This window comes from Balaenoptera musculus, chromosome 19 (genome assembly GCF_009873245.2).
Source record: "Balaenoptera musculus isolate JJ_BM4_2016_0621 chromosome 19, mBalMus1.pri.v3, whole genome shotgun sequence".
NCBI lineage: Eukaryota > Metazoa > Chordata > Mammalia > Artiodactyla > Balaenopteridae > Balaenoptera > Balaenoptera musculus.
This window is the reverse complement of record NC_045803.1, coordinates 26,535,983-26,596,930: the sequence shown is the minus strand read 5'-3', so window position 1 is coordinate 26,596,930 and position 60,948 is coordinate 26,535,983. Positions and strand designations below refer to the sequence as shown.

Sequence of the window (60,948 nt, the reverse complement as noted above, 5' to 3'; positions counted from 1 at the left end):
TCCAGGGGCCCCACTCCGACAATGATGTGCACTGAAACTCCCTCCCTTTGCTCCACCTCCCACCGTACTACTTCAAGGACATTGATAGTAATACTGGAGATTCTTGCTATAAAGTCTTGTTTTTAATAGCACACATATATTCAAAGCAAGATCCATTAGCAAGCAAACACGCAGTAATAGGATTATCTGATATTTTAAAAAAGATTTTCCAAGACACAAAGCTTTCAATTAAAAAGTTATTTATTAAAAAACATATTCTTCCAATCCTGATTCCACATCAAATTAAATAAGGAGTGATGTTCCAAGGCAGTATCCGATCAGATCCTTTTGTACAGAGGACGACGATGACCTCATGAGCTCATTAGCTAGTAGTACAGTCTGCTCAATAGTGGTGTATGACTCCAACTCACTCCCCTCTTCACAAAAGGTAAGCATAATTGATATACTTCATACCAAAAAAAATTTATAAAGCTTGTCTTCATATTTCAGTTAAAGATTCAGCTAATATAAAATGATAATGGCTTAAAAGAGCATCCAAGCAATGCTTTGGATTTTCCTCTTTTGCAAAATTCAAGGAAAACATGATTGTTTGGAAGTGTCTTCACTGCTCATGAAGAAGCACCTGAGATTTCCTTGTGTTTCCACTCTTCGTGTTTCCAGTGATTAAAACATGCTGGAAACATTTCTGAGAGCACCAGAAATGCCACACAGATCCCAGAGCTTTAAAGAGTTTCTGACAGGTTCTGGAGTTTTTATGAACTTCAAATTAGTGTACACGCATTAAAAAATGACTTTCAGGAACACACACACTGAAAGGAAACCCTCTAGTATTCCTCAGCTTTGAACGCTTTGAGGCAAGGACTGGTCTCTTTCAAGTAGTCAGTCTTTTCTCAACAGTTTCTTGATAAGCGACAAACCTTCTCAAGTTCATCTTCACGTTGTCGAGAACACACAGCTGATCTGGACTGTATTTAGCTCTCCCTTCTTTCCGTATCTGCCAAAAAAATATCATATGTGATTTGGTATATATCACTAATTCCTTTAAATAAGAAAGCATTTAATTTGCGGTGTATTTATTTTTAGAACAAACAGCAGTCAGATTTTGGTGAAACATTTTCACTTCCACGGTGATGGAACACAGTACGTTAGCCATAATAAACATAAATTAAGATTGTGCACCTTTTAAATGATAGTTTCAAGAACAACTGAATTGTAGACTTTAAAAGAATGAGTTGTATGGTATGTGAACTATACCTCACCTCTAATCCAGAGCCATGGTTCTCAAATTTTAGCATCTGGAAGGCTTGTTAAAAACAGACTCGTGGGCCTATCCACACGGTTTCTGATTTTCAGTAGGTCTGGAGCTGGGCCTGAGAATTTGCATTTGTAACAAGTTACCAGGTGATGCTGGCGCTGCGGATACAGGGTACTTTTGAGGATAGCTGCTCTAAAGAAGTTTTTTTGGTAAAATGCATTGTATTGTGTTTAGATGCAATTTGGTGCTAAATATATACCAAACAGCCTTTAATGCAACTGTGGCTTCATTCACAAAGGAGCTTCATATAAAAAACTACATGCTGCCATTCTGGCTAACAGAGAAATTTCATCAGGGCTTTATAGCTTTGAGAAAAGAAAAACAATTAAATATCACCATCACTGCAATGCATATTAAGTAGGAAAATCAATCAGAACAATGGGCATTCCAGAGGTTAGGGGTTACTTTCCTAGTTCACAGTTTACATCACTGCTCTCTAAGCATTTGCTTCTACAGAGTTTGATGACTCAACTGCATCTGCTTTCCTTGCAGCTGCAGGGAAAGGGGATATTTTCTCCTTACCACGCAGACTGCTTTTTCAGAAGTTTAAAGGGCCTGTGATCTTTAAGAACAATGTGGACACCCTCCATGTACTGGTATGGAAATGTCTCTAGGAGACAGTGTTAAGTAAAAGCACATAAAGTGCAGGAATGTGAATATATTATACTATCTTTTGGATAATAAAGGGGGAAAATACTAAGGTGCATTTGTCTTTGCTTAGAGAAACACCATTCAATTTGGTTACCCATGAGACAGGGAACAGGTGGGAATAAAACTTCTCACTGCTTAAAAAATAAACACTACGGGCTTCCCTGGTGGCGCAGTGGTTAAGAATCTGCATGCCAATGCAGGGGCACGCGTTCGAGCCCTGCTCTGGGAAGATTCCACATGCCGCGGAGCAACTAAGCCCGTGCGCCACAACTACTAAGCCTGCGCTCTAGAGCCCGTGAGCCACAACTACTGAGCCCGCGTGCCACAACTACTGAAGCCCGCACGCCTAGAGCCCGTGCTCCGTAACAAGAGAAGCCACCACAATGAGAAGCCTGCGCACTGCAACGAAGAGTAGCCCCCGCTCGCCACAACTAGAGAAAGCCCGCGCGCAGCAACAAAGACCCAATACAGCCAAAAATAAATAAATTTTAAAAATATATAAATAAATAAACAGTAGGCCGTGGGGATCGGGGTGGGTAAAATGGGTGAAGGTGGTCAAAAGGTACACACTTCAGTTCCAGCTGACCCCTGAACAATGCAGTGGTTAGGGCGTCAACTCCCCACCCCTCAGTCAGAAATCTGGGTATAAGTTTACTGTTGGCCACGGATTCAACCAACTGCGGATCATGTAGTACTGTAGTATTTACCACTGAAGAAAATCTGTGTATTTAAGTGGATCTGCCCCGTGTTATTCAAGGATCAACTGTATAAGAGAAATAAGTCCTGGGGATGTAATGTATAGCAAGGTGATGACAGTTAACAACTCTGTACTATGTATCTGAAAGTTACTAAGAAAGTAGGTCTTAGAAGTTTTCATTACAAGAAAAAAAATTTGTAACTGTGTGGTGATGAGTGTTAACTAAACTTATTGTGGTAATCATTTTGCAATATATACATATATCAAATCATTATGTTGTATACCTAAAACTAACACTATATGTCAATTATATCTCAAAACAAAACAAAACCCAGACAAACAAACAAAACTACAGGCTTAAACAAAGCATAATTAAGAGTAAACTGATCAACTTTTCCCCCTCAAGACTAAAGTCACCTACTGGTGAAGCTTAACTCAAAAAGTGTTAGCCACTATCACTACATTTTTAAATGTGGGATGCCAAAACATGAAAATGTTAAAAACAAACCAATTATTAATGTTCCTAAACTAATACTGATGTAACTATGACACAGAATGTGCATGGCATGTGCTGCTATTTTTTTCTTCTGCAAAAGAAAACTATTTTTTATGCCTTAAAAAAAATTCAAAAAGTTTAAATTTCTAAACATACAATCACATCCACCTAAAAACTTATCACAGAGTTCTGGGCACAGGAACTGAATTCTGCCTTAGAAGCTTGTTAGAGAAAAGAAACACATATTGGAAAGCAACAAAAGTAAGCTACTTTTCCATTAAAGCCTCTATTCTCTTGACAAAGCTTTAAAAGCAAAAGTTTAATTTAAAATGTAAAACCAGAAAATACAAATATTTTTATTTCTCCAAATGAAATAGAGATTTAGATAAGAGGAGAATTGATAAACTTAAATTTGTGGACATGGGATCAAACGCTGTTTTTAAAATTTCTGGTTGCCTTCCCCCAACCACTAAAACAGTATTTGAACATTATTTTTTTGACTCAAAGTTAGCTTTGATGCTTCTGATGAATCAATCAATCAATCAACCAATAAAAGGGCAAATGAAGGTAGCTACGTTCTCCATTACAGGCCAGCTTGGAGTTTGTTTGCCTTTTTTTCAGAGCACCAAAGGGAAATATTCGTAACAATGAAATCAGCCTATAATGCATTACATGATATAAAATAAATTTAACATGTCTATGAAAGTGCTTTGCAGGCCAGACTGTAGTGCTTACACATAAGCATTGTTAACATTTCTAAACCGCTGCAGAAAGAGGAACGTGTTGACACCATTTTGGCTCACGTCACAGTGATTCAACAGAAAGGGAGACTGAGCCCTGACTCAGCCAACAAGCGTTTACACAGAACTGGGGACGAAGTGCTATCTGAATCACTGAGATTGCACGGAGGGAACCACACACACCCTCCTCCCACAGAATGCTGAGACTTCAGCATTTCTAAATAAAATGCTACATACCTTCATTTTGAAGACTGGCTGGAATTCTTTCAGAGCAGATAACAATTTAATTTGAACTGAGGCCCTTTCAGCTTCTTTACCATCTGCAAAAACATCAAAGAGGGCATCCAAAGCCTCTCCTGCTACTACAAGGGAGGGATCTTTGGTGGCAACCTCAAGCAGAAAGCACCCGATGGTCTGGAGACAACAAAACACAGTTATCCAATATCCTAAGTCAGCTTTCGAAATAAGTACTAACTCTAAATATGACAACAATTCATGCATAAAATTTTACATAAAAATGCTAGGGAGGGACTTTCCTGGCGGTCCAGTGGTTAAGACTCTGTACTTCCACTGCAGGGGGCGTGGGTTCGATCCCTGGTTGAGGAACTAAGATCCCACAAGCCGTGAGGTGTGGCCAAAAAATAAATAAATAAATGCTAGGGAAAAATTAAAACTTTAAAAAGATCAAAGGCAACATATATTTATAAAAATACCAAGTATAACATAAGCAAGATAAATTTAAAATCTTAGAGTTTATATTCCTAAATAAAATGAATTAAGATCCATAAATGATATATGAAAGACAGATATTGGAAGTTATTAAAATTTCCCTTCTATCACCATCAAAAAGGCTATTCCCATGGTGTCAAAATGCATATAAATATTATCTGTAACAAAAACTCCGCTTTTTAAAATACATGAAAAACACTCTAAGACAATTAAAAAAATAAAGAGCACATAATCTCATTTTGCTTCACTGTGATGATTTTTAACATCTACCCATTTTTTTCACAATTAGCTAGCTAATGAACAGTTCCCTGGTGGCACAGTGGTTAAGAATCTGCCTGCCAATGCAGAGGACACGGGTTCGAGCCCTGGTCCGGGAAGATCCCACATGCCGCAGAGCAACTAAGCCCGTGCGCCACAGCTACTGAGCTACTGAGCCTGCGCTCTAGAGCCCACAAGCCACAACTACTGAAGCCCGCGCGCCTAGAGCCCCGTGCTCCGCAACGAGAAGCCACCGCAATGAGAAGCCTGCGCACTGCAACAAAGAGTAGCCCCCGCTCACTGCAACCAGAGAAAAGCCCGCGCACAGCAACGAAGACCCAACACAGCCAAAAATAAAATAAATAAAATAAAATAAAATAAGTTTAAGAAATGCTGAGTCCAAACTCCAGCTCTACCATAAATAACGGGGTGACTCTGGGACAGTCCGTTACCCACTCTGGGCCTCAATTTTCTCATCTGAATATAAGTGGTCTAGATAACCTCTAGGATAGCATTTACATTTAATACCTTATCATATAACATGAAATATACAGCATCACCTATGAAGTAGTTTTACTGAAAAGATTAATCTGAATCTAACCCAGCTTTCAGACCTAACTTCCATCTTGCAGGAGATTCAGAGGATAAAGGAACAAACTTACCACCACAAGGAAGCAATCAGACAAATCCAGAAGGCTGAACATTATGAGCCAACCAACCCAGGAGCTGAGGGAAAGACAGGTGTTGGGACGTGGTGCTAGAAGGCGCACAGCTCTAGATGAAGAGAGGCTTAGAAGACCCCAAAACAAGCACAACATGTAGACTTTACCTTAGATCCTGGTTTAAACAAACTATCCACAAATAGATATTTTTGGAACAACTGGAAAGTTCTGAATATGGACCAGGTATTAGACATATTAAGAAATAACTGTTACTCGTGTACAGCATAATGGTGGTTATATAAGAGAGTGCCCCTCTTTTTAAGACATGCGTACTGAACCCACAGGGGTAAAATACCAGGATATCTTTACTTTAACACACTCAGCAGAGGAACTACTTGAAGTATATATGATAGAAAACTAGTAATTCTTAAATACGCTTGATGGCTATACAAAAATTTACTGTACTTTCTACTTTTCTTCATGCTTGAAAATGTGACTAAATAAAAATATTTAGAAATTTTATGTAATGCCTGAGAAAAACTCGCTGTTCCCCTAAAGTGGACCTTGGACCTTACGGTCTGAAGGGGTGGGAAGTGACTATACCTACACATGCTCATCGGTACATGTGTACACGTACAGAGCCACAGCCATGCTCTCTCACTCGGTGTCTATATATCAAAATCCCTGGAATGACACAGAAGAGATGGGTAACAGCGGCTGCCTCTCTACAGTGGAACTGGGGGACCGGGTGTTTAGGAGCGGAGATGTGTCTTTGCACTATAGATTCTTTTCTACTTTCCTAAATGTTTTGCTATGTGCATGTATCACCGTTTCAAAATAAGCTTCTAAAAAAATACCAGTCACACTGTTAAGCTCTTAGCAAGTTAAGAAATACTTTATAATAATCAGTTTATAATCCATTGTCAGCAATCTACACTTCAGCAATTATGATTAGCACAACAAAGGATAATTTTACTATTACTGTTCTTTTAGTTACTAGGCTGTATCTCTGGCAGTGCAGTTCCTAAGCAACTTGTTGAGATAAAGTGCTGGAAGCAAACAAGCTGAGTGAGTTCCTAGCGTGCTGGCACTACCAGAGTTGCTGCTTAAAATTTATGAGAGGTCTTAGGACGAACTGGGTGGCTTTGTGCAGAATGCACCACAGCCTGGTGTGCTGAGGAAACTGTCTGGACTGTTCCTTTGTCAGCAGGAGAATACAACGTGTACACATTTAATGCAACAGCAAAGGCAGAGGCATCTCTAACAACTTTGAACCTTGGCCTTCCACTGAAGGCAAATTTATTTTTGATAAAGTATCTCTGGAGTAAAGTTAAATGGCAAAATGAGACAACTCTTCAAGTACCTATCTGATTCATGGAGTTAGATTAAGCCAAAGGGTATATTTTAATAATATACCTTAGTAAGCAACTTTTCTTTTTCTTGCAATATTTTTTTTTTTTTTTTTAGTTTTATTTTTTGGCTGTGCCGCACGGTAGGCGGGATTTTAGTTCCCTGACCAGGGAGCAAACCCATACCCCCTGCATTGGAAGCTTGGAGTCTTAACCACTGGACCGCCAGAGAAGTCCCCAGTAAGCAACTTCTTGATATGATTTCTTCTCATGAAGTCCACAGAAGTTTTAAAAATCCCACACCAATAGTCACTCTTCTCCCATTTCTGATGATTTAATGATTTGGGTTGGAAGCATATTGTTTTTACCTTAAGAGTGTCAAGTGTGCCATCTTCTTTGGCTAGGACGCTGCCAGTGATCCCTAAAATACTAACCACATTTACCCTCACCCCAACATTACTACTATGGACGCCTGCTCTGCATAGTGTCAACAGCTGGTCGGGAGTCATGCACTGTTGAAAGAGAAGGAGAGAATATTTAGCATGTTAAACTCAGCCAATTCCAACAGCATGTGCAATGGGATTGGCAGGAGTCTCTTCTACAAGAGGCACGATGCTACAAGTGACACAAACTCTCGGTGGAGAAGTTATTACATATTCTACCCACTCATTAATAACGTTGGTGACTCTGAACTAGGACGAGGCCTGCTCATGTCACTGTCACCACTTACTCTATCACACGGCTGTAAGCCTGTACAAGAGCCTTCAGTTGAAGACCTTCATTCAGAGGTACACAGACCAAAGAGATTCTAATTTCTTTTCAACGTTGATCATAAAAAATGTTTTAAAAAGGTAAATAGGATCATGCAGCTTTAATAAAAATGGGCAGAAATCTATACAAGGTAAGAACTGACTCTGAGATTTGTGTTATGATAAATTATTAAAGATTGTAAAACCCATTAAATTATATAGTGCTTCCACCAAGTAGTGATAATTTTCATTTTAAGCTGATTTGAACACATACGTGGACACAGGTATCACAAGAGAGTGCGAATGTCACTTTCCCTTTCATAGAAACTGAGGGTCAGAAGTTATGTTCTTTTTTTTTTTTTTAGAAGTTATGTTCTTGAAAAAAATTCTCAAATGTACAAAGAGAAAAAATGTAAAGAGTATATATTAGAGGCCAACATCATGTACTATATTTAACAGTAAAACACCAGAGACTTCCCATTAAACTCTGGAACAGGGCCAAGTCTGGGTTAGCACTACTCTAGAGGTGTGGCCATGCAATGACTAAGGACGGAAGGAAGACAGGCCACCAGAGGAAAGGAGGCCCAAGAACTGCGAAGCCAGGTTCCTGGGAAGAGCATCCATGTGGATTCTGAAATCACCTAGAATCATGACGGCACCAGTGAAAAGTAACAGAGCCCAACAGCAGGCATCTTCAAGGAACGAGGGGCACCCTTGGGGATGGTGGGCGACTGTAACCAAGAGAGGTGGGTGGTGTGGTCTAGTGACATGGTACTCAAAACTGGAGGATTTTAGAAAGGAAGGAGTGAGGACGGTTTAGAACCGTGGTTCTCAAACTTCAGAGTGCATGACAATCACCTAGAGAACTTGTTAAAACACAGACATCTCTGGGCCCCTGCCCAGTTTCTGCTTCAGTAGACTGGGGGCAAAGCCCTAGGATTTGCCCTTATATACGAAGAGGAAAAAGACCACGGACCCGATAGCAAAACTGGCAAAAGATGGGAAAAGTTACAGAAAAAGAAATGCAAAGGCCCTTAAAACACATGAAAAGATGTCCAACTTCCTCACAGTAAGAGAAATGCAAATTAAAATTGAGATATAATTTCTCACCCATCAGACCACTTAAAATCCAATATTTTGACAACATATTCTTCTGGTGAGGCTCTGGCAAAACAGGCACTCTCAAATGCTGCTGGTGGAGATTCGAAACAACTCAGACTCTAAAGAGGGGACTACAGCAATACCTAGAGCAAAGCTACAAATCCATCTGTTCTCTGAGCCGGCAAGCCCAATTCTAGGAATCGATTCCAAAGACACAATGGCAAAAACATAACAGAACTTCTGTAAAAAGGCTATTCATTGCAGTTCTATTTGTAATAGCAAAAGATTGGAAACAACTAAAATATCCATCGATGCAGACATGTTGAATATGGAATATGTACACAATGGAGTGATATGAAGCTGTAAAAAACAAATGAGAAACATGTCTATGATGATTAATAAGGGAAAAGAGCAAACTACAGAAGCACTACTTTTAAGAAAAGGAGTGAAATACAAATACATACATATTTTGCTTATGTTTTCCAAAAAAGAACAACAGAATGATAAATTAAAAAATCAAAAAGGATGATTACCAATGGCACAAAGGAAAGAACAGGGGCAAAGGGATAGAAGCTAGACCTCTCTAAATATATACATATATATATTCTTTTTGGGGATAAAATATACATAAAACTTACCATTTCAACCATTTTTAAAAGTACAGTTCAGTGGCAGTAAGTACAGTACATTCACACTGTTGTGCAACCAACCATCACCACCATCCATCCCCAGAACTTCTTCATCGTTCCATACTGCAACCCTGTACCCATTAAACAATGTCTCCCCACACACCCCACCCTTACCTCAACCCCTGGTAACCACTGTTCTACTTTCTGTCCCACAAATTTAACTACTCTAGGTCCCTCATAAGAGGATTCATACAATACTTGTCCTTTTGTGTCTTTCATTTAGCATAATGCCTTCAAGGTTCATCCATGCAGTAGCATGTATCAGAATTTCATTCCTCTTTAAAGCTGAATACTATTCCATAGTAGGTATATACCATCTTTTTCTCTGAATATATCTTGTTTCAGTTTTAACTCTGAAACTGTGTAAATATTTTATATAATTAAGAAATAAAAATTAAAGCAAACAAAAAATGCTTTAAAAAAAGCTGAAACAACTGAAGCTAACTTCATAACAAGCCACAAAGAGACCTTTTCAAGCAACTTTAAAACACAGTAATTTGTAGAGTCCTAGAGGGATTTTTTTCCCTAAGGACATGAAGAATCACAAAGAAATCTTAAACTGCATTCAGTAATGTTATTGTTAGTAATAATACCATTATTTTGAAATTATTAACTATATTCTGTAGGGTAAAGTAAATAATAATGAGTTTTTAATGATGGTTTAAAAAACTGGTCATTTTTAGAGACTGCTAGGACACCAACTCATTATTCTAGAAAAAAGGGTGTGGTGGGGGGAGGGAGAATCATACCCTATCTTTTTTGGTATGAAATTTATTTCAAAGTTACCAACTAATTGATGAAATAGGAAGTTTTTATTTATAGAAGAATCACAGCTAATAAAATGCTTTAAAAGGAATGACAAAATTAGGATATCTCCATTTTGCAAACCCTAATGGAATAGTGGATCTATACAACAAAAATCACTGGTTGCTACAAGTTAATCCATTGATTAATCTTAACATCACTATTTTACAACAATATGTGATTTGTGATATAAAAGTAGAATATACATACAGCACTATGAATTATTTTTGCCTAAAAAATCAGATCCTGAATCTAATTAAGGCTCTAGACCTAGCTCCCAATTTATAGGAAATATGGGAGACAGAGGGACCTGTTAAACAATAACATTGTTTAAGCAGCCAAATCTGAGAATGGGGAAAATTCTTTAGGACAGATGACAGCATCTTCTTCTTCTTTTTTTTAATATTATGGCGTTTTCAGTGTTTTCTGGTTTTTTTTTAAATTTATTTACTTTATTTATTTTTTATTTTTGGCTGCATTGGGTCTTTATTTTTGGCTGTGCGCGGGCTTTTCTCTGGTTGTGGCGAGCAGGGGCTACTCTTTGTTGCCGTGCGCGGGTTTCTCATTGCGGTGGCTTCTCTTGTTGCAGAGCACAGGCTCTGGGCATGCGGGCTCAGTAGTTGTGGCTCATGGGCTCAGTAGTTGTGGCTCGCGGGCTCTAGAGTGCAGGCTCAGCAGTTGTGGTGCGCGGGCTTAGTTGCTCCGCGGCATGTGGGATCTTCCTGGACCAGGGCTCGAACCCGTGTCCCCTGCATTGGCAGGCAGATTCTCAACCACTGCGCCACAAGGGAAGCCTGATAGCTTCTTCAATGAATAAATAGTATGGGGAAAGGGGGGCAGGCAGGGGAAATGTTATAAATTCAGAGATTTAAGAATCTGTCAGTATACTAATAACTACTAAATTGTATACTTTAAATGGGTGAACTGTATGGTATGTGAATTAAATCTCACTAAACCCATTAAAAAATATATTTAAGAGACCAAAATATCAACTAAGAACAATACATGGATCCTACTTAGATGCTGATTTGAACAAACCAATTGAAAAAAAAGAGAGACATTTTAAAAGCAATCAGGGAAAACTGAACTCAGACTGCATATCAAATGATAATTTTAAAACATCTGTTGATTTGGGGGTTTGGGATAATGGTATTGCCGTTAAGTTTTTTAAAAGTTCATTTTCTGTCACAGACACATAATGAAGCACACAATAAAACATTCATGGGTGAAATAATATGATTTGCTTTAACTATTCCAAGAAGCTAAAACAAAAATGTAGGGAAAGTGAAAGAAACAAGAATGACAAGATGTTGGCCACTTGTTGACACTTGGTGATAATGCTTTCAGGTAACAATACTATTATCTCTGCTTTTAGAAATGTTTGAAAATTTCCTTCATGAAAAGTAAAAAATAAAAGTGATAAGGCACCTATCACAGAGGTGCAGATAGATCACTGTGGAGGATCTGGAGTACATGCTTGAAAATTTCTGTAATAAAATGTTTAAAAAAAGACAAATGATTTCCAGAGAAAATACTTACAACACAAATGCCAAACACATTATATCAACTAAAAAACTATGTATGTTTTGATGGGGGTGGTGGGGAGAAGGAAAATATTTTACTTTTATACTTTCAGTACTTTTGTTTTCACTTTACAAGGATCATGCATTACTCTTTCAATAGAAATAAACACTTAAAAATAGTTAAGCAATAAATTTTGCCTCCGTAATATAGAATCTTTGCTAGTTTCACATAAAAATTTTAAAACCTTACCTGAGGAATGTTCTTGGAGGCCACTGTTTGCAAAAGGGCCCTCAAGGCACTACTTATGGCTTCTAAAAAGTCAACATGCTTAGCAAAATCTAAAACACAAAAGTGAAATATAAATTTGTTTTTGTCTTTCTCTAAGAAGAGTTATTTTATAGAAAAAGAGACAAAACAAAGCATGTTAAATGTTAATATATGCTACAATAATAAAAACATTTGATATTGAAGCCCAAACTTCCAGTTCACAACTCCCTGTGAACTGTATATTTGAGTTTGAAAGATGACCACAACTGAAATAATCAGGACAGTCCTGACAGTCCTTGACTTGTAGATGCTGGATTTTCATTTAACTCACACTTTAGCACATGATAAGCCTGAGCTAACCTTTGTAGACTGAAATCAGCTTTTCATAGATTGCTATCACGGTGCTGGGCAGACATAGGGTAGAGTCATCTCCCAAGTCAGAGTGCCTCCTCGCCAACCCAAGCCCACTGCCCAGCCAAGAAGTGTTGCTTGTGCAGGGCCAGGCCACTATGCCTCTGGTTTTCAGTGGCTCCTCTGATTTTTACTGACCCAACTTCCCCTTCCCACTCTTGCTCATTTTTACTCTTTTCTTATTGTCCCTTCCTCCCACAAAGGATAAACAGAACAACAGCAATAAACAATTATGCTAACACAGCCATGTAGAAGGGTGAGGACCGCCTAGGTGAGCTGGCTCCCTAACCCCTTTGGTGGGAAGGGAAAGCGACTGATGTGGTGTGATAGGTTATATTTTCCAAAAATAGCCACAACAGGGCTTCCTTGGTGGCGCAGTAGTTAAGAATCCGCCTGCCAATGCAGGGGACACGCGTTCGAGCCCTGGTCCAGGAAGATCCCACATGCCACGGAGCAACTACGCTCATGCGCCACAACTACTGAGCCTGCGCTCTAGAGCCTGCGAGCCACAACTACTGAAGCCCGCGTGCCCTGAGCCCATGCTCCGCAACAAGAGAAGCCACTGCAATGAGAAGCCTGCGCACCGCAACGAAGAGTAGCCCCCACTCGCCGCAACTACAGAAAGCCCGCGTGCAGCAGCGAAGACCCAACACAGCCAAAAATAAAAAAACAAATAAATAAATAAATTTATTTTTTTTTTAAACCCAATAAATTGATTTAAAATTTAAAAAAATAGCCATAACAGTATTTCCAGTTCTGCATGATCTTGCAGAACCTTGCCACTTCCCATAAAGACTGTGGAGTCGATTTCCCCTCCCCTTGAACCTGGGTGGGACTCTGTGGCTTCTTCAACCAGGACAACATGTGAAAGTGACAGGCTAAGTGGTAAAAGGCATGACTTCCGCCTGACTCACATGCCTTTGCTCTCTCCTCTCTCTCAACTCTCGCCCTTGGAACCCAGCCACCATATTATGGAAGCCCAGGTCACACGAAGAGGTCAGAGGTGGGTGTTCTGGCTGACAGCCCCAAACCAACTACCAGACATGTGAGTGAATAGGCCTCAGATGGTTCTGGCTCCCAGTCTTCCAGCAGAGGGCCTAGGCTAGGGTTTCTCAACTTCAGCACTATGGACATTTTGGACCAGATCATTCTTTGTGGTGCATGTGGAGTCCCCTGTGCACTAGGATATTTAACAACATCTCTGGCCTCTACCCTCTAGATACCAGCAGCAACCCCCAAATGATAACAACCAAAAATGTCTCCAGACACTGACAAAAGTCCTCGGGGGCAAAAACTGCTGCCAGTTGAGAAACACTGGCCTGGACATCATGGGGTAGAGAAAACCATCTCCACTGGACCCTTTCTAAATCCCTGACCCATAGAAACCATGAGAAATAGCACATGATTACTGCTATTCTAAGCCACCAAGTTTGGGGGTGATTTGTTATATAGCAGTAGACACTTTGTCTTTCTCCTCTATGGTGTCCTTGGCCAAATAAAGATTCTGATGCCCCTTTTTGGGCTGCATGAGAGCAAGGCAGCTTCTGCAAAGACTGGAATCAAGGCTTGTTTTATCTTTCAGCTCTCTCATTTTCAGATATATGTTATGCACAGAGGTAGGGAATTCCTGTAAGTATCACAGAACAGATACTAGGATACGTTAGGAGCAGACAGACCAGGGACAGAATCCAGCCTTTGACATTATGTGACCTCTCATTTTGGTCTCAGCCCAAGTGTTAGCTCCTCAAAGGGGCCTTTCCATACTAACTAGTGTGACACCTCATACCATTCTGCTTTTATGTTTTTCCTTCCTAGCCAAAATGACCTTAAACCTTTATTTATATGAAAATGCAAGCTCCATAAGCATGGCGGCCTTGCCTATCTTGTTTATGCCTGTATACCTTGGACCTAGAACAGTGCAAGGCAAGGCATAAAGTAAGTCAATAAATAAATAGTTGTTAAAAGAAGGAACCCCCCTGAAAAAAGTTCCTAAACCTCTAAATCTCAGCGTCCTCATCAGGCAGGTGGAGTAATAAATGCCTAGCTCATAAAACCTAGTACCTAACAGGCCCTCAAAAATTGGTATAAAATTGTTACTATTAAACTTCCAAAAGTCACCATACTGGCTCTGAAAAGTAACTTATATTTGATTAAAGCTGTAAGTGTAGTCCTGGAAATCTGTCAGCTGCACATAAAACTATTAAACCATGTTATGAAGAACTAACTTCATACAAACTAGAACACATCTCAGAACCAATTTTTTTTCTATCCTCTATTCTTAGGAAAATAACAATTACCTTAGATTCAAAATCCTAATCTAAACTACACTACTGTTTTACATTATGTGAAATTCATATTTTCCCTAAATTTGGATGATTTTATTTAATTCACATTTCTGGTCATTTATCCAAATTAGGGAAGGAAGTTCAAACAACTCTGCCTTTCTGAGAAATTCTCAGTAAAAGGTCAAGACATGTGGTATTGTCAAAAGAAATTAAGTAAATGTCAAAAGAAGTTAAACAAAAGGTGATTCAAAATGTCTTTCCCCGTAACAACTTTGTACAGTATCTAAGAATTTGTAGCACACCTAAATGTAGGTAAACAGTCAACCCACAAGTAATCAAGCAGCAAAATTATATTTAGGTGAATTCTGCAGACTGATTTTCAATGTTCTGGTATGGAATAAAAAACATATCCCAGAATGGGTGATACTACCATTCTAACTGTAATGAAAAAGAGCTTTCTGCTTCCCAAAATCTAGGGTAGCAGGGAATCCTAAATGATTTTAGAACCCATGTAATGGAACAAATGACAAACTGACCCAATCTGCAAATAATACATTGCTAAAAATTTCTTATGTTTTGAAGATCAATATTTTAAATGAAGGAGACAAAGATGTTGGTGTTTTGAACACAAGGACCAGATTCTACTAAAAACTTGCTCATTTTATCTCTGATGTCAGCCACAAATCTATGTAGGTAGGTATCACAAATTTTATAAGTATTCAGAACTGTATTTCAGCATCAAAACTAAAACAAGTTAAATACAGTACAGCTGTACGATCCTCATACATTTAACTTTCAAACATGGTAACACAAAAAAGAGAAATTTAGCCCCATTCTCCCCACCAAATTCTTCAATAACAGTTCACATTATCCATGTAGAGCTCATAGGGTTACACTATTTTATAAATCCCAAATATTTGGAAAGACTATACTAGAATAGTATAAATATAAGCAATTATCCTTTATCAAAAATTTCATTCTGATAAAAAGGTTATGTCTACAATAGCTAGGAAATTGGAATTTATTAAAAATCTAAGTGTTTAATTATACTTTCTCACAATTCAGAAACTTTCCATTATTTCTCTAAGGCTCAGCTTGTTATGGTTTTCCTGTGATCTTTCCAGGTAATCAATGTGCATGTATGTACCAGTGACCAAGAATAGCCAGCTGAACTAAGAGAAACACACCTAAGTGTTTTCTGCATAGCAGAGGCACAGAATATGTGCACTTATTTCCAGTGAAATAAACTCTTCATGCTGGCAGGGGATGGGGCTTGTGGGACCTTGACTGGACTCTCACTGAGAAATGGCCCAGAGGAAAGAGATGACAATTGTGAAACTAGGGCAGACAGGGTTCTCTCAGGTTAAGCAGGTCTTGGAAGCACTAAGAGGTCTGGGTAGGTCCTGCTCACCTGGGGGCCTAGCTGTGGACTCCCCTATCTGGCCCTGCCCACTGCAGGGAGCCCATGGGAACGGGGGGCTGGGAGTGGTCATCAGCAACAGGAGTCTCCCCCACCCACCCCTCCACAGGACATCCTGCTGGGCTGACGGAAACCACCCCTCTTGCCCCGCATGCCATCCCGATCTCTTTAGGTTTACAAGGCTGGGAGAGAAATATAAAGCTATCGTCACCATTTGGCCAGCTCACAATGACCAGTCACCTCTGTACTCCAGAGCTGGCCCAGTACGGGCTTGGAATGGGAGTGGGGCTGACACTGCTCACATCCTGTTGGACATCCTGTCTTAGGTATGGCTGGGCATGTGGTTTTCACATGATGGCACCAGCTAAAGAATACACAGCCTGAGATCACTTGAAAACTCTGCCTATTAACTGACAAATATTGATTACTATATAATGAGTTTCTAAATATTTACTTAATCTTTAAAAATTAATCTAGAACTTCTAAAACATGCACAGCACCTCTTCATAGAGTGCAAGATAGATGTCTTAAAGAATCAGAGACCGACTCTTGAAGGAATGCTTATACAGAAACTTGTATTTAGTCAAAAGTGACCATATTTTGATCTTCTAAGAGTTTCAGCTCTTGGACTTAGTACTGTGTCTGAGAAGGGGAAATGTTAAACAGTTTGGCACAGAAATAGAGCACATTCATATCTCCCATATTAACCCTCACTCCAGACATACATGCCGGATAGAGTAATGCGAAGAATTTTCCTTTACTATGTAAAATACCTCTATTTCCTTTCTCTGTTTTGTTTGAGCTCCTATAGTTTAATGTGGCGAAGTTAAATGAGATTCTACTACAGTGAACTATGACAATCTGTTAGAAGAGCATGCATTATACACTGTACAGCTAGGTCATTTAAAAAGAACAGTTAACAAATATTCTATGATATTGCTTATATGTGGAATCTAAAAAATGATACAAATGAACTGATTTACAAAACAGAAATAGAGTCATAGATGTAGAAAACAAACTTATGGTTACCAGGGGGAAGGGGGGGGATAAACTGGGAGATTGGGATGGACATATACACACTACTATATATAAAATAGATAACCAATAAGGACCTACTGTATAGCACAGGGAACTCTTCTCAATACTCTGTAATGACCTACATGGGAAAACAATCTAAAAAAGAGTGGATATATGTATAACTGATTCACTTTGCTGTACAGCAGAAACTAACACAACACTGTAAATCAACTATACTCCAGTAAAAATTAAAAAAAAAAAGAAAAAAAGAACACCTAACTAACTAATGTACAGTATCTCTCTAGGTTTCTGCGTACAAATGAAATTAATCCATATCAGATACCTGTAACTTAGAGATTCAGCTTATACCATGCAAAGGTATTTGAAGAAAGATATGTGTTAGAAAAAAAGCAAGGTGTAGAATTGTGTGTATGGTAGTCTATCATTTGCCTTAAAATACACATACATACTTTTGTATCGAGACTCTCTCTGGAAGAATACACAAGAAACTGGTCACAGTGACCAATTCTGGGAGAGGAACTGGGTAGTGTGAGAAAAAGGAGGGAGGCTTTCCACTTTATGTGCTCTCAAACCTTGTGAATTCTGTCATACACATCTGTAGCACCCAATCAAATGTAAATCAAACGGTTTTATATTTAAGAAGAAAACTAAAGAACAGAGAATTACCCAAATATCTTAATGAACCCTAATATTTATGATATTTGTGATGCAGCCTTAATTGTCCTGACATAACTGGATGCAAGCAATTTTAATGAAAAAGAAAAATATACCCCAGAGGCCTGCGTGCATACTTTGTTTTGACTTTATACCACCAGCAACTATAAATATATGACTGCTAGTGTCTGGGAAAGGTTTCTGCAGGTTGGATGAGAGACAGTGTATAATTACAAACTCCAAGCTCCTGGCCCTTCAAAATTCTGCTCCATCCCAGTAGTTTTTCACAATAAGGCCTAAATATTTACCTGGCTGAGAAAAAAGCAGTTGTGACAGATGCTGTGCAAGTGTCTGAAGGGCTGCAGGTCCTCCCAGATGGTCCACATCCAGGAGGGAGACAAGGCTCTGGAGACACACGAGGGCTCTGCATTGTATAGTGCTCATTCTGCAAAGGAAGAGAGAGAATGCTGTCTGTTCCTCTCACAGTAACCCAGCAGAATTCAGCACTGACTTTGAAACTAAGTGTCACATTCTGACAGGGACCATCTGTAAGCAGAAGGAGGTCTAGGGCAGTGAGCAAGGATTCTTAAAGTGAACTGTTAATCCTACCAGATCAAACTGCCTGAGCACTCAAGGCCTCTGAGGAACAGCTCATTTATGAGTCACATGGAATCTGCTTGAGAAAAATTTCTATGCATGGCAGCAACTTTAAAATTATTTTTAATTGTGAAATATGACATACATAAAGGGCTCAACGAATATACAGAGTTTAACGGTTTACAAAGCAAACACCTGCACATCTAGGTAGGAAATAAACAACACTAGCACTATTTAAAGGACATGGAAGCAACCTAAATGTCCAACGACAGATGAATGGATAAAGAAGATGTGGCATATTTATACAATGGAATATTACTCAGACATAAAAAAGAATGAAATAATGCCACTTGCAGTAACATGGATGGACCTAGAGATTATCATACTAAGTGAACTAAGCCAGAAAGACAAACATCATATGATATCGCTTATAGGTGGAAACTAAAAAAAAATAAAGGTACAAGTGAACTTATTTACAAAACAGAAATAGATCCACAGACATAGAAAACAAACTTATGGTTGCCAAAGGGGAAATGGGGGGAGGGATAAATCAGGAGTTTGGGATTAACATACACACACTACTATATATAAAATAGATAAGGAACAAGGACCTACTGTATAGCACAGAGAACTATAGGGTAATAACCTATAAGGGAAAAGAATCTGAAAAAGAATACATATATATCTGAAACACTTTGCTGTACACCTGAAACTAACACAACACTGTAAATCAACTATACTTCAATAAAAAAAAAAAAAGAAAGAAACGCTGCTAGCGCCCTCACGGCCCACCTATCCCTTCCCTATCACGCCCCACCTCCTTGACCCCAAAGGTCACCACTCTTCAGACTTTTATAGCAGACATTTCCTTGCTTTTCTTTACAGGTTTACCACCTATGTATGCATCCCTAAATGAAACAGTTTAGTGTCAGTGTTCTAGTTCAGATTTTTTATTGCTGTATGTGTTAATCTAATGTGTTAAGAAGTAGCTCAGCTGTATGTATTCTACTGTATGATTATGTCAGCATTTATTTATCCATTCTGCCACTGATGGACATTGAGGTTGTTTCCAAGTTGGGGCAACTGTAAACCACACTGCTATGTGCACTCTCCTGTCTTAGTGCACATATGCGCACACTTCTCCAGGGAACACACACAGGACACAGGGGGAGAGCTCTTGAGGGGGGGTCGGCATCTTCCATTTAATGGTCTATCATTTCATATAATAACATAATGACAAATGGTTTTGAAAATAGAAAAGTTCTTACTTTCTAATCAAAGGTTTCCAACTGGGGTTCCTAGAACACACGTCAACTGCAATGCTGTTTGGAAAGGCAGTTTTCTCAAAAATCTAAATTTAAAAAAGAAGTAAGGCAAAGGTTAAAGAGTAGGGTTTTTACACGATTCCTTTATAAAATCCCAACATGTGACTTCTAAGTGAGATGGTCAGGCTTGATAAAGATGTACTCAAGAATTCTCAACAGCCCACCTCCAGTGCTGTTCATTGTTTTGTTTCCCAGATCTTACCAATTACCCACACCTGGCAGTATTAGTGTACTTCTTTTGCACACAGAAGGAACAGCTTTCTTTTTTTTTAAATTTTTTAAAATTTTTAAAATAATTTAGTTATTTATTTATTATTTTTGGCTGTATTGGGTCTTTTTTTTTTTTTTAAGTAGTACTACTGTAAATGTCTTTTTTAAAAAAATTATTTATTTATTTATTTATTTATTTATTTATGGCTGTGTTGGGTCTTCGTTTCTGTGCGAGGGCTTTCTCTAATTGCAGCAAGTGGCGGCCACTCTTCATCACGGTGCGTGGGCCTCTCACTATTGCGGCCTCTCTTGTTGCGGAGCACAGGATCCAGACGCGCAGGCTCAGTTATTGTGGCTAACGGGCCCAGTTGCTCCGCGGCATGTGGGATCTTCCCAGACCAGGGCTCGAACCCGTGTCCCCTGCATTGGCAGGCATTTTCTCAACCACTGCGCCACCAGGGAAGCCCCTGTATTGGGTGTTTGTTGCTGTGCGCGGGCTTTCTCTAGTTGCGGCGAGCGGGGGCTACTCTTCATTGTGGTGCGCGGGCTTCTCACTGCGGTGGCTTCTCTTGTTGCAGAGCACGGGCTCTAGGCATGTGGGCTTCAGTAGTTGTGGCGCGTGGGCTTCAGTTGTTGTGGCACGCAGGCTCTAGAGCGCAGCCTCAGTAGTTGCGGCGCACGGGCTTAGCTGCTCCGCGGGCATGTGGGATCTTCCCGGACCAGGGCTAGAACCCGTGTCCCCTGCATTGGCAGGCGGATTCTTAACTGCGGCGCCACCAGGGAAGCCCCGGAACAGCTTTCTTAAGCCTTCCCTGTGCTCTAGAATGAGCCTAGACTGAAAACAGATTACCTTCTTTGGGATGAGGTAGTTGGTGAGAGCGGTATGAACCTCATGGGAGAGGCAGAGGGGAGACAGCAGCTGCCCACCACATTCACTCAGGGAATTCTCCATAAACGCGTCGCTTTCATCACTGCTGGAAAGCTCTTCCCATTCATCGTCGGTGGGATCTGGGAAGAGTGCAGATCACACAGAACTGGACTATTTAAGATAATCCTCAGGGAAGCTGCCCTCCCAGTCCAGGGGAGGAGATCTAAATGGGAACTGGTCACAAACCTTCACTGCAGCACATGTTGACAATGATTTCCAGAGCAGTCTGCTGAGCTGTCAGCAACGCTATGGTCTCTCTCAGCTCCTTGTCGGTGGGCTTAAAAAAAAAAAAAAGCAAACGACCAACTCTCAAATATGTGGAAAAATATTTTCATGTGACTCTCCTTAGTTAAAGCCTACTAAATGATATTTGCACTTGGAATAGAGGACGTGGGTGGGGGTGGGTAAATAGAAGAAAAGTCATAAAGTGCTGGAAGGACAAACAGGCATTATGATTCCTCTTGGCACTGTGCAGCGTGCCACTGTTCACCGGGTTTCCATCTATCTGCACGGTTACTTTCTAAGTGTTGCTTAGTTAGCTGGAGAGAACAGAAAACTATTCAGGAATTCTGAACTAAATTCACCCTGAAACTTAATCTAATGTGTTAAGAAGTAGCTCAGCATACTAAGATTAAAACAAGAGTTCATTTTGGACACCAGGCACTTACACACAACAAACCTGCTTTTAGACGCTTACACATTTTCTTGGAAAAGACTTCATTAACCAGAATTACTAACAGGCCCTTATATGACCAACAGAGCTTGGCTAAGGAGCAGATAGGCTTGCTGCTTTCTGGCTTTCTTTGAAGACTGCAATAAAACATTTCTTAAAGACTGAAGAAAGAGGGGACTTTTTCTTCTGGAAATAAATAACATGAACCTAACTTATCAATTAACATTCTCAAAATGGGTTGTATAAATTTATATGACCTTAATTCTCAAGTCACCTATGAAAAGTGAAACAGCTTCACTCCAAAACAGTGCATAAGCTAAAAGTAATGTATATTTTGTTGCCTGAATGTTTCCCAGTTTCAAAAGTTTTCTAATTGTCTTTTCAAAGGCTGTAAAATATTCCATTAAATGAATGTATTATAATTTATTAAGCATTCCGCTAGCATGGAATATTTCAGATTACTTGGTTATCTTATTTCCTCAGATTTACTGGATCAAAGGTTAAAAACACATCTATAGATCTTGTGACATATTCCTGTTCTCCTTTTCCAGAATGTTGTACTCATTTTTAATCCTCCAGCAACTTCTTGTGCAACGATTTAACTGTAATTTTGAACCACATTCTTAAAAAAAAAAAGCAGATAGCTAATTAATAGATGTAGCTTAGGAATCCCTATGTTTATATTCATTTTATTGCTGGCAAGAATGTATCTAGGGACTTCCCTGGTTATCCAGTGGTTAAGAATCCACCTTCCAATGCAGGGGATGCGGGTTCGATCCCTGGTCAGGGAACTAAGATCCCACATGCCGTGGGGCAACTAAGCCCGCACGCTGCAACTACTGAGCCCACGGGCCACAACCACAGAGCTCACGTGCTCTGGGGCCTGTGCGCCGCAATGAAAGATCCCACGTGCCACAACTAAGACCCGACGCAGCCAAAAATAAAATTAATTAATTAATTAAAAATAAAAGAATGTATCTAAAATTTATTCCTACTCACTTCGTGCGTGTATGATATTCAACTAAACATTTCTTGGAGGCGACTCAAAGCTACATAAGACATGCCTCTGCTGGGCTCTCATCCACTTAACACCTATGAAGATCTGGCTTAGAAGAACGCTGAAACTAAGTTCCACTTCTATACCTGACTTTCCTGCTCAGAACATTTCCCTGCTTCTTATTGTTATCAATTGACATAAAGAACCAAGCTAGAGGAAATGTTATGACAGCTGAGATTTGCTTCAAAATATTCAGTAGTTGAGAGGGGAGAGTGGGTAGGGAAATAGATGAAAGAAAACAGACTGTGATTTGACAATTGCTAACTGTGGAAGGTGGGTAGGGAGTGTTCTACTTCTGCATGTTACAGCCACAACTTGGGTCGGCTCTCTCTTTACAGATGTGTGCTTATACCTTCTTAAGTTAAATGATGCAATTAAGGGTTTTGATTCTAAAGGATCCCTGCACAAGCCACTGGGCAGCGTGGAAGACCAGAGCTGCCTGGCTGTAAATCTGTATTCCTGGCACACGTCAGCACGATGCTTAGCACCCTACTGGCACTTAAACACTGCCTGCGTGATCAGCATGTTAATCATCCAGTCTACTCAGCTATGGTGATAGGCTTTAAAACGCAAGCTTTTGTGAAGAGAAAACACTGCATTTTCTAAGCACCCAAATTCTATTTCTAAGTAGTACTTGGGAAAGTGAATCTCTAAATAACAGTTAAATATCGATACTTTTAAACAGTGGCACTTCATCTTGGTGGATGTGGATCTCAATCCCCACTCACTCATTCCCTGTAGGGCCCCTGAGAGCAAGGCTGGAGATGGGGAAACCCTGCAGGAGTGCTGTTCTCCCAGCCAGAGATGTCCGATCTTTCAGAGTCCCCTGACAGCCCAACTGGAATTTCCACTGCTGCTCTGATGGGAATTCGGGGTGGGGAAACATAGTATATGTGCATCCTGCAGGATAAAGTGACCTGGTCAGCACGATGCAACACCTGCAGAAGAGCCTCCAAACCCTGACCTGTTATAGCTGATGTTCCACAAGTGGATCCCAGATCTGTAACTCACCTCCATGTGGTACCTGAGGGGATGCTGCTGGGGTTCTAGAAACACCCTTTGGAATGACAAGGCTCATAGCTATGCCTTTGTCTATCTTGCTTTACTGATTTTAAATTCTACCCACTCTGACTCAGATGCACAAGTGAGACAAGGAGTAAATTTGGGGTTCAAATACACGCCTCTTGCACCAAAAGGGGGTGATATGATTTTTAAGCCGCTTTACGATTTGCAAGCAACTCAAGGGCAGGATGGCCTTTTCATTTCATATTCACCCCAGCACTTAACACAATGCTTTGCACCTAACAGCTATTCATGGGGACTGTGGCACATATATACAATGGAATATTAATCAGCCATAAAAAGAAACGAAATTGAGTTATTTGTAGTGAGAAAGTAGTTCTTAACTACAACATTTGACTGCTTTGAAACACCACCAATTCAGCTTTACAAGACTTCATAGGACGTGGGACAGTGGTATACTGATGAGTTTATGCCCACTAAGAATTCTTTAAAAATAAATCTATCAAAACTCTAAGACATTGACTTAAGATACTTCTCAGTTTCAGTTCATTGTACACGAATCAGGACGGGCCACGAGTAAGATGGTAGAAAGGGTGACAGGACATTACTAGGGTTCTTCCAGTTCAGGCTTCATTGTCTTTCTTCCGAATGACTTCAGCAGCCTCCTGTCTGGTCTTCCTGCCTCCAGGCCCCTCAAACAACACTAACCCGCTTTCACCATGCTGTTTCTTACGCCATCCTTTAAGACAGCTCAGGTGTTCTGTCCACAAAGCCTTTTCTGAGAGTGTCTTCCTTTCTGCTTCCATCAGGGCTGAGTCAGGTGTGCTTACTCTATAGATACGACTCCCTCAGAAGTCTGTGCACAGCCCTATCACTGTTCTTAGCACAGGCATTATAATAAATTATACTTACATGTCTATCCTCTCAAGATGGAAAAGGTCCCTGAAGACAGGAAATATGCCTTAATCATCTTTCTATCAGCAGCATCTGGCACAGGGCCTGGCACACAGAGTAAGCACAGAAAATGTGCACCTACATGAATAAAGCCCAACTCACCGTCCTCCTTGTCTTCCTGACGACCTGTTCTCCTCCTTGGGAAAAATGTTTTCCCAAAGTATGGCTCCATCGCTGCTGACTGGCTCAGTTGAAATGTTCCTTGCACCCAAGACTGCTCCTCCTCACCCCAACATCACGCCCACTAGCACAAATAAGCTACAATCAAAAACTATAAACCAGGGACTTCCCTGGTGGCACAGTGGTTAAGAATCCGCCTGCCAATGCAGGGGACACAGGTTCGAGCCCTGGTCCGGGAAGATCCCACATGCCATGGAGCAATGAAGCCTGTGTGCCACATCTACTGAGCCTGCGCTCTAGAGCCCACGAGCCACAACTACTGAGCCCACGTGCCACAACTACTGAAGCCCGCGTGCCTAGAGCTTGTGCTCCACAAGAGAAGCCACTGCAATGAGAAGCCCGCGCACCGCAACAAAGAGTAGCCCCTGCTCGCCGCAACTAGAGAAAGCCTGCATGCAGCAACGAAGACCCAACACAACCAAAAATAAATAAATAAATAAATAAATAAATTTATAAAAAAACAAAACAAACAAACAAACAAAAACTATAAACCAGTCTGCAAAAACTACAAACCATCATTAATTTTCATAATCATCCAACCTCCTCTGCTCGGCAGTAGGAGGTAAATGAAAGTTTGGCTTGCTACTTTGGTAAGGCTAAACACTAAAATAAAAGAGACATGAATGCAAAGGACAATTCAAGCAAAGTAAAAATTCCTTTAGTTTGAAGACAGTCTGGGAGAGAATGTGTAACTGAAGTGGGAGATGACCACATGTTTCTGAAGTGCTGCAAAAGTACTGGTCTACCCCATCTTTCAAACCTTCTCTATATAAAAGTTTTGTCTTAGGACATTTTTTTTTTCTCCTTTGGGAGATTTCTGAGTTATGAGTTAATGGGAAAACATGACTTTTTTTTTTTTAACTGAAATTCACTTTATAATTAACTTTGCTGTAACATTTTCCTACAAAGCTTAGGATACCTATTGAAAGAAAATAGCTGTATTAATCCATGTCTGAAAGCATCAATCCGACTTACTGGAAGTAAATCTGAAATGAAAGTTTTCCTTCTGACTTTCCTTCTATGAGGAATTTCTTCCATTTCATCATCCTCAATCAAATCATCACCATTAACATTCTGTAATGTGTCCTCAGTCTGTGCAGCAGTTTTTATCCTTTGAGTTTCGGTCTCCTTCATTTGAATAACCGTTTCACCAGCATCCATTTCCAGAACTTCAGATAAGATCTTTAGTATGGCATTTATGATTTCTGCCTGACTCTTGGATGGAATAATGTCCTTTAGATTCCAAATTGTGCCTGTGGAAAAAAAATGAGCATAAGGACAAAGAAATCGACTGTGAAATCTTTGATTAAATATAGTTTCCATGAGAGTGCTTCTTTAAGCTCAGGTGTAATTTCAAAAAATCCCGATCCCACTGCCTTTGTTCAGTTTTTATTAAATGTCAAAAAGCTTTGCACAGAGGCAGCTCCCTTTATTACAGCAGTCCTTCACAATCGTCTCCTTTTCTTGGCACACAATGCCTTGCTCTGATACACCAGAGAGCAACAGATCAAGAGAACACCGATCAAGTTTCTTTTACCACGACAAACTGAGTTGCCTGGCTTTCTTTCATCTTAACCTGAGCTGCTCTCCTAAGCAGCTTCTTATATTCCAAGAGTGGAATGGAATGCACTAAAATTTGAAGGTCTCACGGACAACCGGAGAGCAGGTTCTTGGTTTTTTGCTTATGAAACGAGAACAGCTACCACTAAGTAGTTAGACTAATTTAAAAAAAAAAAAAATGTGACGGTTACAATAAAAATCATTCCTGGCTATATATATTCAAAAAGAATTGAAAGCAAGGACTCAGACGGACATCTGCAGAACCATATTCATAGCAGCATTATTCAATAACAAAAAGGTGGAAGCAAGCCAAGTGTCCATCCACAGATGAATGGATAAACAAAACGTCATATATACATACAGTGGAATATTATTCAGCCTTAAAAAGGAAGGAAATTCTGACACATGCTATAACATGGATGAACCCTGAGGACATTACACTAAGCGAAATAAGCCAGTCACAAAAAGAAAAATACTGTATGATTCCACCTATTTGAGGCACTAGATTAGTCAAATCCATAGAGACAGAAAGGAGAATAGCAGTTGCTGGGGGCTGAGGGGAGAGGGAAATGGAGTTGTTTAATGTGTACAGAGTTTCCGTTTTGCAAGATGAAAAGTGTTCTGGAGATTGGTTATACAACAATGCAAATGTACACTGCTTAACTGTACACTTAAAAATGGTTAAGATGTTAAATTTTATGTTATGTGTATTTTATCAGTTTCGGGGAAAAAAACCACCTCTCAAGATAAATTACCCCTGGAAGACCAAAGGGCAAGAGGAAAATATATAATAAGTTACCTACTACTTGGCATGTCATCAGATTATTTCTTCTTTCTGTATTTAGAAACTCTGGGGAGATGCATTGCGGGTGAAGATCTTATAGGAAAGTGAATGGTCATGTCTTAGATGCCTGCACTACAGTCAACTTCTGAACTCACTGGTTCATAAATAAGAGGGGGTCCTGACAACAGCATTTCTTTATCAGATAACAGTAGTTTATTAAACTAAAAACAAATTTAATCTTAGAAGGCTTTGAAACTATGCAGAACTGCTTGAATTAAGGGTCTCCACTAAAATATTAAAATTTTCAGAACAGACTAAGCACAGAAAGCCCTGATGTGGTGAAATGGGGGAATAACTTTGTCCCCCATCTCTACCTACTACAAGTTACTAAAAAAGCACACTATCACATATGGCTAAACTTTACCTGCCACCAATGTCTTTAATAGAATATATTCCATGGAACTGACAGGAGAAAGCATTGCTGATTCCAGCACATGCAATGCTGGGGCACTGAAAGATTTCAGTAGCTCTGGGTTATCTTCGGTCACCGTCTGCAAACAATATGCTATAAAGACAAACATCAAATATTTAGAAAAAAATGAATTCTGCTAGGATAATTTAAACCAAAATAACTCATCAAAAAACATCTGCATCTTTACAAGTTCTTTGGACACAGGTAGCTTTTGTAGGAGATACACACTTTCCCTCAAACACGGTGCATGCAAATGAGGCTTCCCAAACTATCAGAGGTATAAAAGACCTTTCTTCCTTTTTTCTTCATTTCTAATCCTTTATAAAACTATACTTTTATAAAATATAATTTAAAAGCCTCTTAACCGCCGTGACAATGTGGAATTACTATAAACATTTATAAAGGTTTAGCCCCTATTTCTGTACTCATCACAGACCAGTAGCAAACAGCCTGCGGACCAAACACCAGTGCACTGACAACACTCTCAGGGTAGTTCTGCTGTCAAAGACAAGCCCTAGGTTTGGGAACATTCTGGCTTCTTTGAAATTCAGCACGACCTTAAAAATTACGAGTTATTTCTGGTGAAACATATTTAAGGAAAAAAGTATTTTATATAAAAATATGAGCAAATTAAGAGATGGGCAAAATATTAATAGACATATGATTTATTTAGCACTTAACTGCTCTCTGGCATTAGAACAAGACAATGGATTACAACTTGTAAATTAGAAACAATTAACTGAAAGTATAAAAACAGTTGGGATTGCATGAAAGGTCTGACTGAAGCGCAAATGAGGAAGGAAGCACAAATGAGGAAGCAAGCCCAAATCTGTTTTGTTTGAGATACTGTAGACCATACAAATCCATTTCTTTCCAGGTCTAAAACTTCCAAAGCAGATCGTTCCCATCCAAATTAGTAGTCAAAATACATGCTATTGCTGTGCTCTATTTTGGTTTCCAAAATACATTTATACATAAATCCATATATATGCATATATGTACATATACATATATCCCAATGTAGTATTTTTTTCATTAAGAGACTAATTAAATTCACTTTAGCAAAAAAACAAGATAAGTTGTGATTGCTAAGACAACACAAGCTCAAAGAAAGCTATATTAATACATAGTATGGAATCTCAGAATTTCACTTTACTATATGTAAGCCGTGCTTGATTTTCAAAAGTAATTTGACATTTGATTACAAAATCATGAACCTAGCTAAATGCCAAGGAACACACTGCTATACAATGCAAAATAACTTTATTCTGATCCATTTTTTTCAAGTTCTTTAAAAGAGTTCTTTAGGAAAAAAACTAAATAAATAACCAAATCTACAAAACTTAAGGCCCCAAAACAGAAGTGAAGTTTCTCTTTTAAAAGCTATGAACTTTCCTGAAATTCTTTTATTATAATTAAAGACTGTCCTCTGAGACTATAAGTCACCTACCAATTTCCTAGTTCGACTGTTTTTAAAATTCTCATTTACTCACAAATCTCCCCTTTGCCAAAGATTCCATTTTGAGAAACTGATTTAAAAATTTTTCCCAGTGGTATTTATTCCACTATTATTTTTTCCTTTTCTGTTCTGTTTCCACTAGAGCCAAGAGAAACACTGGTAAGGGGAATACACTCCAGTAAGGGGAATAAACTTGTCCTTGCCAGGAGAAATACACGGTTAAATAAAAGAACAGCCAGATGCCTATATTATGATGGGTAGAAAAAAATGCTTTTCACCCATTATTTCTCCACTTGCCCCCAGAGTTCTGCTGAGCCGCCCACCCTCTGGTTTCTGTCTCCTCCCCCTGCTGAGTAAGGGCCCCCGGTGGTTCTCTAACCCCATGTACAGAAGGCGAGGGAGCCAAGGCAGCTGAAGCTGCCAGACTTTGCTTTCCCTGTCTGGAAGGCAAGCAGGCCTGTGTGAAATTCCAATCACTTATTTTCCTCTCTCAAAAAAAAAGCACAGGTTATCAAAAGTATTCTTCTGGAAGTATGAGACAGTGGTACAAGCCATTTAAATAAGTCTACATTCCAATTAACTTTGGCTCAAAGGCCTGGTAGTTGTGGGTTACTGTTTCTCAGTAAATGGGAGATGAAAGCTTCAAGAATTAATAAAGCCTTCTAAGAATGGTAGTATACTAGAAACCACATATGCTCACATAATTACTTTCCTCCCTCTCAGAGTCAAGAGCAGGAAAACTACATAAGTAGAGCATTAATCACAGACTTTAAAAGATTCAGAATAGAACTCAGCTAGGCATTTACATACAATGAGGAAAAAAAATCACTCCTGTAGAAATAAACATGCTATGTCTGAATAAAAAATTTTGAATAAGGCCACACATAACTTTTTCTTCACTTACCTACTGAAATAGCCAGGTCAACATTGGTGGAGAACCTACTTAAATACTTTAATACAATCTCCAAACACCCTTCTTTGTTGAATATAGATACTGCTCTACTACTGCATTCACTAAATTGAAGGGGGGAAAAAAAAGTTTTACTATTCACATTTTAACATTATCAACCACAGAAATTCATGAAAAAATAATTAGGCTTTGTAAAAGAACCAAAGAGCTGTAGTCAACCAACCACCATTTTTATAGATGAAGAAACCAATGCCCATTCATAGTCACTGTGAACACAACTGGCTATCTGTATTTTTATTTCCATCACAGTAGGATCTTTTAGCCAATCTCTTTACCCGCATGCCAATTTCCTTACAGGAGGTTAAAGATGGAAGAGAGCTTAGAAATCATTTACTTCAATGCCTCATTTTGCGAATAAGGAAACTCAGACCCCAAGAGGTGAAGTGATCTGTCCAAAGATCACACACTTTGTTACTGGTGAGTCTTTGGGTCCAGCTTACTTGTCTTTCCACTATATCACAGTAATGATAAATTAAAGTAAGGATAAAAGGCCTCTATACTTATCACACAAAAAGTACAAATTTAAAAGAAAGTAAAATTAAAATTTTATTCATTCCATCTAGACTGTTATAATTTTAACAGAATTTGCAGTCTGCAACAGAGAAATTGTTATAATAAATATTTTTGAAATTACACTTTTTAATAAAAGAATCAGAATTAATGTTATCAATGTTATTAATTAACATATATGCTAAATACAGGGTAAACAGAGCTAATTATAATAATTTTATCCCTGGTTCCAGAGAAGAATATTCCTCCAGACATACCATATATACACATGACAGACTAACAGCTAACAGAGCTGACTAAATGATTAAATTCAATCTTGCTGTCTAAAGATAAACTATTTTCTGTTTGTGTATCCATCTATCCATCCATCCATCCATCCATCTAGTTACTGCAACACTGCTACGAACCTCCCCTCAAGAAGCCCATAGTAAAGTCAGGTATAGTCAGGAAAATAAAGCATAAATGTGTTAAGATAATAGGCACTCAGGAAAGAGAGATCACTGTGGAGACCACTTTTTCAGGCACTTTTCAAAGAAAACTTTTTTTAAATTTCTGAGTTCAACAATTTATATATTAAAGTTATCTGAAAAACAGCACCCACTAGCTTGCTTGAATGCCATTTCCTCAGATCTGATCTCTCCAATTTTCCTGGTGGAATGCATCCACTAGTTTAAAATGAAATCATGGGGGGGACGGATAAATTGGAGGATTGGGACTGACATATACACACTACTATATATAAAATAGATAACTAATAAGGACCTAGTGTAGAGCACAAGGAACTCTATTCAATAACTCTGTAATAGCCTATATGGGAAAAGAATCTAAAAAAGAGTGGATATACGTATATGTATAACAGATTCACTTTGCTGTACACCTGAAACTAACACAACATTGTAAATCAACTATACCCCAATAAACATTAAAAAATAAAAATAAAAACTAAAAAAAAAAAAAAAAAGAAATCATAGGCAAGTTTGGATTGCTGTGCAGGCAGCTTTCCAGGATCCAACTTAACCTTGTATTCTATGAAGTACCTGTGCTTTAGGTCAGAAATAATCATCGCTGCTGACTGAAAATAAGGAAATGACAGATTCTTGCTAGAATCTGGCTAGAAATGTAAGACAATAAAATGACGTAGAAAAAAATGCAGGTTGTGTTTCCAGCCATCTCCATTCCTAAAAGCAAGTCCACCCACCCCCACCCCTACTCCCACCCTCCCCCGCCCCGGGCCACTGTTACAATGATGGAATGGAGCATGGCCTTCTTCCTACTGGGACCAAAGGAGCTCTTCTCAGGCATCTACTTCCCTGTCAAATGGCACCTGCCACGGCAGAGGAGTAAAGCACCCACTGAGGTCTGTGGTCCCTGTCTCATTCCAGATGCCAGGTCAAAGCATCTACTGCACTGGAGCCTGGCTGGCTTTAAGACAACTGCTGCTTAAGGTACACGGGTAGTGGGGGAGGAAGGAGGTGCAGTGGGTACTAACGTCCATGATTCCTCTTATTTTTGTCAGCAGCAATGACTGGAGAGAAGAGCTGTAAAGCAAAAAAGGACATAGTGATGCTATGAGGAAAACGGCTTGGGAAGGACAGTTGATCTTAGGTCACTTGATGAGACCTCCGACCGAGCACTAACATCAAAGATTTACACACCTACCAAAGAGAACAGAGATTCCTCTGCAGTTTAACAGAGGGAGCAGCAGCCTGAGTAGCACTGAAGCAGGAGGCTGCGTTTGGAAAGCATCTTACCATATATTCCACAGCACGTTTACCGCCTCATTGGCTATGTTTTCAATAGAATTTCTGTTCTGATCTTTTTTTTCCTGTGGAGACATCTCATTTGAATCCAGTCCAGTACTACACTGAAACCAAACACCATGATTAGCAACTTTGTTCAAAAGAATAATTAAACAGAAAGACAGTGAAGAATCACAAAAAGTAAACATCAAAAATGATAGTGGTTGCCTATATGGGAAAAGAATCTAAAGAAAAAAAAAAAGAGTGGCTATATGTATATGTACAACTGATTCACTTTGCTGTACACCTGAAATTAACACAACATTGTAAATCAACTATACTCCAATAAAAATTAAAAAAAAAAATGATAGTGGTTAACAAGCCCATCAAATTCTCATAAACAGTACAGTTCCTGTAACCCTGCGCCCTTCTGGCAAGAAATACAGACAAGAAAGGTTCACAAGTCACTGTACAAACTGGATAAAAAGCATTTCACATTTTAAGTGAAAATGTAAAATCAATACAAAATATTTTATCTAACGTGGTAAAGATAGTATATAAGGCAAAGAAAAGTAACACATAATAAGAGCTAACATCTATACCGTACCTTCTATGTGCAAGGCACTATTCTAAGCACTTCATGTCTGTTAAGTCATTTAATCCTCACCACAAACCTATGAAGCAGATGAACTCTTATCCCTAATCTCCTGCTACAAATAGGAAACAGAGGTACAGAGAGCTTGCTGAAGGTGTAGCTTAGTATCTAGTGAAGTGGGATTCAGATCCAGGCATCCTGGCTCCGAAGTGGGTGCTCTGAACCACTCTGCAGTTCTGCCCCTCTCCTACAATCCACGGCACCCTCTAAAGCAGGCTTCTTAATCTCAGCACTACTGACATTTGGATGGGATGATTCTTTGCTGTGGTGCATGTGGCTGTCATGTGCAATGTAGGATGTTCAGCAGCATCCTTGGCCTCTCCCACTAGATGCCAGTAGCAACCCCTACTCCAAAGCCGTGACAATCAAAAATGACTCCAGACATTGCTAAATGTCCCCTGCAGGGCACATCATCCCTAGTAGAATCACTGTTCTAAAGGGAACAAGACTGACACCTCTCATCAAAACTGGATATTCTTTATATGGCCTCAAGTGAAAATTACCCATCAATACAGAATAGTGGACCAGAGGCAGGGCGGAGGAAGAGCTCCTTAATCCCTGAACTACATCATGCAATAAAGGTGGCATGATATTAAATCTGAGAACATAATCTAGTCTTCTCAGCAAATTCCTAATATCTGTGCTTCAGCTTCCTCATATGTAAAACAGGAATAACAATACCTGCCAAACAGGACTGCTCCGAGGATTAAGTGAAATAATACACAAGACAGCACCTAGCACATAAATAAGCAACCAATAAATACCAATTATTTTCATCGTATGAAATTTAAAGTCTAAAGGAGTCAGTCTATAGTTTTAGGAAGGTCTTTTCTAACAAGCAGATAAATAAAGGTAGTGGGGACAAACTAGAGACTCGTATCCATGATGAGATCAGTGTTTCCAGGAAAGAAATACAATTCCTATAGGATGTTTTGAGGGAAGACAAAATAACTAACACCAAAGTACTTAAAAGGCAAAACAGGGACTTCCTTGGTGGCACAGTGATTAAGAATCCGCTTGCCAATGCAGGGGACAGGGGTTCGATCCCTGGTCCGGGAAGATCCCACATGCCGTGGAGCAACTAAGCCCGTGCACCACAACTACTGAGCCTGCACTCTAGAGCCCACGAGCCACAACTACTGAGCCCTCGCACCTAGAGCCCATGGTCCGCAACAAGAGAAGCCACAGCAATGAGAAGCCCAGGCACCGCTACGAAGAGTAGCCCCGGCTCACTACAACTAGAGAAAGCCCGTGCGCAGCAACAAAGACCCAACGCAGCCAAAAATAAATAAACAAACTTATTTTTAAAAAAAAAGGCAAAACAAAACCCCAAACCGTCTGAGTGTGTATACTAACAGCGACCTGGGAAAGCGGCATACCTCTTTCAGCAGTGCGACCAGCGGAGTCATGACATCCTTGGTCACCATGTCATCACAAACTTCGAAACCGCCACAAGCACTGAGATTTCTACACAAGAAGTTTAAAACAGGTTTTACTTTCAGACCACATGTCACAAAACATATTAAGCGCTCAAGTTTATTTCTATTTCTACCCATACTTAAGGTTTCCCGGAAGAAATCGCTTATGATTCCTGTAAGATGCTGCACAGCCAATCCACAGATCTCCACCTATGCTAATCCTTGCTCTGCGTGAAGTAAACAGATGTCTCTGTCTTGTAACAGCTTAGTTTTCAGGACTGAGACGATACACAGGGAGAGGGAAGACTTCTCCTATTTAATGGGAATCAGTCATGGCCTGATCTTTTTTTTTTGGCCACACAGCCTGGCTTGTGAGATTTTAGTTCCCCGACCAGGGATTGAACCCACACCCTCCGCAGAGAGAGCACGGAGTCCTAACCACTGGACCGCCAGGGAAGTCGCCTGCCTGATCTTATATGAAGGGAACTTTTCTTGGAATCAAGACTTCCAGGGTAGGAAGGGTGAGGCTATTGAGAAAGACATTCCCTTGAAGCAATCCTGACTAAATTTAATTTTGATTGGAAAGACACTGTTTGCCCTCTGAGTGCACAGCACTGTGCTAGGCACTCAGGATATGAAGAGAAACCGGAAGCCGCCTCACCATCTTCCAGGAGCTCTCAGTGTGTGTATGCTTCGGGGGAATGGTAGGGCTTTCCACACACTGTTTCCTCCATCAAGTGGTTAATCCCCACTCATCCCCCAGATCTCACCTAAAACATCACGCCCTTAGGGTTTTCTTCCCTGAACCCCTAGGTATACCTTCTCATAGCATCTTCTGTAAATATCATTGGCTGTAATTACACACTTGTGTGATTAGTTTCATAATGCCTGCCTCCCTCAATACTGTAAGATCCATTAAGGACAGAAATTATGTGTCTTGTCCACTGCCACATGCCCACGACCTAGCCCACTGCCTGTTGCACAGCAGGCATTCAATATATACTTGCTAAATCAATGAATGAAACAGAATAAATAAAGACAGAGCTATGAAAACTACGAATATTAACTTTACTCTTGCCCCCCCTACAGTCCATTCTCTGCACAGCTACCAGAGTGGCCTTTTGAAAAGGTAAATTAGACCAGTCACTCCTGCTTAGAATAGGTCCTTTAGCTCTACACCACTGGATCCTTATCCATCTCTCCAGCCTCAACTCTTACAATGCCCGCCCTCCACTCTATTCGGCCACATACCCTTCCCATTCTTTAACCATGCCAAGCCCTCTGCTGTTGCTGTTCCCTCTGTCAGGAATGCTCTTTCCCTTGTTTGTCCACGCCTGGCTCTAGCCTGCAGAGCCAGGAGGCTAGAGTTCACAAATGTCATCTAAAGATCACCCAATTTAAAGTAACTTCCCACCCCCAACTCATCATCCTCTTGGGTTTCTCCATACCACCACTTACGATCTAATGTTATGTTTCACCTGTTTACTGGTTTCCTGTCTGTCTCCGCAACAACACGGGTTCTGTGAAGGCAGGGATCTTGGCTGTCTTGCTCAATGTCCTGCCTGCTCAAAACCTACCGCACCTAGAACACCTAGCATATATACTGGAAGAGTTCACTGAACCTCAGGACTCCATGTAGGCTCCCTGGAAAGGATACAACGTGCGCTAGGCCTTGACGAGAGGACGTTTGACAGGTGGCTACTGCAGGTGAAGCAGCAATGCGTGTAGTCCGGGGCTCATGGGGTCCTCCGGAGTCTGAAGCCTGAGCTCAAATCCCCCCTCTGCAAACAGGAGAGCCTCTGCAGTTCCTGGCCCTCCCGAGCTGCCGCAGACAAGTGCACTGAGGATGAAACCGATTAGCTACGGTGCGTGGCACACAGGAGGTGCCAGATGGACGCCGTGGGCCCGGATCCGAGGCACCAGCCCGGACCCCATTCCCTGCTCACCTCAGTGCGCCAGCCGCCGTCTCCCTCACCGCCAGACTGGGGTCGAGCAACAGCGGCCCGAGGCGTCGCACGGCGTCCCGGCGAGCCAGGCCCGGCAGCGCCGGCCTCTGCTGCACCAGCCGGGCCAGCCCCGCGCAGGCGCACTCGCGGACCTCGGCGCTCGGGTGCTGGAGCTGCGGGAAAGAACAAGTGTCAAAGAGAGAGCAGAGCGCACGCGCGGGGGCGCGGCGGCAGGGGCGCGTGGCGTTGCTGGGGGGCTCCGCGCGAGGCCTTCCCCCCGCCCCTCCCCGCGCGGCCCGGCGAGCCCTCGCCTCACTTTTTCTAGCAGCTCCGCCGCTGGCCCGTCGTCCTCCTCTGGGTCAGTCCCGTTCGCCGCCGCCGCCTCGGCCTGACAGTCGCCCGTAGGGGAGAACTGAGGTCTCTTGAAGCGTTTCGTCCGGCTCTTGCCCATGGTGAACTGCGCTGGCGGGAAGATCGAGAGAGGAGGGCAACAGCAAGACGGTGGCGTCTGCTCAGCTGGCAGCAAGGTCTTGCAGTCTAGGGGTCTACCCACTACTGTTCAGCTGGGCCTGATGACGGCCCGAGCCCACATGGGGAAGCAATGCGCGTGCGCGTGCGCGTGTCGTGTCGGCGGCGGCGGAGGGGGGGGTGGTGGCCAGCGCGGGGAGAGCGCAGGCGTAGAGGGGAGGTTGGGCGGGCCCAGACCTTGCGGAGGGGCGTGTCTTATGGGTTTTCTCAGGAAGGGGAAGGCTGGATTTGAAGGTTAGAACCGACTCCGCCTCCCGCCAGCTAGTGACGTTTATCAAGTTACTGAACTTGCCAAACCTTTATTTCCATAATAATCAAATGCGATTAAGGATACCTAACTTGCCAGGTCAGGTTATTGTGAGGCTTAAAAAAATATTGTGTAAAGTGCCTAACTCCAAGCCTGATGTATGTAGTAGGTGCTCAAAAAATATTAACCACGATTTTATTTTGTGCCTAGCACAGCTCCTGTCATAGACAAAGTCCCTATTTGATGGGCTCCCTAAGAAGTTACTAAACCTTCCTGCCTCAGTTTCCTCATCGTGAAATGGGGATACCAATAATATATACATAATGGAGTTGTTATAAGGATAAATGTGTTAATGTGTTTAATATGCTAAGAACAGAGACTGGCACATAATAAGCACTATATAAATGTATGGTTGAAACTTTCATTTAACAAATAACAAAAGGATTCTTTCACAAATATTTATTGTGTACCAGGTACAGTGCTGGGCATTGGGATAAAACAATAACCAAGACAGATATGGACCCTGTCATTTGTCTTTGTCCTTATGGAGTTTACAGTTTACTGAGAGATGTGTTAAATATATAATTATGTGAGTAACTATTTAATTACAGTTGTGGTAAGTACTCAGAAAGAAGGAAAAGTACAGGAGAATCTTATGTAGTCTTTATAATTACATGTATTTATGGAGCACCCAATAGATATATAGCTTTCAGGTCAACAACGTATGGGAGAAAAGTTCCATCCCATGGCAACCCTACCCTCAAAGAGTTGACTGTCTAGTAAAGGAAATGACTAATTACTATAGCATATTTTGGAAAATAATCACAGAGGTGTAGCTGAAGTTGTACAGAAGCTGAGGCCTATCAAAGACCAACTTTAGGTACAAGGAAAACTTGGAGCCCCCAGATATATGTTGGTGGGTTTTACTTCCTAGATCTCTCTTTTCTGGCTACTGATCTCCTAACCTCCCTAGTCCAAGCTACTGTCTTCTCTTGTCTTGACCACATGGCCTTCTGGTCTCTCTTTTTCCACCCTCATCATCTGTTGAGAAGCTGGAGTGATTTTTTTCAGAATGAATATCCCTCCAACTTTCTAATACGCACTCCTTTGCTTGAACCCTTTCAATGGCTTCCATTTCTCTTAGGATGGGGATCAAAATCTTAGCCGGCTGCAGTGTCTCATCCCGGCCTGCAGCTTCATCTCACATCACCTCCTGCATTCTGCCCTTAAGCCGCCCTCCAAAGGGCCTCTTCTGCCTTAGGACTTTGGACAAGCCCCAGACCCCACCCCTCTCACTGCGAATGCAAGAGTCACTTCTTCAAAGGTGCCTCCTCTGATTTTGAAGTCTGAGATGGGTTTCCCTTGAGATGGCACATATCCTGTTCCTTTGCTTCAAAGCACAGTTCAAAATTACAGTTATAACTTAAATTTGTGTATAGTTCTACACAATTCTTATACCCATACTCTGCCCAACTGCACACTAAACCTTGTGAGGATAAGACTGCCTGTTTTCACATATCATTGTCTTCCCAACACTGGCCAAGACCTGGCACAAAATAAGCATGCCATTTCTTAAATGAATAGAGACCACATAATCAAGAAAGAGTAGGGCATGCATTCTAGGCAGAATAGGGGGAGACAAAACAGATTCTTGCTCACTGTGGGGATGAGCAAGAAAAAATAGTTCAAAACCTTAGTCGGGGGAGAACTATGGGATCTATTTCATTACTATTTCCTGTGAGAAATTACATTTCTGCTAAAAATGAATGATAAACTATTTAAGCTTAAGAGCCCTTCCAGGACCCACCTAAGATCATCAGTCTTAGGAGAAGCCCAATGACCTTTAACCAGCCTAATAATCCAAGTTAACCAAGCATTTTAAAAAATCCAGCCAAGCAATGATTGACAAGATCAACGTCAATGCCACCCAACCATCCCCTTTTCCTACAAATTATCATTGTCAAGAGGGAATTTTTGAATTAGATTGCTTAGAAGCCTCTTTCCTTTTGAGACAATAAAAATGTTTGTAATCAATTATTTGCAGATAAATTTTGTTTTAAATAGGAACTAGCTGTTCTCTCAGACTCCTGTTTCTCCCCCTTCACACGTCTGTTGGGTAATCTTCCTCAAAACACACTCCGATCAATATTCGTTGAAAACCTTTGACAGTCCCATGTAGGTGCATAACTGAACCAGGCAGAATCAGGCTCAGACTTTTACATGACATACCTGTGCGGCCACAGCACCCTGCCACATGCTTCCAACACCTCAGCTCTTGCCTGGGAGCCTCCTCAGTCACCCCAGAAACTCCCTCGGACTTTCCTTTACCCAGGCCTGGGGGCTGTATAGCTCAGCAAGCTTCCCCAGTACACCCTGGTGTTAATCATTTCCACTTTCCTGATACACAGTCTCAGATCTACTTCCAGTTCCTCTGAGTGTTACAGACTCGTTGTGGGATAGGAGATGTAAACCAAAAAGATGGCTGTCCAGTGGGGCCTGGCCTGTTGTGCTTCTGTCCCAGCAGATACTCTATCCTCAGCCCTCCTTGTACCGTTTTGTACAGTGCAGATCTACACCAGGGGTTCTAAACAGGGGGATGACTTTGCCCCTCAGAGGACAAATGTCTCCTGGGCAGCAATATTGCCCTAGGTTGAGAATCAGAGAAATGTACTTTTGTTGAGTGACTATTTGCTTATTGGCCTAGACTCTATGAAGTTAGATATAATTTATAGATTGATAAATTGCAAATGATTTTGTCCTATTGAGATGCAAATTATTTCTGTCTAGTAGAAAATATAACCTCAAAGAATACAATTTCATTGCCTTGTAGGACATGAACCAATTTCATACCTAACCTAGTAATCTTTTTTTTTAATTGAGGTATCGTTGATGTACATTATGTAAGTTTCAGGTGTACAACATAGTGATTCACAATTTTTAAAGGTTATACTCCATTAGTTATAAATTATTACAATTTATATAAAATATATTCCCTGTGTTGTATAATATATCATTGTAGCTTATTTATTTTATACATAGTAGTTTGTACTGTTTGGTGTTTTTTTTTTTGGCCGCGCCGCGTGGCATGCGGCTTGCGGGATCTTAGTTCCGCAACCAGGGATCTAATCCATGCCCCTTGCAGTGGAAGCAAAGGAGTCTTAACTGCTGGACCACCAGGGAAGTCCCTAGTAGTTTGTACTTCTTAATCTCCTCCCCCGCTTCCCTCTCCCCACTGGTAACTACTAGTTTGTTCTCTGTATCTGTGAGTCTATTTCTTCTTTGTTATATTCACTATTTTATTTTTTAGATTCCACATATAAGTGATACCATACAGTATTTGTCTTTCTCTGTCTGACTTATTTCACTTAGCATAATACCCTCCAAGTCCATCCATGTTGCAAATGGCAAAATTTCATTCTTTTTTCTAACTGAGTAGTATTCCATTGTATATATATATACCACATCTTCTTTATCCATACATCTGTTGATGGACACTTAGGTTGCTTCTATATCTTGGCAATTGTAAATAATGCTGCTATGAACATTGGGGTGCGTGTATCTTTTTCAATTAGCATGCTTGCGTGCGTGCACTCCCTCTCTCTCTCTATATATATATACACACACAGGAGTGGAATTGCTGGGTCATATGGTAGTTCTATTTTTAGTTTTTTGAGAAACCTCCATACTGTTTTTCACAGTGGCTGCACCAATTTACATTCCCACCAACAGTGTGCAAGGGTTCCCTTTTCTCCACATCCTCGCCAACATTTGTTATTTGTGTTCTTTTTGATGATAGCCCATTCTGACAGGTGTGAGGTGATATTTCACTGTGGTCTTAGTTTGCATTTCTCTGATGATTAATGATGTTGAGCATATTTTCAGGTGCCTGTTGGCCATCTGTATGTCTTCTTTGGAAAAATGTCTATTCAGTTCTTCTGCTCATTTTTTAATTGGGTTGTTTGTTTTTTTGATGTTGAATTGTTTATATATTTTGGATAGTAACCCCTTATCAGTCATATCATTTGCAAATATTTTCTCCCATTAGTGGGTTGTCTTTTCATTTTGTCGATGGTTTAGTTTACTGTGCAAAAGCTTTTAGGTTCAATTAGGTCCCATTTGTTTATTTTTGCTTTTATTTCCTTTGGTTTAGGAGACCGATCCAAAAAAATATTGCTACAATTTATGTCAAAGAGTTCTGCCTATGAACACAACATTGTAAAGCAACTATTTAAAAATAAATAGAAGATAAAAACCAAAAAAAAAGAAAGAGTGCTGCCTATCTTTTCTTCTTTCTAGGAATTTTATGGTTTCCTAGCAGTCTTGTTTAAGTATATTTTTCCTCACTGAATAAATTTCTGTTCCTCCTTTATACCAATTTCACCATCTTCCTGGTTCCTTCATTAAGGAACTGACACGTGCTCACTATAGGTTTATTTGATGAATGAAAATTTAAACTTGTTGAAAATCATCCTTTGACAGTGTTTATTCATAAGGCAAGAAAGGTGTTCACCAGGTACTATGAAGTAAAAAGGCAGGTTACAAAGCAGCATATATAGTATAATCCCACTTTTGGAAAAACACACACAGAGGGAATACCTATGAAAGTATATATACCAAAGTGTCCCCTGTGCTTAACTATAGGGGGAGTTAAGGGAGATCATTTAAATATCTTATTTATCAACTATTTTATTTTGGGGGTTTTCTGGAATGAACAGGTAGTATTGGCATAATTTTTTTAAATTAATTAATTAATTTATTTATTTTTGGCTGCGTTGGGTCTTCGTTGCTGCACGCGGGCTTTCTCTAGTTGCGGCGAGCCTGGGCTACTCTTCGTTGCGGTGAGTATTTAGGGCAATACAGATTGCCCTAAATCCCATCTAACTCACTTAACCTTTGAAAAGCAACAAACCTTAAATGGTTTTGATCCAAACAGAGTGATGGGAGAACATTTTAAGAGCATCCTATTTACCCAAAAGTCAACAGAATCAGTTCTATCTCCTCACCTAAACCAGTATTGTCAGTCTTTCTCATTTTAGCCTTTTTAGTGGGTGTGTAGGTCCTGGAACCTTCAAACATTGCTGGTGGGAATGTAAAATGGGGCAACCTCTTCAGAAAACAGTTTAGCGGTTTCTTATAAAGTCACGTACACTCAGCCCATGATCCAGCAATCCCACTCCAGGTATTCCCAAGAAAAATGAATATATCCACACTGACCTGTACATGAATATTCACAGGTCTATTAATAACAGCCCCAAACTGGAAACAATCCAAATACCCATCAACAGGTAAATGGAGAAACCAAAAAAAGCAACGAAAAGGAATGAATTACAGATACATATATTAACATAGACAAAAAGTCTCAAAAATGTTTAGCAAAAGAAACCAGACAAAAAGTACTGTATGATTATACTATGATTTCATTTATATGAAACTCTAGAAACCACAAATCTAAAGAGCCGAACAAGAGTTGCCCAGAGCCAGGGGTTGGGGATGGAACCCTTTGGGGTGATTGAAATGTTCTGTGTCTTGCTTGTAGTGATTGTTACAGGGGTGCTACATTTATCAAAGTCCATCAAACTGTACAGTTAAAAACTGTTTTTTATAATAATTAGAGTTGTTTTATGTAAATTAACCTCAAAAGTTGATTTTTTAAAAACCCTTTAGAACCTATCCCTGTTTTGATCAGTTCCCCCATATTCATTGGTAATTATAATGGGTTCCATTCCTTATTTGGAGAGTGAGGGTCCCATTGACAGTATTTACTGAGCCATCACTACGTGCCAGACACTGCTCTAAGAGCTCTGCACGTATTAAGCTATTTAACCCGTCAACAAGCCCATGTGACGTTAGCATCCCTATGTTAGAGATGAGAGAACTGAGGCACAGAGAAGTTAAGCTACTTGCCTAAAAGCACGTGATCTGCAAACGACAAATATGGGACTGACCCTACACAGTCAGACTTGAGTTGTAATAAATGCAATACACTGTCTCCTAATAAATTTGTTGGTATTTACTGAAGAGCTAGCAAACTGAGGAAACCAAAGTTTTAATGGGTAACACCAGATAAAGGGAGGAACATAGAAAATGACTAAGTATAAGAGCAGAGCAAGGGCTCCCAAATTGGGTAAAATGCTCTCTATACCTGTTTCTCCACTCATAAAATGAACTACTCCAGCTAGCAAACTCATATTCATTTTGCTACCTCACTGAAAAGAAGTATTTATATATATACACAATTTGAAAAATCATAAAAGGAAAAACGGCAGTCCCTTGCTTTACTTCTTCCCAACCCCAAGCCCATTCTAGGAAGTAGACATTCTCAACTCTTCTACCTGTTTCTCCTATTATTATCTCCATACTCCCAAATGATAAGCTATTACTTTCTCTTATTTGTCAGTGTCATATACTATTTACCTTCTTGCCCTGGTAGGTAAGGACTTAGCTCTCCTGTACCCTCTCCCCCATTTCTCCTTCATCCAACAAAACTGTACCACAATTCTTGATTAAATCAGTGATCACTATCCAAATTACTAGGACAATGCAAATACTGCTCACTGCTATACTTCTAAGAAGTCCACTAAAGCCAGTCTCTTTCTTATACAACCTTCATTTTTCTTGGAGTTAAAAATTGCCTTTTTTTCATTATCCTGGCTTTCCATCAATCTGCCATTATTTTTTCCAAATGTCTAACATCTTTGTCAACAGTATTTGACATATGTTTAAATACATCCATTCCAGTTTCTTCCTGTGATCTCCTTCCTTTCCTCCTGCCCTTATCTGGACTGGGAATTCTCTAAGGATGCCGCACAGCAGTCATACTGGACTTTCATTGTGACTTGAGTACTGGGTTCCCCATTTCCTTTGAAGTTGTTAATACATGAAGAGAGAGCAATGGCATTCACTGTGATAATGTTGTTTACTGTGGTAGCTCTTAACTGGAGTCACTTTATTTATTGAAAAAGTATTCTATATATGCATGAGTTCACAAATGTAATCAGATATAATTTCAGAAACCCAGGCCCGGACCCTAGTTTGTTTTTTTTTCCCAAACTGTTGCTATTTAAATTTACTTTATCTGATTCTTGATTCAGACAAACCAACTCTAAAAGAGACACTTATGAGGCGATTGGGGAAGTACGAGCTGAATATTTGATGGTATGAAATTATTGTTTTAGAGGCTTCCCTGGTGGCGCAGTGGTTAAGAATCCACCTGCCAATGCAGGGGACACGCGTTCGAGCCCTGGTCGGGAAAGATCCCACATGCCGTGGAGCAACTAAGCCCATGCGCCACAACTACTGAGCCTGCGCTCTAGAGCCCTCGAGCCACAACTACTGAGCCCACGTGCTGCAACTACTGAAGCTCGTGTGCCTACAGCCCGTGCTCTGCAACAAGAGAAGCCACCGCAATGAGTAGCCCGCGCACTGCAACGAAGAGTAGCTCCCACTCTCAGCAACTAGAGAAAGCCCGCACGCAGCAGCGAAGACCCAAAGCAGCCAAAAACAAAAATTAATTTTTTTAAAAAAAGCAACTTCTAGCAAGGATATATAGTATTTATCTTTTGATTTACTTAATGAAGTTATAATAGACTTAGTTATTTTAGTTTCCCTACTGTTATTTACCTTACAAATCTTAGCATTTAGCCTTCTATCTTAAGAACCTCCCCATAAAACTAAATACATTATGTAAGAAAACTTATGACTTAGTGTAATTATGTACAAAATTTAAATACCAAAGTTAAGGTTCATTCATTCATTCAACTCACAGTAACTGAGCATCTTCCAAATGCCAGGTGCTCTAGGGTACTAAAGATACATGGATGACAAGGACTCAGAATATAGGGACCTTAAGAATAAGTCACCTGCCTAAGTGGTTAATGGAGGAACCAGGACTACGACCCAAGTCAATCTGCCAGGCTGGACTCTTCCACTACACATGGCCCAGAGACCCCTTACCTGGCAGATGACATCACGCTTGCTTTGAAGCAGCTCCCTAGTCCCTTACAGGGACGGGCCAACTCTCCTCAAAGCATGCTCTTTGGAACACTTCTTCCGTGTAATATTCTGTAAGTCAGGGTCTTATTGGCAAGAAAGAGACGCTGACTTTGGCTGATTAAACAGAAGACAGACTATCGAAAGGGTATTGGGTACCTCACAGGATATTGGGGAGGTCCGGAGAGACCAGTTCAAGGCTAAACTTTTAGAAAAAAATGCCCAGACCCATGCCATCAAACTGGCCTGATGAGGAAACCGGTGCCACTACCACTGAGCACTACTAAGTACTCTGCGACAGAAACTTATCTTTACGGCCTCACCCTCGTCCCAAATGCAAAGGAGGGAAGTTTTCTGGGTTGTCTTCGGAGAGACTGGACTCATTCAGCTGGCATTCCCCACAGCTAGCAAGGGCATTCAAAAAAAGCTTGGTAGACAAATATCATGACAAATATCCAAATATCCACAGTGAACGTTAACAGGCATTTCACAGAATGTCAGGGAAACAGGTTTCTCTACTGCAGGACCACCTGGAGCTTTTAATATGCTTTGGAGCATAGGGACTCTCTAAGAAGATAAAATAGTTCCCCATCATTGGTGATCATCGAAACTTTATTTCTGTAACAGGTAACCCAGGATGGAAAAAGTGGTAGACGTTATGCTCAACTGCTCCCCCTCTTGGCCTCCCACAAAGTCCCACTCATTTGACTACTAAAAGCTCTTACTTCTCTGGTTCAGGAGCCCTCATCTCTCACCTGGACTATATAGCAGCAGTTCCCAACTGCCCTCCAGGGTATGGCCCTTCAGTCCACACAGTAGCAGTCATGATCATAAAATGCAAATCCAGTTAAGTCACTTCCCTACCAAAACACTTCGGTGGCTTGCCACTACCCTCACGAGACTCCCAACCCCAGATGCCTACTTACTTCCAGCCTCAGCTCTTGCCACAATTCCTCTCCAACTCCTCGCCGCCAGGCAAGTTCAAGAACTGCCTCTGCCCCACCCCTAACCCCCACGACTGACCCTTCAGATCAGAAGGAAATAACCTCTGTCAAGCTGTGTCTGGGCTGGCCCACTTCCTCTGGGCTCCTATAGCATCCCACACTTTTACCTCATAGCACTTAAACCACATGGTAACTGCTCAAACACTGGTCTGTATTCCCCCCAGACAACAAGTTCTGAGAGTGCAAAAATTCTTCCTCACACAAATACCCGACAAAGCACTTGCCACTTAAAGGGCAGTGTACAAAGGAGATGAAAGAGCACACCTAAAACTTTCAGGTAATGGATATCCTTTTACTTTTTTTTGTCTCTCACACAATCAGACTTGCATAGCACACATTCACTAAAAACGTCAATTTAAAAAATGTTTTGTGTTCTATGATACAGACAAGGTACACCTATTTTTAGTAGAAAAAGACAGAAATTATACTTACCTAATGTAAAGCATATAGAAAGTTTAGTCTGGAAAAAGAATGAGACTCAAGTTTCTTTGGTTTCAACAGGAGAGGAAATGATAGAGCCACTTTAGTTGCTGATGAAGGTAGAGCATCTGTCAGCCAGAAGGATGTAGAGACTCAAGTCTACAAAATGCCCATCAAGAGTCCAGTTCTAAAGGAGAAAAGAGCCACTCAAAAAGCAGCACTATCAGGCAGTCACAGCCTTAATGTTTTCAGTGAAGCTGCTTGAGAAAACACCTAGAACCATTTTTGGTTTCTTACATCATTCGAGGCCAAATAGCCTTTCTCTTTGTATTTAATCCAGTATTCAAGAGTTTGCTTGATTCAAAAGATAAGCACAACTTCCTCCTGGCTATCTCAACTGAGATGTTGATATTAGGTAAAGTTGTAACAATGAGGTTTTTTGTTTTGTTCCTTTACTTTTAATATTTGGTTTAACAACTAGATTTACTGAGCATTGACTCTGTAGCCAAGCACTGTTTAAGTGCTCTCCATGAATTAACAATTTAATACTCAATATAAGATGACTGGCGATATACCTATATCCTATACATTACCTTCCTCTACTGAGGAGATTGGCATTATACCCATTTTATAAATGAAAAAACTAAGGTTACTAATTTGACTAAGGTTACAAAACTAGCAAGTTGTAGATCTGAGATTAGAATCCAGTTTGGCTTAAGAGTCTACATTCTTAACCATACCATTATAATGGCTCATGACTTAAGTTCAACACACACACATAAACATCCTTTCAATCAGAGTCAAGAGGCTTGATGTTGGTTGTCTTCAATAAGCCATGGGGACATAGAGTAAAGTCACTTTGAAAATCTAAGACTGTCTTCCCCACCTGTAAAGTTAGAGGACTAGACTCAACAGTCATTTCCTAACAGTGTGGAAGAGCGTATGAGAGAGTGAGGGTGCTGGTGATGAGAGGCTAACCTGGCAAGGATCCCTGGGCCATTTCAACCAGAGCAAAGACTTTTTTGGAAAATGAATTGTTCTGTTAGAAGTAAAGGTATGAAAAATCTTTGGAACTGTAACAAAAGTTTCCTTCTTGGAGCCAATGGATTCCGAGTAGCCGGGCATCAGGAAATCCTTGAAAACCTCTCCAAGTACCTGCACAGTATATGTACATACACAGACATATTTTTCTAGGGGAAAAGATTCAAGGATTTTGTTAAATACACAAAGTAGCTGATGATTCCAAAAAGGATTTAGGACACATAAAATCCCTCTTCAGCTTTGTACTCTTGGAGGAAACTAGTGATCCAGGTTTGTAGAGCTTAATTTTTGAGAAAACCTGCATTTCCTAATTAAACACCAAATATTATCAGACAATGATGAATAAGAAATATTAAAAGGGGACTTCCCTGGTGGTCCAGCGGTTGGGACTCTGCACTCCCAATGCAGGGGGGGGCCCAGGTTCAATCCCTGGTCAGGGAACTAGATCCCACATGCTGCAACTAAAAGATCCCGCATGCCACAATGAAGATCCCACATGCCACAACTAAGACCCAGCTAAGCGAAATAAATATTTTTTTAAAAAAAGAAATATTTAAAGTATCCACAGCCTAATAAACTGGGTACCTTCAATTGCTACTTGAAATTTCCTCTACTGGACACACAGTTAAAGTATCTCATTTTACTCAGCCTGTATCTGACTCATTTTATGTTAGCCTGTACCTGACACACACAGTAGGTTTAAAATTTTTTTCAGTTACAGACTTAAAATAACCAAGGAAAAAGCCCAATCACTAAGTATATATAAAGTATTTATTTTTATGCACATATTTACCTACAAAATTTACAGGAAATAAAACAATGCAGAATATATGGAATACCCTCTTAAAACTTCGTAGGAGCAGAGGGGTTTATTGCTGCAGTCCAAAGAATGAAATTTTACACACATGAAAGCCAAGATGAACACATTTAAGATAAACGGCAGCCTTGTTAAAAAGTTTTTTTGTCCTGTTTTTGAATTTTCAGCCTTATGTTAAATCAAATTTAAAAGATTGCTCGTGAAATAATTTAAACCTTTCAAAATCTTCTAATAAACAGATAAAAGGCACCTCCAGTTCTTTAAAATATTTACAGCAATCCCAATAGTTTAATTTTAAGGGCTGTTATAGTACATGTGGCTAATATGCATACACAGTACGTCCTTAACTCTCTCTGAACAGTGAGAATTGTAGACTCTAGTTTGTGGCACTGCTCCCAAGTTATCCCTGTGATGGTGTGGCTGATCAATCACACCTGCACAATCCTAGTGTAACAGCATGTCTACCACAGCATAAAATCCCATTATCTAAAACAATGACTATCAAATTCCCCAGACAATACATAATTTATAACTAAACTTGTCTATTCAGAAGCCTTTGGAGTGTTCTTAAAATCATTAAAAAAATATAAAGTATATTTAGCATTAAATGAAAACAATGAACTGGAAAATATCACAATAGTGGCTGAAGTTCACTATCTAGTTTAACAAAAACTGTTTCTCAAAACACCTATAATTTCTTACACAACATAATGGAGATGAATTTTCCTTAGTCTAAGCTCAATCCGATGTTTTTCCTGCATTATGATTAAAAGAGAGGAGTGTAAGAGTGAAAGGCGCAGCTATACGTAATAGCTGGTTTTAAAGAGCTGTGGAGATGGCAAGCAGATGTTCCTGAAACACTGGTGCAGGAGAACAAAGTCCACATAACGTTTCCTTTTTAACACTGGCACTGATTTGCTATTTACAGTAGTTTACAAAAATACATTATAAAAACTGGATGAGGTTCTGTTTCTAAGTTTAACTTAGTAACATACATACATACTTCATCTGCAAAAATCTTTGCAGCATCTCAAGTACTAAAGTGACACTAATACTGAAACACAAATAATCAAAGGTACCGAAGCACTGATTACGCGAGTCATCATCATGAAGATAATCTGGGTAAATATTGCACATTTCTTGTCAGTTGTTGCTATGACGTTCACATATCCAACTGTAAAAGCAATCCTTTATGGCTTTTTGCTGTATCACTTTTTGAAGAAAGGTTGTTTTAAGTCCCATAACAATGAGTGCAGATTGTCATTGAACATGAGGCCTAGGTTTCAAAATTAGTTTTCCTGTCTGTAAAAATGAAAAAAAAAAAAAAAGTTTAAAAATATATAGTTCTATTAAGAACACCACCATTTATCTAGAGACCTTAAAGGGCATTAGAACACCCCCCTATATTTAGTCAAGATTAAGCAATTAATAATTATATTTTCAAAGTGTTCTTTGTGTGGAACTTTCTTCTAAAATCTTTAGTACTTTAAAACACACACATAAAATCTTTATTTGATGAATTCCCTACCCACTGGCTACCAGAATATCAGCCAACCAAGTCAGTGGATAAAATAAAATCCCGACTTATATAGACTAACTTATGCCCCTTACCAAATGAAGTCCATAAAACATAAATAAAACTATGTATTTGAACAAAAATTTTTCCCTTTTTCTAACATTAAAACTTTAATTTCCTCAAGTTAAAATGTAAACCAATGGTTGGAGCAATAGACACTCATACACTGCTGGTATTCAGTGTATGTGGATACAACTCTTCTATAGGGCTGTCACATTTATCAAAAAAAAAAAAAAGCATATACCATATAATCCAAACAATTCCACTTCTAGGAATTTATCTGAAGGAAACTAGATGCAAGGGTAAAGATGTACATCTAAGGTGCTATTAATTCAGTATTTACTGAGTGCCCATTAATGTGCCAGACGTTGTGAGATGCTAGGGACCCAGTAATGAATTAGACAAAGTTCCTTGTCCTCACAGAGCTTAAGTTCTAGTGAAAAATGCACAACATATATAACATGCAAAGTGTGGACATAGGGGATTAAATTATGATGCGTCCATAAAGTGGGACAGTATGTAATTAAACAAAATGGAAGATCTTGAGATCATGCAGATAAAAAAACAGGCCTGGGACCTTTCACACAGTTAACCTTCAGTATATGGTGGCTCTTAAATCCTAATGTTGGGTCAAAGAAGCTGGTTTGAAAAATTCGTAACATCTTTTTATTTTTTTAATGGTTCTTTATAAACTTGACTATAACATCTTTCCTTTATAAAAGTAAATGAGAATACACAATAAAATATAAAACATGGTGATTATCTTTGGTTGGTAAAATTCTAGGTGGCTTTCAGAAACACACTTTAGTATCCTCAGGTCAACTGTTGTCAGGATTCTGGCTCCCTCTCAATTCTCACTTTCACTTTGTTTTTGGTAACTCCTCGATATCTTGGTAGAACTTTGATACTAATTTTTCTACTGTTTTACTGAGGTATAATTCATGCACAATAAAATGCTCAAATCTTGTGTACAGTTTTCTGAGTTTTGACAAACGTATATACCCATGTCGCCACCACCCAGATCAAGCTACAGAACATCACCATCACTCAGAAAGTTCCTCCATGCTCCTCTCCAAGGTCAATGGTACCCCCCACTCCCTACATAACTGCTTACCACAGATTAATCTGTCTCTCTCTGATCTTTAAGTAAATGGAATCACACAGCGTGTTCTTTCTCATCTACTTCACTCAACGTGTTTCTGAAATTCATCAACATTACTATGTTTCAGCAGCTTGTACCTTTTTATACTGCTATTACAATATAGAATGTATAGTGTTCTACTGTATAAAAATATCATGGAAAAAAAAAACATCATGGTTTTAATCCACTTTAAATCTATTTTAAATTACATAAGACATTAATGTAATCTCATTATAAAAAGTTCAAACAAGATGAGCTTAAAGTCATCCTTTCCATTCACCTCAAATACTAGCCCTCTTACAGACGAAACCAGTTTTAGCATGAATTCTTCCAGATTGTTTTCTATGGATTTACATTCACATACATGAATAAAAATTTGGTGCTTCTATCATGCTGATTGAGGGTAAAATACATCACTTGGGATTTGTTTTTAAATAACCTGATGACAGGGAAGGTGGGCAGGGGTACACATGAAATAAGAATGGCCATGAGGTGATACCTCATTGCAGTTTTGATTTGCATTTCTCTAGTAATTAGTGATGTTGAGCATCTTTTCATGTGTCTCTTGGCCATCTGTGTGTCTTCCTTGGTGAAATGTCTATTTAGGTCTTCTGCCATTTTTTAACTGGATTGTTTTGGTTTTTTGATATTGAGCTGTTCTCGTATATTTTGGAGATTAATCCTTTGTCTGTTGTTTCATTTGCAAATATTTTCTCCCATTCTGAGGGTTGTCTTTTTGTCTTGTTTATGGTTTCCTTTGCTGTGCAAAAGCTTTTAAGTTTAATTAAGTCCCGTTTGTTTATTTTTGTTTTTATTTCCGTTACTCTAGGAGGTGGGTCAAAAAAGATCTTGCTGTGGTTTATGTCAGAGTGTTTTTCCTATGTTCTCTTCTAGGAGTTTTATAGTGTCTGGTCTTACATTTAAGTCCTTAATCCATTTGGAGTTTATTTTTGTGTATGCTGTTAGGGAGTGTTCTAATTTCATTCTTTTACATGTAGCTGTCCAGTTTTCCCAGCATCACTTACTGAAGAGGTTGTCTTTTCTCCACTGTATGTTCTTGCCTTCTTTGTCATAAACTAGGTGCCCATCTGTGCATGGGTTTATCTCTGGGCATTCTTTCCAGAATGGCCATTACCAAAAAATCTAGAAACAATAAAAGCTGGAAAGGGTGTGGTGAAAAGGGAACCCTCCTGCACTGTTGGTAGGAATGTAAATTGATACAACCACTATGGAAAACAGTATCGAGGTTCCTTAAAAAACTAAAAATAGAACTACCATGTGACCCAGCAATCCCATTACTGGGCATATACCCCGAGAAAACCATGATTCAAAAAGAGACATGTACCACAATGTTCACTGCAGCACTATTTACAATAGCCAGGGCATGGAAGCAACCTAAATGTCCATCGACAAATGAATGGATAAAGATGTGGCACATATATACAATGGAATATTACTCAGCCATAAAAAGAAACAAAATTGAGTTATCTGTAGTGAGATGGATGGACCCAGAGTCTGTCATACAGAGTGAAGTCAGTCAGAAACAGAAAAACAAATATCATAAACTAACGCATATATATGGAATCTAAAAAAAAAAACAAAACTGTACTGATGAACCTAGTTGCAGGGCAGGAATAAATGCACATATGTGGAACCTAGAAAAATGGTACAGATGAACCGGTTTGCAGGGCAAAAACTGAGACACAGATGTAGCGAACAAACCTATGGACACCAAGGGGGGAAAGCAGCAGCAGGTGGGGGTGGTGGTGTGATGAATCGGGAGATTGGGACTGACATGTATACACTGATGTGTATAAAGTGGATGACCAATAAGAACCAGCTGTATAAAAAAATAAATTAAATAAAATTCAAAAATTAAAAAAAACAAACAAACAAAACCAAGGCTTTGAATGCATTTCAGGGAAGAGGAAAGCACCAAAATAGGAAATATTCAAATCTAACTATTTGAAATGGTAATTACTTCACCTTCTATTTATGAAAATAAAGCACCATTTAAAAAAAAAATTAACTTAGGAAAAAAAAAAGGCAGGGCAGGAATAAAGAGGTAGACATAGGGGGCTTCCCTGATGGCACAGTGGTTAAGAATCCACCTGCCAACGCAGGGGACACGGGTTCGAGCCCTGGTCTGGGAAGATCCCACGTACCACAGAGCAACTAAGCCCGCGCACCACAACTACTGAGCCTGCACTCTAGAGGCCACGAGCCACAACTACTGAGCCCATACACCACTACTGAAGCCTGTGCGCCTAGACCTGTGCTCTGCAACGAGAAGCCACCACAATGAGAAGCCCACGCACCGCAAGGAAGAGTAGCCCCCACTCGCTGCACCTAGAGAAAGCCCGCGCACAGCAACAAAAACCCAACGCAGCCAAAATAAAAACAAAAGTAAATTAAAAAAAAAAAGAGATAGACATAGAAAATGGACTTGAGGACAAAGGGTGGGAGGGCGAAGCTGGGGCGAAGTGAGAGTAGCGTCGACATATATACACGACTGAATGTAAAATAGTTGGCTGGTGGGAAGCAGCAGCATAGCACAGGGAATTAGCTCGGGGCTTTGCGATGACCTAGAGGGGTGGGATAGGGAGGAGGGGAGAGAGGCCCAAGAGGGAGGGGATATGGGGGCATGTATATGCACATGGCTGATTCGCTTTGTTGTATAACAGAAACTAACACAGTATTGTGAAGCAATTATACTCCAATGAAGATTTAAAAAAAAAAAAAAAATGGCCATGAGTTGATTTATTGTTGACACTGACCGATGATACACAGGAAGTTCATTTAGCTCTTCTCTTTGCTTTTTTATGTTTGGAAATTTACATAATTAAAACTTAAAAAAAAAATGGTACCAACTGACCATACTGTTTGATAATTTACTTTTTGCTCCTAACAGTATGTCTTCGAGATACTTCCATGTCCATACTTATAGATTTACTTCTGATTACCTATGATGTGGCTTTACCACACCCTATTTTACCACTGTTGAGAAACAAAATTTCTGTTGAGAAACAAAAATTATTTCCATTTTTTTCACTACTGCTAAGGATACTACAATGAACAATCTTGTACTTGCCTCCTTGCGTACATGTGTGATGGTCCCCCCAACCAGGGTAGTTGGGGAAAAGGAGAATAGTTAGGTCATGAGATATGCACATATTACATTTTATATGAATGATGAAAATTGCCCTTCAAAATGGCTGCATCAATGTATATTCCCAACAAGCAGTGTATGGCTGGATCATTTCACCACAATACTGGAGTTATTTAATCTTTACTAATCTGACAGGTAATACAAATGAACTCAGTTTTACTTTGCATTTCCCTGATTACAAAATGAGGCTCTCCAGTCTTTACATGTTTATTGGCCATTTGTATTTCCATTTCTGTGATACGACTTACCTTTTCCATTTTAAAAATGTACTATTTGTCTTTTTATTATTGATTTTTAATAGGTCTTCAAACATTCTGGATACTACCCTCTATCTATTAGGTACCTTACAAATGATTTCTTCTAATTACTGCTTAACTTCTTGTCTTCTGCTGTACAAAATCTTCAAATGTTGGTGCAATTAAATGTATCCAACTTCTTCCATTATGGCATTTCTGTTTCGTGACTTAAGAAGATGTTTTCCTATCCCAAGGTTATAAACATATTCTTCTGTATTTTCTTCTAATGCTTTTATGGTGGGATGTATATGTCTTTTTAAATCTATTTAAGACTTTACCTGGAATTTAGTTTTTTCAATTGATGTGAGGTAGAGATCTAAATTCATCTTTTTCCAAATGAAGAGCCAACTGTCTCAATACTATAAATAGCCTATTTCTTCCCTTTTGACTTGAAATAGACTACCCTTATCTTCTACTAATTTTTAAAAAATCTAAGTGTTTAATCTTTATTCTCTTCCATTGATCCAGTTGTCTTCCTGCCCTAATACTTTTTTTGGCTTTTTATTCTAATTTTCTATACTGGGTAGGTATTACTTAATAGTTTTTTAAGTTGAAGGTAAAAATGCTTTTATAAATAAATCAAAATTGTGAGATATTCTTATACTGATATGTGATCAACTTTTAAAAATACGGTACGTTCATATGTCCACAGTCTGTCAATTAATCTATGACTCTATTTAAAATCCTACATATGGAACAGTGTGAGATACTTAACAGTAGTTTACAAAACCAACTCCCACTGAGCCATTTTTGGCCTATAATGACCACTGTATTTCTTTGAATCTAAGATAGCTTCAATTAGAAGATGGATCATGACTTTATGTCATTAAGAAAGATTAAACTCTCAACTCTACCAATTTAATTGTAAGACACCATTGATTATTAGATGCATGTCAATCTTCAGAGATGTTACAACGTAAAAAAAAAAAGTGTCTTAGGATCAACTGTACAACGAATATCCCCCCTATTAATTCCATGGAGACAATTTATTGTTAATAAAATGTTTGTTTTACTTAAGCCAAAACACTTCAGTCCTTTCACATGTGTCGACAGTTTTCTAATGAAAATACTTACATCATCACAAGACATGTTGTACTCTGCTAATACAGTTCGACATCGAGCAGCTATACTGAATAAATGTGGTCAAAGGAAAATTTATATTTGAAGAGTAAGCTTTTAAAAACACCTAGAGATTGAGAAGGTGGTTTAATTTAGTTCAGAGAATAAAACTCAATTCATGGTAAAGGATACATTGACGGTGCAACTACTCTCTTGTGTATTCCAGCAAAGAACAAGCCTATTAGAGTGATACAGCTAATGGTGAAAAATGGATGGTTCCATAATGATGTGAAGAAGGACACCTGTAAAAGAAGAGTTGGAAATATAAAAATGTTAAAAATCTTAGAACAATACTGATTCCTACCTCCCCACTTGTGCATGAATGTATATAACATTTAATTATCTAAAATATGAGAATTTGGAAAGTCCCCTGGTGGCCTAGTGGTTAGGATTCTGGGCTCTCACTCCTGTGGCCTGGGTTCAATCCCTAGTCAGGGAACTGAGATCCCGCAAGCCACATGGCACGGCCCCCCACCAAAAAAAAAAAACACAAAACAAAACAGATAAAGTATGAGAATCTAGAGACTTCCAAAAATCCTAGTTCTCCATATTGCTATACTATGAAAATTAAAATAATGTATGTTTTATATCTTCAGTGTAGCAAGACAATGTAGCAATATTCCCTCCATTCATTCCAAATGCTTCAACCATTAAAAATTTACTCCTATAATAAAAAAACACCCTACCAAAAATATTTACTGAACCCTTCCTAGTGAGAAGTAATTTAAAAAGCAGAAGACTACAAGTTCCACGAGAAAAGGGACACTGTCGTGGGCATCATTATTCTCCCAACAACTGAAACAGCACTTGGCAAATATAGGTGCTCAACAAATATTGTTGAATGAATGAAGATGAGGCCTCTGATTCTCAATGAAAACACAAGTCAGACGTGATCTGGTTATCTTCCCTGTTAAAAAGCAGAGGTGAGCAAACTCTGCCGTTCATAACCTGGTCTCAGTCTAATCATCTCCTGCCACACTTGCACACTTATGCTACCATTTTCCTTTTCTCCTCTTCACCTGGCTAGCTCCTACATATCTTGTAAGAGTCAGTTCCAGCATCTCCCTTTCTCTTTGAAAGAGGCAAAACATGAGTTTGGTTTTGAAGCTACTAGATTTAGATGGCCCAGAACAACCCAGCAGGGGAAAATGATTAGTAGCTATCCATAAAAAACTAGAGTTCAAGAGAAACAAACGGCTAATTTAAGATCGGAGAATACTTAGTTGACAGTAGAAAACAGAAGCATACATAATTCTAAGAGTAGGTAGAGGGACAAGGGTACAGGATCCAGGATTGGAACAAGAGTAGGCACTGAAGCCAGACTACTGGGGAGTCGGAATGTGGACTGAGAAGACAAGTATTTAGAGTCTAGAAAAAGAAATGGAATGGACTAGAAACTAAATGGGAGCAACAGAACCAAGCTGAGGGCATCTGCACTCCACTCTCATAAGATATGTGTACCTGTTTCAAGACAGAGAACTAAACTTATGAAGAACACTGGCCTAGCATGGTACTGGTTAAATAAATTTGTCAAATGAAGAGATGACAGGTTGAAAACATCAGGAAGGAAGAAGCTCCCAGAAGGACGAGATCCTGAAGAAAGTTTAATATTCCAGAGTAATGTCTTCTTAAACCTTTGAGGACAGTTTAATTCCCAAAGGAATTATGTTTTATGTGCCCTGTACAAGATCAGCACATACAGAGTTTCAAATTTAATTAGACCAGTCAGTATCAGCCTTCCCTCCTCCATGGCAACAATCAACTGCATCCAGGTAACAGTTTCCTCCTTTAGTTCAGGCATTCGTGTACTTTCCAGTTTGCCATATTCCTTCTCTCCTTGTGTTCTTCCAGCTAGCCACTGGCTTTTGAGTTTGCAAGTCCTCTTACAGACAATTGCTATTCAAAACTCTTGTCAGGTTTGAGGTTATTAAATAGTGAAATATAAAGAGCCAACCCTTAAGCTAATAATTATATTCTCACCTAATTTAGAAAATTATATTAACTACAGAGTTTTGGGCCTATTTCAAATTACATTTAATTCTGTGTTTTATTAAGATCTCAACTAGCTGAAATCAGCTTATATTTTTCACAATTAGAAGTCAGATTCATTTCCCAAGATAGACCTTTTTTAATCTTCTTGCCAGCCTCCTTCACTCTTCCCCTAAAGATGAGTACCAAGTGCAGCCTTAAGATCAGATTTTTATAAATGAACATACAGGAGAGTTTCCTATCCATCATAGAAACCCCTCTATTAACATGCAATCCCACCACCAACCTCCCCTGCTTCCTATTCTTTTGTGTCTCCACCTCAGTGGGTAGAGTCAGGGAGACTACATGGTGAATAACCCCCTGGCTGTCTGAACTGCCATTTAGACTGCTGACAAAAGCCTTATTATTAGGTTTTTCTTTTGCATAACCCAAAAGGTTGTAAATAAAGCTACTGGAAGTAGTATACCTAATTACAGTTTACAAGGGGAAGTAGGGTTAAATTTGTGAAAACTACAACACCATTATTACCTAAATATACCTGAATTGGGGGAAAAAAACTTCACTGAAAAATTGAAGACGATTACTTCTCTAATAAAAAAGCCCAAGTTTGAAATTAAGGCACAAGTTGGTAGAAAGAGATAGAAATTTGAGAAACATGCTACCAGCTGTCAGCAGAGGATGCTTCAAGAAATAACATTATGAAATCTGTTATTGCATTTGGTACAGGAATATTCTTAGACAGTGCCCAGTGGGAGATCTCTCAGTGTTTCTTATATTAAACTCCAGGCAGAATTTTTTTTATAAAAAGATAAATGCTGAGAAAGAAAAGCTTTGCTAGCTTAAAGAACTTACAAATGTGTTCTCACAGATAATGAAAACCACGGAACTAGCTGTGACTTTAGAGACTAATTTAAAACTCAACCCTGGCAATTCTGCTGGCCCACAGGGCCTATGATATCAGTGACCTGGTTTCCTTCCTGGTTTTGACCTCATACTCTGTTTTTACTGGTCTTGACTGTTTATTACATTTACATTTGCTATTTTATCATAATGTCTCCTGCAAGGTTGTCTTAAATGCTTTATGAGATGAGGAAAGGAATTAACAAAGATAACTCATAGAAGAAAATGTTGTTTTATAATTTTTAAAAGCTGGCACTGATGACACTGAATGAACAAAACAGAACAAAGACAATGTTTACACTGAAATATGTAAAAATGAGATATGTAAAAACTGTACACAAGTTCAGAAATGAATGAGAAGTAATGTAAGTGAGGTAGTATTTCTTAGGCTTTTTTCTCTGCAAACTTAACCCACAGCAGCCAGCCAAAGTTTTTCTCAAGCAAATTAAGATAAGACGTATTTTTAATACAATGATTAATATCACTACTAGTACTAATAGGTAGCATTTGATTAATACTTTACAAAGAACAAAGCACTGCTATATCCACTGTCTCAATCTGTTAAAGATTTTAAATCAAAACTTCTACCTTTTGCGTCTCGGGATCTATTAACCAGTTCCAGGCACCAGTAGCTGTACAGACAGATACCACTATAAGAAGCACTGATGAAAGATAAACACGAAATTAGTAACGAAATAAGCTATTAATATGATACTACCACCAGTTCTTAATAAATGACAGCCAAAGGATGCAGCACTTCATTAAATGGAAAATGTACTCCACTCAGGACTTAGGAGACTTGACGTATGACCTTGAGGAATTCTCTGAAACAATGTGAACCTTAGTAACTGAAGAGGATACTGTCCCCCTTATTACTTTAGTCAGAATTTCTGAAGATTAATGAAATTAAAAGCAGTAAGAACCAAGATGGTAAAACTTTAATGTAAGATTTTCTTATGTAACTTTCAATGTGCTTTACACTGATGTTACAGATCTAATAAATTCAAAACAAAAAACAACCCCCCCCAAACCACCCCAAAAACCTAATTTTTTTAATGTAAACAAACCAAACAAAGACTCTTTCATGAATGCACTGAGAATTTGGACTAAAGACTTTTGCCTTGCAGACAACTGCTTGTTGTTGAATTAAACAAAGGTCAATCTCAGGAAGTGTGGCGCACACCAATCAGTATCAGATTTTCTTTAAGGGACTTAAGGAAGGTTGGGGTAGAAATTATTGACAATAGAAGTTCAAAAAAGTTTCTTTCTCCCCACTAAGCTAGAATTATTTTAGAAATTCTATATAGATCATAAGTAAAACTTAAGAATATATGGTAGGTCTTCCCTGGTGGCGCAGTGGTTGAGAATCTGCCTGCCAATGCACGGGACACGGGTTCGAGCCCTGGTCTGGGAAGATCCCACATGCCGCGGAGCTACTAGGCCCATGAGCCACAACTACTGAGCCTGCGCGTCTGGAGCCTGTGCTCCGCAACAAGAGAGGCCGCGATAGTGAGAGGCCCGCGCACCGCGATGAAGAGTGGCCCCCGCTTGCCGCAACTAGAGAAAGCCCTCGTACAGAAACGAAGACCCAACACAGCCAAAAATAATTAAAAAAAAAAAAAAAAGAATATATGGTATTACTAAAAAATAATAAAGGGGCACCAAGACCTAGTTAATATTCTGGAGACCAATCAGTTACTATCTTTCAGTTGGGATGCATACATTTTTAAAATGTAGAGATCAAGCTTCAAAGTGCAACATAAATATAGTAAAACTTTATTTAGAATTCGTAGTGATATACTTTTAGAAGAAACAAACCATAGAAAAACAATCTCATTTTAGGTATTTAATATACTCAAAATTTCAAACTTATGTTCTCAGCTCAGAACAGATTAAACTCAATTTCTTATTATTCTACATTTCCAATAAGAAACACGCTAAAGTATACAGATTTTTTTTTTTTTTTAAATGAAGCAAAAGCAAAATCAAACCCACCAGAAGGGACCTCATACACATACTTTGGTTCACTGAACAAGCTAATGGCATTTGTATGTAAGCACTTAGACCGTGAATCAGAGAAAAAGTGTGTTCATTACACTTTATAAGATAGAAAAGCATCATATACATTTTAAAAGATTCTCAAGTAACAGTGAAACAAGGTTTTGGGGGTAATTCCTAGGTAAACTGGAGAACCTGAGAAAAATCATTACTTGTGAATTCTAACCAATCAGAATTCCTGTAGCATATGACTAAAACTTTGCAAATAGATTTAATAAAAATTACACAAAAAATCTCGACATAGGAGAAGACCCTTAACTTCAATAGGGCTCTTTAGTTTGGTCCCACAAAGTGAATTATACTTCAAAATAAAGTATGTCCTCAACATGTGCTGCTGTACTTCCTTCTTGGCAGA

At 39.5% G+C, this 60,948-nt stretch overlaps 2 protein-coding genes across 8 annotated transcripts in view; both read right to left on the bottom strand.

Annotated features, from left to right (window-relative positions):
* Positions 1-222: 222 nt before the first annotated feature.
* Positions 223-36,918, bottom strand: HEATR3 (HEAT repeat containing 3). Of its 6 annotated transcripts, none has more exons than XM_036833765.1 (16): positions 36,616-36,918; positions 36,300-36,472; positions 34,315-34,402; positions 33,617-33,669; positions 32,293-32,400; positions 29,966-30,075; positions 27,555-27,695; positions 25,762-26,039; positions 21,086-21,176; positions 20,822-20,979; positions 19,705-19,787; positions 18,148-18,284; positions 12,014-12,102; positions 7,266-7,409; positions 4,137-4,313; positions 229-994 (listed from the first exon to the last, which is right to left on the bottom strand). In XM_036833765.1, the coding sequence occupies exons 1-16, from the start codon at positions 36,748-36,750 to the stop codon at positions 872-874; spliced, it is 2,088 nt and encodes a 695-aa protein (XP_036689660.1). In that variant the 5' UTR covers positions 36,751-36,918; the 3' UTR covers positions 229-871. The 6 variants fall into 6 exon arrangements, with proteins under 6 accessions (XP_036689661.1, XP_036689660.1, XP_036689664.1 ...); XM_036833767.1 differs by having other exon boundaries at positions 862-994; positions 4,137-4,219; XM_036833766.1 differs by lacking the exon at positions 33,617-33,669 and having other exon boundaries at positions 223-994; positions 32,293-32,405.
* Positions 36,919-48,284: 11,366 nt separating this feature from the next.
* Positions 48,285-60,948, bottom strand: part of CNEP1R1 (CTD nuclear envelope phosphatase 1 regulatory subunit 1) — a 14,553-nt gene continuing 1,889 nt past the window's right edge. Inside the window, exons 3-7 of one of the 2 annotated variants that reach the window (XR_005017541.1) lie at positions 59,124-59,197; positions 55,779-55,888; positions 55,602-55,656; positions 51,036-51,120; positions 48,286-49,647 (exon numbers count right to left, since the gene is read on the bottom strand). Coding sequence is in view for 1 of the 2 variants with exons in the window: in XM_036834636.1 (XP_036690531.1) it covers positions 49,606-49,647; positions 55,602-55,656; positions 55,779-55,888; positions 59,124-59,197 (281 nt within the window). In the remaining variant the exon portion in view is untranslated. Of the gene's footprint in view, positions 49,648-51,035; positions 51,121-55,601; positions 55,657-55,778; positions 55,889-59,123; positions 59,198-60,948 lie in introns of both variants that reach the window. The other variant, XM_036834636.1, reaches the window with a different exon arrangement.

What these genes read in the sequence shown, in the direction of transcription:
- HEATR3 (XM_036833765.1), bottom strand. Translation starts at nt 36,750, where the DNA reads ATGGGCAAGAGCCGGACGAAACGCTTCAAGAGACCTCAGTTCTCCCCT. An exon ending in ACGGCGGCTGGCGCACTGAG is followed by an intron (nt 34,403 to 36,299) that starts GTGAGCAGGGAA and finishes CTTCTTGTGTAG; the next exon opens with AAATCTCAGTGCTTGTGGCG. An exon ending in CCTCCAAGAACATTCCTCAG is followed by an intron (nt 7,410 to 12,013) that starts GTAAGGTTTTAA and finishes CTCTTTCAACAG; the next exon opens with TGCATGACTCCCGACCAGCT.